The 72089-nt window shown below is 35.9% G+C and overlaps 2 protein-coding genes and 1 long non-coding RNA gene across 4 annotated transcripts; 1 reads left to right on the top strand and 2 right to left on the bottom strand.

Annotated features, from left to right (window-relative positions):
• The first annotated feature begins 28981 nt into the window (after window positions 1-28981).
• Window positions 28982-31530, top strand: LOC113337831 (uncharacterized protein At2g39795, mitochondrial-like). 2 transcript variants are annotated; one of them, XM_026583417.1, is made up of 4 exons: window positions 28982-29090; window positions 30295-30697; window positions 30778-31115; window positions 31208-31530. In XM_026583417.1, exons 2-4 carry the CDS (start codon window positions 30446-30448, stop codon window positions 31365-31367), a joined length of 750 nt encoding a protein of 249 aa, XP_026439202.1. In that variant the 5' UTR covers window positions 28982-29090; window positions 30295-30445; the 3' UTR covers window positions 31368-31530. The 2 variants fall into 2 exon arrangements, with proteins under 2 accessions (XP_026439202.1, XP_026439197.1); XM_026583412.1 differs by having other exon boundaries at window positions 29001-29090; window positions 30306-30697.
• A 14109-nt stretch (window positions 31531-45639) lies between these two features.
• On the bottom strand, window positions 45640-46554 carry LOC113337825. The gene is made up of 3 exons (XM_026583407.1): window positions 46233-46554; window positions 45856-46083; window positions 45640-45767 (listed from the first exon to the last, which is right to left on the bottom strand). The coding sequence occupies exons 1-3, from the start codon at window positions 46485-46487 to the stop codon at window positions 45714-45716; spliced, it is 537 nt and encodes a 178-aa protein (XP_026439192.1). The 5' UTR covers window positions 46488-46554; the 3' UTR covers window positions 45640-45713.
• A 2372-nt stretch (window positions 46555-48926) lies between these two features.
• On the bottom strand, window positions 48927-50324 carry LOC113337820. Its single transcript, XR_003354439.1, has 3 exons — window positions 49904-50324; window positions 49327-49599; window positions 48927-49219 (listed from the first exon to the last, which is right to left on the bottom strand). It is a non-coding gene; the product is annotated as an uncharacterized LOC113337820 (long non-coding RNA).
• Window positions 50325-72089: the final 21765 nt, after the last annotated feature.

Genomic DNA, 72089 nt, shown 5'->3' with positions numbered 1-72089 from the left:
ACAAAGTGCTGGACCGGCAATGCTGCAACTCATTGTGGCTGCCTACGTACCCTTCCCTATTAGATCTAAATGGATCAAGCGACGACCGTGGTTCATCCTCGAAGGGACAAGAAACTAAAGACAACTTATTTGCAAGGTCGTGGCCTAGCAATGATGGTAATGGCCTAGTCTATATAGGCCATTTCGTCAAAATGCACAAAGATTGCGCATTATCGGGTCCGCGGCATGGCATAGTGATGCCTTCGCATCATATGCCCCATTGGCAAGGCTATGCAGCTATAAATGTGGCTTACTCATCATTTACATCGTTCCGGCTAAGTTATGAAGCTTACTTGGTACATAGTCCGCATAATATGCACCTTCAACCAATTACCCCTCCATATATATGTTAACTTGACATTTTTACAACTTAGATTTGGGGAGCTAAATGACTTCACTAAGTCCCAAGACTGTGATGGCTGCACATTACTACCCTGGCCAAATGCAATGTACGACCATGATCGTTGTGCATTGCCAATGCCAGCCTGCTCTGGCCTGTTGCGATATTGGTCGTAGGCCAATGACCTGTGTAATGCGCCGTTGTGGCGCTACTTTGTTCTAGGACATCCACCCAACTGGCCTGAAGCACCTTTGGTGCGGGATAGGCTCTAGGCCAATGTTCCTCTTAACATGCAACTCAGATTGGGATGAAACATCATCTCATGCCATGACGCATCTTTGAGCATGCACCATGCTAAAAATTCGGGGAGTTACACTATATGACTTGATCTTGTTGGATTTCGATTCATGTATATTTCAGGTACATACTAGTTGACGTTGTTTTATAGTCAGGTATGAGCATGTTTTCTAATGATCTATATACTTACTGATTGTACAAGGAATTCTCTATACATGTTCACGAACAAAAAAGTTAGTAGTGTACTAGGTACCCTCTCCTTTTAGTTAACATCGAATATGATGATTTTAAGATTTTATGAGATTGTTTTCTTTTAAATAAAACTTTAGAGATTGTTTTGAATCAAGACAATGATCAACATAAACGAATTGAAATTACAGATCCGAAGAAAGAAAAAGTGGAAATTGAGAGGAATCATCATCAATCTAAAAAAATATCAGTGATTTCACGTAGTATTAAATCTAGAGTAAACCACTTCCAAAACCTTCGCCAACAAAAACACTATTATCATCTCCACTTCATCTACACCATCATCTTTAAACTCCGATTCTTCTTCAACTAAAGAAACGAACTCAAAGAACTTGTCTTCAGCTGCTCGACCATTGCCGAACAGGATGGAAATATGCAATTATTTTTTTATATGCTTATCATTGATCACTCGTTCATACATTAGCAGATATGACACTTGTATATCAGCCGATTATTCTTGGTGGTGGTAAAATGATGCTAATCGGAAGATGTAATAGCACACTATATGCCGGTGTCATATATGCCGATTATAAACCTGAGAAAATGAGCTAGTGTGGACAAATCATATATGCCTATTGTAAATTTTTAACCCCGGTAAAGGTGTTTTGTTTAGATTAAATGTTAAAAGAAACTTCACTAGCTAGAAAATGAATTACTGAAGTCAGCTTGTTCTTTTGGACAAATCAGTCAAACAAGTGATTTTTATTCCAAAGATGTACAACTTTTTCTCTGATGGCAATATTTGACAAATTGAAAGTGTACTTATAGGATGTTAGGATACACATCCAGAAGTTGTTTTTTGACTTTTAAAAGAGAAAAAAGTCTGAAGTTAGTTTGGGTACACAATTTTAGAATGACTTCTAAAAGTTAAAAACTTAACTTTTTGAGAAGTAAAATGTTTTTGTTTCTGACTTCTGCTTCTGGTTTCCAAACGCGCTACAATGTAAGACCTTTTTCTTTTGACTTCTAATTAAGTGATTACATAAGGTGGTTAACTAGTTAATGAATGAGTAAGATTACATAATGCAAGTTAGGTGATTAAGGTTAATGAATGAGTAAGATTGCATAATGCAAGTTATGTGATTAAGTTTGATGGAGTATTAGGTAATTTTCGGGAGTCAAGATCAGAAAAATCCAGGGGCGAAACCAAGGGTTGGTCACAAGCCGACAGTTTGCAAACAGGTACGCAAACTTTAGCTCCGTACCGAATTCAGTTGAAACCTTTTGCGAACGGATACGCAAACCTGGTTCCCGGACTTCAACAGTTAAATCATTTTGCGAACGGGTATGCAAACTTAAGTACCCTGACTTAAACAGTTGAATAAGTTTGCAAACGGGTATGCAAACTTCCGGTCCTGAGTTCCGTCAAAACAATTCGTACACTAAGTACACAAACCGTAAGTATCCAAACATGGTTTTAGATCTTAACTCCCATTCAATCATTGAAACATTCTTAGAAGATGACAATAGCTGTCTCACACAAACTATTATCTTATAAGCAATTTTTAAGTGATCGAATGATCAATACAAAACATTCCGAGCCTACATCAAATGACTGTCTCACAAAAATCATGTAACATGTTACCAGGTGATTTCACATGATCATCTTTTGATTTTCGTTAAGAATAATGATGAACTTGGTTAAAGCAAAAAGCTTACCAACACATATTTCGAGAAAGATATAAGCGAGTTAAACTCAGATCGAAATATCAAATGTGTATAATGTAAAGTCTATATAGCTATACGACTTTTGTAACACTAGGAGATAGAATAGAATAGACTTCCGAGTGATAGATGAGTTCAAGTCTCCATATACTTTTTGTTGATGAAGTTCTACAAGCTCCCCTTAGTAGTTCTTCGTCTTCAATCAATGAACGCCATGAAGTCTAAAGATCAACTACACATTCTATCCTAATCCGAGACATAGCTATAAGTAGACTAGAAATCAAGACTTATAGTTTTGACAACTAAACTTGACAAACAAGCTTGAGATAGTAATGCTTGCGAGTTCGACCGAGCAGTGCTCTATCAATCTCCACCTTTGTCAATTTTAGTGACAAAACTATCAATACATATGGATTACAAAATAAATAAACTTTGTAGCTTCTCATCCAAATGCTTGATTTCCTTGGTTTTTCAATATTCCTTGAATTCTTCGTCACTTCAAGTACTTAGTGATTCTGAACGTGTTCAACTCAGCATCATAGTTTTTGAAGATCCGTAGCCATAACAATAAGAAAAAAATTGTTCTCAATTATTGTTATGTAGTGTCATAGTATTATTACACAACATCATAGTTCAATTGTATCACAACTTTTACAATAATACTACGGTGATATGTATCACTCCCCCTTAGTCAATACTTCATCTCACAATGGAAACCACTCCCCCTTACATAATGATCTGTAAACCATATGTATATATAGTATAAACTACAAAATAATTCTCCCCATTTTTTTCAATATAAGCATAGGTAAGAAAACTAACGGGATCATGATGAAATTCTCAATGAGATACTTCATGACTAAAAAGGAACATATCAACTTTGTTTCGATGATTTCACATAGTCGAAACTTAGTGTATTCATCAAGAATTTTATAAAGATACAAGATTACTCCTGCAATATTCCACAGCCGCGCTCCCCACAAAGATTTGACAATTAAGCACAAGTTCAATTAAGAACTCTCCCCCATAAAATGTCATTCCCGAAGAACAAAAATAACGACCTTACTTTTGCAAGAAAAGTAGGATTTCTTTGGACATTAACAAATTACATGAAACATGAATTTGTATCCAGTAAACTCAATTAAATTAACCACAAGGGAACCTTAATGATTAATTAATCGGAAATGATCAACCTAAGAAAACTTACAGAGCCACACAGTACTTTCACATAGAAGTGGATCAGAAAAATATCAATAATGCGGAATATTCAAAGATTCATTCTATTTTTCATCGATATTTGCATAATGATACCATACACTTAATCTTTGACATATAATTCAAAATTTTATTCTATTTTCCATCAACATTTTCATAATGACACAATAGACTTAACTTTTGACATACATGGGATAATCATAGTTCGCGGACGTAAACACACATATCCCATAACATTATTTGCAATATATGAAACCAATAAAGATTAATACTGCAAAATCATCTTCCAAATAACTTGTAATTTAAATAAATAAATCTAAAAATATTGCAAGATGAAAATCGTTGGCAACAACTATGTGTAATCACAATATATGCTATTCCAAGCCCTAGTTATCCTTTTCAAAACACAAGAATAAATTCTCATAAGAAGTTTCCCATACAAAATAAAAACCAACAAGCTAGAAACAAAAATACTCCTAAATCAAAAAAACCGATCATGAACTGAAATCAAAGAGCTCTTCTGGAACCTTCACGAGCCTTGAGACATTTGAGCTTGTGATTGTCAGCATCCACTGCTTCTTCAGAGAAGATATCCTTATTGAGAAGATCTTTAACATGTTTCTTCATGAAAACAAGGTCAGAGATAACCTTTTTCAACTCAGTTCTTAACACATCGAGACCTTTCATAGTATCAACGAGCTGCAGTTTTGCTTCCTCAAAGTATTTAAGAAAATCATGAACCACTTCGGCCGAAACCATCTCATCATTCTCAACATCTTGATGAGTATAAGCATAGTAGCATGAGACATCATAATAATCCTTAGGATTTTGATATTTGATATCATCAACATCTACTAGGGTTCTTTTCTTCTTCCGTTTGGACTCGAAACCAATACCTTTATCAAGAAAACCTCTTGCAAAATCACAAGAGCGAGAAGGTGAAGACATTCTTCACAAGAAGAAAATAACCTAGAGTACGCATACGTGACTCAATAGGATTGGTATTTAAAAGGTTTCTTAGGGAAGTACTTTAGGTTTTCTAAAAATTGGTTCCACTACGGGAAAAATATACATCTACAACTGGAGATTTACAACACTTCGCTATACATCGTAGAAAGTCTTATGTTTTACAACTGGTTTCAAAGGAAGAGTTGTCGTATATCATCACTACCAACCCTTAGGAACAAGGGGTTGCGCTAAGAAAACAAACGACAACTCCTTTAGCAAAATTGTTGTGCTGACATTTAGGTATAACAACTTTGTTTCATAAGTGTAGTGACTTAGCCTATCACAATTCTCACAAGTGTTGTTGAAGAACACAAAAATATGATAATGAAAAATACGTTAGAGGGGAGATTCGAACATGAACCTAATGCATGGATGTCTATCTCATCAACCATCCTTACAGTTCACAAGTTTAGTTTTTTTTTAATAGAAACGTATAACAACACTTATAAGTGTTGTTGAAGTTAAAATATAGAATGTGGGAAAAAATGAGGTTTGGGGGATTCGACGGCCAGGTTTCGATCTTGGATCCGGGTACGCATACAATATGAAGAAATATGATTTTTTTAATGTTTCGTAGAATATCTCGAAGGAATCTTACCTGTAAATGGATGAATTCGTCGTTCTTACCAAGTTTCTGACTTATAGTAGTCAACTCGCGTCCAGGTTTCGATCTTTGAGCCTAGTATGCATACAATATGCAGAAGTTTCCGACTTATAATAGTCCACTCGCGGCCAGGTTTCGATCTCGGATCCTGGTTCAATGTTGAATTTGTGGTTAAGGTTTCGGGGGATATTCCGATGGAATCTTACCTGTATATGGGTGAATTCATCGTTCTTACCAAGTTCTTGCCTTATAATAGTCCACTCGCGGCCAGACTTCGATCTCGGATCCAAGTCCAGTGTCGAAGTTGACGAATTTGAGGTGTGTTTTAGGTTTGGGGGAATATTCTAATGGAATCTTATCCGTAGATGTGTGAATTCATCGTTCTTATGAAGTTTCCGACTCATAATAGTCCACTTGCGGCCATCTTTCGAGGTCGGAGCTTGGTTCAGTGTTGAATTTTTGGTGTGTATAAGGTCTCGGGGAATATCCAGGTAGAATCTTACCTGTAGATGGGTGAATGCATCGTTCTTACGAAGTTCCTAACTTATAATACTCCATTCGCAGCCAGGTTTCAATCTCGGATCCAGGTCCAGTATCGAAGTTGACGAATTTATGGTGTATTTTAGGTTTTGGAGAATATTCTGATGGAATCTTATCTGTAGATTGGTGAATTCATCGTTCTTATAAAGTTTTCGACTTATAATAGTCCACTCGCGACCAACTATCGAGCTCAGAGCCTGGTTCAGTGTCTAATTTGTGGTGTGTTTAAGGTTTCGGAGAATATTCCGATGAAATCTTACTTGTAGATGGGTGGATTCATCGTTCTTACGCAGTTTCCGACTTATTGTATTCTACTCGCGGCTAGGTTTTGAGCTCGTAGCCAGGTTCAATGTCGAAGTTAACAAATTTGTGGTGTGTTTAAGGTTTCGGAGAATATTCCGATGGAATCTTAGCTGTAGATGAATGAATTCATCGTTCTTAGGAATTTCAAACCGACATTGAGCTTCAAATTTATCGATTCGATGATGTATCATGCTAAGTTTGAAGTCAGAACTCTCCCAGAGCTTCATGATTCATAGTTTCCATGTCGTTATACCATATTTGAAGTTCGAATCGACTCTGAGATTCATATTTATCGATTTCGATGATGTATCATGCCAAGTTTGAAGTTAGAACCCTCCTAAAGCTTCATGATTCATAGTTTGTTTGTCGTTATACCTAATTTGAAGTTCGAATCGACATTGAGATTCATATTTATCGATTTCGATGATGTATCATGCTAAGTTTGAAGTCAAAACCCTCCTGTAGCTTCCTGATTCATTGTTTGTATGCCATTATGCCACATTTGAAGTTCGAATCGACACTGAGCTTCATAATTATCGATTTCGATGATGTATCATGCCAAGTTTGAAGTCAGAACCCTCCCAGAGCTTCTTGGTTCATAGTTTTTATGTCGTTATACCATATTTGAAGTTTGAATAGATACTGAGCTTTATATTTATCGATTTCGATGATGTATCATGCTCAGTTTGAAGTCAGAACCCTCCCAGAGCTTCTTGGTTCATATTTTCTATGTCGTTATACCATATTTGAAGTTCGAATCGACTTTGAGCTTCATATTTATCGATTTCGATGATATATCATGCTACGTTTGAAGTCAGAACTCTCCCGAAGCTTCATGATTCATAGTTTGTTTGTCGTTATACCATAATTGAAGTTCGAATCGACTCTAAGCTTCATATTTATCGATTTCGATGATATATCATGCTACGTTTAAAGTCAGAACTCTCCCGGAGCTTCATGATTCATAGTTTCTATGTCGTTATACCATATTTTAAGTTTAAATCGACTCTGAGATTTATATTTATTATCGATTTCGATGATGTATCATGCCAAGTTTGAAGTCAGAACCCTCTTGGAGCTTCATGATTCATACTTTATTTGTCGTTATACCTAATTTCGAATCGACATTGAGATTCATATTTATCAATTTCGATGATGTATTATGCTACGCTTGAAGTCAGAACCCTCCTGGAGCTTCCCGATTCATAGTTTGTATGCCATTATGCCACATTTGAAGTTCGAGTCGACACTGATCTTTATATTTATCAATTTCGATGATGTATCTTGCTAACCCTAGTTAAAATAAACCGAAAGCAAAAAAATAAAGCACAAAAACACAAATCGAAATCACAAAAAAAGAACAAAAAAACACACAAAGAGCTTCATATTTATCGATTTCAATGGTGTATCCTGAGAACCCGAGTCTTCCAGTGTGAACTAAAGCTACTTCATGACATGTATGGATAGTCGAAATTACTTCACGACTTATGTGACTAGTCGAAATTCAATCCGGAAGCACATAGAGAAAGCACAAAGAAACACACAAAGAAAACACACTTTCCTTGATCCGTATGACAGTCTCAAATCAAATCTCCACTGTCCGAAGATATCCCTAATCCGTATGACCATATTTAAATCAAATCTTGGCCGTTTAAAGATAGGTATATAGAAGATCAAAAGAAAATTTCTCACAGTTTCTTCATTTTCCTCTCTTATCTTCGTCTCTAACCTTATCTTCCGCCTCCCTTGCAAAAGAAAACCCTAACTCACCACAGAATCTATTTCTCGATCACTCTCTTATGTAAAAAAACTTACAGAAGTTGTAGATCGGTTCTTTCAAATTGCAATGGCTTCTTTGAAACTCATTTTCTCTTCTTATTCTCTCTTCTTCTTTCTTCTTTTTCGTTCTTCTTCTCTGCTCTTCTTCAGTTGAAAATCGAGAGGTGAAATTGAGGTATGGCTTGAGGAAATTTAAATCGTGAGGATGTATAAAAGAAGAAGGAGTTGGTGTTTCTGCTAATTATGAAGAAGAAGATTGAGTCCTGTTATGAATCGAGAACTAGGGTTTTCTCAGTAAATCATTAATTGAGTTAGAAATGGAGAAATTAAAGATGGGTTTTGTGAACACAGTATGATGAGGAAGAATCAGTGATTGATGTGTGAGTTTTAATGAAGATTAGAGAAGCTAGGGTTTCTGTTCTTTCCCAAAATAGATATTAGGGTTCTTGGATGTAGTTGAATCAAGTGACTGAAATTGAAATTGAGGTTTTAGGGAAGGATTAGAGATGAGAATGTTTGATTTGAAAAATTAGAGGCCGTGGTGGTGGTAGAGGCAGAGGAGGCAGCAAAGGAGGAGGTCGTGGTAGACTGGTAGTGGTGGAATGAAAGGTGGTAGTAAAGTGATTGGGTACAAAGTCTGGAATCCTTTTAGATCAAAGCTTGCTGCTGCTGTACTTGGTGGTGTTGACAATATTTGGATTGTAAGTATTATTTGTGTATAATGTTTGAGATTTTTCACTTTGTGTTTTTACTTTTTTTTTCTTTGTCATTGTTTTAACATAATGGTGTTTGATTTGCAATTTCAGGTACCGCCTGAGTTAGACCTAGAGGTGGTGCTAGTGGAGGAGGAGGAGGTAGATGGAGTGCTAGTGGTGGTGGTAGTAGTGGTGGTGGTGGGAGAAGGACTTATGTGCCAAACCCATTTGATGTTGCTGAAAAATTTGTTGAATTAAGTGCTACTGAAATTGAAGGAGGAGAGGAGGGTATCTAGAGAGTTGTCTTGCCAGGTGAAAATTGCTAAGTTCTTTGTTTGAGTTTCTGTTTAATGATTGTTATTAGTGATGTAGATACACTTTTCTAATTTCTAATTACTCATTTTTGGTTTTGTGGTCCTGTAGATACATGATGAAGCGAAAAAGTTCTCTTATCAGACTGGTGTTAAAGTCGTTGTTGCATATGGTGGAGCACCGATGCACAAGCAGGTTTGTTGCTCGCCCGCATACTTATTTTGTTTGTATTCACTGGCTATGTTAGTTGGTATAATTCTTTGAGTAGATTTTGTCAGTGCAGTTGATTTTTTCAACATTTTAAAATGTCGTATATCATATCATTTGTAGTTGTACTATGTTCTTCGTTCACACACATACAGGAGATCCATGTTTTATTTTTTTGTAGGTGCATTTGATCTTAAGTAGTGAATGTGGCTTTTTTATTGATTTTCCATGGATTGGGTCTAACAATCCATAATTATAGCCTATGGTATTGACATCTGCTAACTATTGAGAGAGGCACTGCCTGTTTTTTAATTGAGGCGCAGTTGCTCTTTTCTACCCTGCCGTTTGTTAAATACTATGTATGAACATCTGTGTGTCATCTATAAAGCAAATAAATGTTTTTGTTTCAGAAGAAGATTTAAGTCTGAATATTTTAGAGTAGCTAAAGATTATAAACATTAACCTTGCAGTACTTGCACAGAACTGTTATATTTTCAGCTCTAGTGAGCTTATTAGCTTAAGCTCGAGTTTGTTTCAACTTCAGCTCTCGCTTATGGCTTGTGTGATACAATGACATTACAAAGTTTTGGTGGAATATTTTTTCTTTCCTTCACTTTTTTATTATTGCATGCCTTAACCCTGTTGCAGTTTCTTTGTTAATGGTTGGTCAAGTGCAAATATGGGTTTTAAAACCGTGATATGTTTGTTTGAGCGTGACCTTTTCTGGTTGTGCAGGGATGCCATTCATGCTAGAGATTTAGAACACCAGCAGGCATGGTCTCGAGTTCAAAGTCCATAATCTTAACTGGATGAACATGGATTGGAGATCTGGTTTACAATCTCCTATGCGCTCAAGAGATGCAGCTCCAATACAGACACCGCCTTTCGTTGAGTCTTTGCCGAGATATTCTTAGTTTGTCTACGGAATTTCAACTGATAGTGCATGACTTTTCACAAAATCTCAAGGATGTGGTGCAGCAGCAACAAGTAACAACTTCTGTAATGGAAAGATTATTGGTGCACAACATTTTGCAGCAGCTGCTGTTGCTTAAATGGTTTTTTCCGTAAACTAAGCATCTCCTCTTTATGGTGATGGGAACGAAAGGTTTGTGTTTGCCTGGGATTCTCATCACTGATACCATCAAGTCAATGGTGAGTAGTTACACGATTCCAAATTCGAATCATCACAGTTGCATACTAGGGTGAATGTTCTCATATACATCTTAATCTTTTTAGAGTGTGTTTTGGAAACTCCACTTTTGTAACAAACATCTATATCACTTCCATTTTTTGAATGTGTGTTTAAGACTAGCAGGTTAACTTGAATGAATGTAAATGTGTTACACTGGTACGTTAATGCGAATGTGAATTATTTTCGGCAATTCGGTTTCGGCCCTAATTTTTTTTTCTTCAAAATAGTATTATGCACACAACTCCAAACAAAAGTTGTATTTTAGAGAAGTTGTGTGGTAATAGTGCTATTCACGATTATTAGAGAAGTTGTGTTATAGAATTTTACTACAGAGATTAAATGTTGTGAAATCAAGTCTTACAATATAAATGGGAGTTGTGTTATAGAGTTTTACTACCCAGATTAGATGTTGTGAAATCAAGTCTTACAATATAAATAAGAGTTGCGGTAGGCTTCCAAAATAAAATCTAAAGAGAATCGCAACTGAACCACAAGGTAGTCCAAACTTGAACCACAACTACGTTTACGACTCTTAGCTCGAAGTCGTAGTAAATCGGGGACCTTCTACAACCCCCCCCCCTTCCGCAACCCATCAAAAAGTGTCGTCGTATGTCTACTGCGACACTTGTGTGGTGTTGTCAAAGTATGTTTTTCCCGTAGTGTTCGTGACAAGTCAACAAGGATACACGTATGAAAACCAATATGGTCCCCAAAAAAAAACTTAAAAATTGTAAAGTACCTCTTTACAAGGTAAAAGAATACAAAAAAAAAATTGCTACAAGAAAATTTTCTTTCACAATTTTTTGGCTCAATAAATTTTATATTCTCACAAGAGGAAAAAAATTTAGAGCACAAAAGTAGCTCACAAAATGTTAAAATACTACTCCAAGATTAAAAGGTAAACACTCAAAACAATACTTAGGAAAAGATATTTGTAGACAATAGTTTAGCTATGGACGATAAGAAAATAGCTCAACTAATCAGAAAGTAATTTACCAGTAAGTATACCTGATAATTAGCAAATCTTACTCAACATGATTTTTTTTTTGAGTAAGAATTCAACCCTTGTGATTAATTAGCACAAGTATGAGCTTTATGCTTATCAAATGAATATTCTTCATGGTTAATCACCTTTTTCCTTCTAATTTTTGGAGGAAACCCTTTTTGATGTGAAAAAGTATTAAAAAACTTATTGTCGTCAAAATAAGAGACTAAGTTTGAATCCTTACCAGAACAAGTTTGTATGGAGGATTTTGACAGCCTGTCGATAAGATCCTTATATCCTTCAATTATTAGATTAAGGTTGTCCTTCATATCTCCATTGTTGTTTCCGCCTACTGGCATCTTTCTCACATCTTCACTTTAGGTTGAGAAGGACCTTTATGAAATCTTCTTGACCAATTTGTATTAATACTACAGTTAGATCGAATGTTCGATGAGCACATTGAACTGACTTTCCTAGAAGAGATCATAGGGTGAGTACTAAAACCAGTCGGTTTAGACATCCGAATGTCATTTACACCTTTGAGTATTAAATCTAAGGTGTGCTGAAGTCGACCAAAGTAAGTGTCATTCAGCTTCAGTTTGCTCTTCCGTTGAACATATCCTTTTGAATCACAAAAAAAAGACATATTTTTTGATCACTGGTGCGATTAGAGAGTGTAGTATTAATAACATCGTTAGAATATTTCTTCCTTCCATGAGATGTGGTAATTCCTTGAACAGTGGAAGAACCAAGCAACTCTTTAGTGATAGGAAGGGCTTGCAGTTTAGGCTCAGAAGCTGTTTCCATTAGAGAAGCATGATTAGAACTAGTCACATTTTCTAGTATGAAAGCAAAGTTAGAAGAAATTGGTATGACAGACTCCTCAGAACAACCTTTTTCTTGAATAAAGAGATTACTCAATAGTCATTTTATTTTATGGGTATCTTATTTGAGTTTAGCCTCGAGTAAGGTTTGAGAAGAACAGACTACAAAAATTTCCTCACGAAGAACCCTTAATTGGGAATCATGATCTTTTATCATACCAATGTATTAACTTTTTGTTTCGGCCTTTTGATTTCAACTGCCTGAATTCTAACAAGTTTTAGAATCGCTGCACTCTCTTGGGATGCTTCCCTTTCTACTTCAGGGTCAGACTTGCCAGTAAGATAATCAGGATAATACATATCAATACTTGTTTGTTTCATGTGAACAGCATGTTCATCTATGTGCGAGATTGACAAGTCTTTCTCTTTCATAGAATTCATAGAAACAGAACTTTTATCTCTGGTGGTTCGTTTGTCAGAGATAGTATAGTCGTCCATAGAGTCAGATTGCTACAAACACAGACTTATGAGGTCTTAAACGTGTTTGCCCGTTCTGATACCATTTTAAAAAGCAGGGGTATAACAACCACACTCAATATTTCATTTAGGCAATCTGTATGGACTAACTCTAATATAATTCCAAGAGAATCAACTAGACAGTCAGATTCAATCAAGGAAAATATATCCAAGAGTTATATCTCAATTTCTCAAACCAATCTGCAATCGAAAAGATAGATTTCTGTGAGCTGGATCAATATGAGAAATAACTAAGATGGTACCAAAGACCAATATCTAAGCGTCAATCAATTTCAATCAACAACTAAAGGTTGGATTTGCCAATCGATTGAACTACGCACAACCTGTGATATTTCAATTATATAGAAAAGATAATGCCGAAAAGAAATAACACAAACACCAGAAGTTTTGTTAACAAGGAAACCGCAAATACAGAAAAACCCCGGAATCTAGTCCAGATTTGAACACCATATTGTATTAAGCCGCTACAGGCTCTGAACTACTACAAGTTAACTTCGGAATGGAATGTAGTTGACCCCTAACAATCTCATACTGATTAAGGTACAGTCGCGTTCCTTACATCTCTGAATCACAGCGGGACTCTACGCACTTCATTCCCTTAGATGATCTCTCCCACAACTAAGAGTTGTACGACCCAAAGTCGAAGACTTGATAAACAAATCTGTCTCACAAAGAAAAGTTTATTTGAATAGATAAATCTGTCTCCCATAGAAATACATACGAAGTTTTTGTTCCGTGTTTTGATAAATCAAGGTGAGCAGGAACCAATTGATAATCCGGAATTATATTCCCGAAGAACAGCCTAGAAATATCAATCACCTCACAATAACTTAATTATATGGTAGTAGAAAAAGTTATTATGGAATCACAAAGAATGAGACGAATGTCTTTGTGATTACTTTTTAATCTTGCCTATCGGAGATAAATCTCGAGCAAATCTTAGAGAAGATAGTACTCAATACGATAGAACAAAGTAAGATCATAACACGCAACTACAGAGAAAATAGTTGGGTCTGGCTTCAGAATCCCAATGAAGTCTTTAAGTCGTTAACCTATAATGGTTTTAGGAAAAACCTAGGTTAAAGGAGAATCGACTCTAGTCGCAACTAGTATCACACAGGAGGTGTGGGGATTAGGTTTCCCAGTTTCTAGAGTTTTCCCTTATATAGTCTTCAAATCAGGGTTTGCAATCAATGTTACCTTGGTAACAAAGCATTCAATATTCACCGTCAGATGAAACCTGATTTAAGATTCAAGATAATATCTTTCCACTGTTAGATGGTCTTTAGCTTGTTACACAAAAATGAAATATACTTTCATTTAGATATGAGTAAACGTACCTAAATGTGTATATTGAGTTGGCTCAATAACAGTTAACCGAAGTTATCCATATGAACACTTTTCTCTTAACCTTGTTCATCTTAACACTTCTAGATCAATTGATAATCAGACGAATCTAATTGTGTTACTCATAGAGTTGTTCAATTGTTTATATTCTCATAGAAGTATACAAGACACAATTGAATCAAAATCGGATTGATTCAAAAGAATCAGTTCATGAACATTTTAGCCACGGTTTGCAAAGATTGCATTCCTTAATTTATAAATGTATTCGTTCATGAGTATGAACTTATGCACAACCGATTTAAGAACTTTAAACACTTAAATTTGCAAACAGGTACGCGAACTTAAGTTCCGGACATTGGTCACAAGCCGACAGTTTGCAAACGGGTACGCAAAATTTAGTTTCGGACCGAATTCAGTTGAAACCGTTTGTGAACGGGTACGCAATCATGGTTCCCAGACTTCAACAGCTAAATCAGTTTTCGGACGGGTATGCAAACTTAAGTACCATGACTTAAACAGTTAAATCAGTTTGCAGACGGGTAGGCAAACTTAAGTACCCTGACTTAAACATTTGACTAAGTTTACGAACGGGTACGCAAACTTCCGGTCCTGACTTTTGTCAAAACAGTTCGTACACCAAGTACACAAACCGTAATGTATTCAGACATGGGTTTTAGCTCTTAACTTCCGTTTCAATCATTGAAACATTCTTAGAAGACGAAAATAGTTGTCTCACACAAACTATTAGCTTATAAGAAATTTTCAATTGATCAACTGATCAATACGAAATATTCCGAGCCTACATCAAATGACTGTCTCACACAAATATGTAAGATGTTACCAGGTGATTTTCACATGATCATCTTTTGACTTTCGTCAAGAATAATGATGAACGTGGTTAAAGCAAAAAGCTTACCAACACATATTTCGATAATGATATAAGCGAGTTAAACTCGGATCGAAATACCAAATGTGTATAATGTAAAGTCTATATAGCTATATGACTTTTGTAACAATAGGAGATAGAATATAATAGACTTCTGAGTGATAGATGAGTTCAAGTCTCCACATACCTTTTGTTGATGAAGTTCCACAAGCTCCCCTTAGTAGTTCTTCGTCTTCAATCGATGAACGCCGTGAAGTCTAAAGCTCAACTACACATTTTATCCTAATCCGAGAAATAGCTATAAGTAGACTAGAAATAAATACTTATAGTTTTGACAACTAAACATGAAAAACAAGCTTGAGATAGCAACGCTTGCCAGTTTGACCGAGTAATGCTCTAACATACTCAACTCTGAAACATCACAATTGTTGGGGTTCATTATTTGTACTTGAAATTTCCGAAAAATCCTTTGCCAAAATGTTTGGGGATGTAATGCATCTTCGAATAAAGTCTCAGTAAAAGAAATATAATTTCTGTAAATACATTCATCTTTCACAGTAGTGAATTTTGGTAATCGCCTCCTAAATTGTCTTCTCTTAATTTGAATTCTCCTAATTTCACTTTCCATATTGGAACGATTAACAACTCTTTGATTTTCGGCAGCATGTTCGTTTTCTATGAACTTAGCCATGTTTATATGTCAGCCATGCTCTATGAGAAATTGGAAGAGTGATGAAAAGAATTGGAGAATGAGAAATTCTATAGAGATTTAGAAATTCTGGTGTGAGTTGAAATGAGTTTGAAATTAGATATTTATAGAGGAGAAAACTGGTAGTCGTTGGATGAGGAACTGATAAGCGATGATCAGGTCATCGAGCGACATACTGACCATCGCTCGCTGGCGCTGGAAGACCAGCAAGCGATATTTTGACCATCTAGCGATGAACACTCTATCGCCCGCTGGAAAGTCTGTCATGTATGCCTATATGTTATAATTGACATTTCGTCATATGCGTTTGGCAGTTCGACATACCCATAGTGGGTGCATATATGGAAAAATATGATGTTTGGCATGTGCATAGAAATAGGCCTAAAATTAATGGATAGTAAGTTGTGCCGTTGTTGACATCAATCGTGGATGGACGAGACCCCGAGCTTTGCCACATAGGATTGCATTCAGTGAAGGATCATACTCGGTATAAAGACTTTTTTCATCATTCCAACCTTGACATATAATTCTTTTCCGAGATATCATCTTGGCCTAATTTTTGACCTTAAAATCCACATACCCTTGTTATCTAGTGGTTCATATATAAAACTCCATGAATACGGGTATAAAAATTATATGATGTTAATTATGTATTTTGAACACTCCATGGTACATGTATAACTCTCCAAATCATTATCTTATAACTTGAACACTCCATATCATTATCAAAATTATGATGTTTGGAAGCATATTAAATTCCTCTTTTGTTTTGAAAGATCTCTTTTTCTCTTTTGAACACTCCATGGTACATATATAATACCTATAATTTTTTTTTAATAATATATGATGTTAGTTATGTATTTTTAATAGAGATATTTTGTAAAAGGGTCGTATGTTTTTTTTTATCATATTAGTGTCTGGGTCGTAGAAGATGCCGTTGATGTATTTGGGTCGTAGTCTAACCGATGGCCATTAAGAAATCGTTAGTTGACTTTTATATTTAGCCAAACACCTTGACTAGCACATGACTAGCGTTGACAATTAAAATGTTGTCGAAATACTTAACCCTCTAGTCCTTATCCATCTATCCGGTGAAAAAATCTCTTTCTTGCACTTTCTTTTTGCGGTTCAGAAATTTTTACGAACACCTGATAAGCACAGCCTGATGGTGTCGATGAGCATTAAGAAGTCCTCTTCTCGAGCTGTCTACTTCTTGAAAATTGAGTCCATGAAAAACCCATTTATACTTTATAATTAGATACAACGATATCTTCAATGCACAATGACTATAAAAAAACCACAGGTTGTGAAGTGTAAGCAAGGTACTTAATATCGCGTATCAGTCTCTTATCGGCCGAGTCCGATACACCTATACAAAAGATATTATCGGTTTTTATCGGTGATACGTCATTTAATATAAAAATAATAAGAATCATACACATATCTCAAATTTCCAAAATACAAGGTGGTTTATTAGCCACCATTGTGACTGTTGTCCTATTATGCCGGTAAATCTTTTTTGGTATCCTCCATATTTATCTTTTATATTTCTCTGCTTTGCAATCGAAATATGGTTTCCATCTTATATCCTACCATACAGTCATTGGTTTTATATTATAAATATATTAGGGATTTTTACCTTCTCCAATTGACATTGTACTGGTATGTAAAGTATAGATGCATGTTGATGAAAAATTTATTCACGAAACGATATTATCGGTGTACGAGTAAAACCGATATATCCGTCTGTACCGGCCTGTACAACCGATAATATGGTTCCGTCTTTGTATCGCCGATATTTTTCGATATCGTATAGGTATTTTCCGATATCCGATAAATACCTGTAATATCGGCCTGTACAACCGATATTGACTACCTTGAGCGTATGATCCCATGAAAGATAAGAAACATGTTTCTGTTTGTAATTAGGCTATAATGCTAGTATTTGTATGGGTTATAGCTTCTAGTGATTGAAACTGGGAAACTTTGATTTAAATAGAAAATAAAAATTTGTTGAATTACTCAGAAAACTAATAAGAAAACTGGACATTAGTAAACAAGTTTGACAATTTTAATAATATTAGTGCCAATTGTTATGGGAAACCAGGGTTGAATATTTCAGATATGTGACTAACTTGAACACATGAATAGCATGTCATCATTTAAACCACCAAGAATCATCGGCAACATGAACTGGCCCCGCAAATGACCACCCCCGGAATCAAAAGATGCAACCGTGAACTTAATTCAGTTAAGTATTTAACTAGGTTAGGATAATAAGTCAGTCAACTATTTCATATGGGTATTTTAGTAAACATAGCAGACGGTCAAAGTCAGTCTACGACCCTATTGCATCAACGACATGTTCTACGATCCAGACCCTAATATAACTAAAACGATACGACTCTTTTACAAAATATCTCTTTTTAATAGTCCATCATATAATCGATTTATCTCTTCATCGTTTTCTTCCATCAAACTTTTTATGGCTTGAGATTAAGACGCGAAATTAAGTCATATTCTCCTCTTATTATTCCTTGATCGGTCATTACTCAAATCATTTTAGTTTTATTTTTTTAGTTCGAAAGTTCAATTACAAAAGAAATCCATTGGGTAATCCGCATCCAATCCGTCCATCCGTGCATCCATTAAATACAAATCCGCTGGATATTGGATTGGATGTCGTTGAAATCCGTCATCTACTGGATTGTATGTGGATAATGCAAAAATCGGCCCATACCGGCCCATGCTCACCCTTACTAATAACCCTACCAAGCCTCGGATAAAGTGCATAGGCCTCAAAAACTGTATAGGCCTCAAACTAGGAAGGAAAAGTATGGGCCATATTTAAGAGAAGACTTCCTTTACAAAAATTACACAAATCGAAAAGTATGGGCCATATTTCCATCTCGTAATGGAAAGGGAGCCGAAGTTATTGGCAGTGCTTCAATGTCAAGTGGAAATGCTCCTACAGGTCATGACGGCAAAGGAGCAGAGAAGTCAATGGAAGGTGGCACATGTAGGGAAACGACGGTTTCCTAGTTTAGGTCAAAGAAGAAGGTTCCGGAAAGGCCCCGTTTGGGAAACGTAGTTGGTTTAGGATAACTTCCATATATAAGATGGGTTTCCTAATTGACCATGGTTTCCTTGGGAACCAAGTTTGTGACTCCTATATAAGGAGGTCTAGGCTAAGTGTTTTTGTCATGGAATCCTCAATGTAAATCTCATAGAGATGTGAGGGATTCATCCCACCTATTGAAGTGGTTATGTGAGAGACCTAATGGTGGAAGAAGTACACCATTATGGTGCTTATGGTATACTTATCGATGTTGGAAGATATGTCGTTATGGAGTATATATATGGAGATGTTGGTAAGACATCTTGTTGAGGAGAAGATCATCTTGGTGGTGCTGGATTAGATTATTGGTGTTGAGCTAAAGGCGTTCATGGTAATCTATATCAGGGTGTGCATAGAAGATCATGTCGTCGTGGTAGATAATGCGGTAAACATTATATCGTATGGGTGAAGACACTATTTTGGATCTTATAGGGTGCTTCTGAGAGTTCTTGTGTTCGGTCACGTTGTGGTGAGTCGATGCATTGATTTAGTCAATCAGTTGTGTAATTCTCAGTGGTGATTCTATAATGAATAAAGAGGTCGTAGCCGTTTGGTGGATGTAGACAATATTACGCACATTGTGTATATTGTTGAACCACGTTAAATCTGTGAGTACTTTATTCTTATTGCTTTGTTTATGGATTCCATATATGTGGTTATATTTCTCTTCTTCTTATCCTATATCATAGTGAGCAATCCGAGAGATCAAGTATTTCTTGTTAGCTAATATGTTTCCGCAAGATTAGCACGTAGATGGCTCTGAACCCCAACAATCGGTATCAGAGAGATCCAATTGGTATCAGAGCTTTAGGTTAGATACCAATTGCCCCAACAATTGGTATCAGAGCTTTAGGTTGGATACAATATTTGACGAGAGAAGTTTTGGGTTTTCCAGTAGTAGAAAATCTTAAAGACAAAGGATTTGGTTTCATCAAGTATGTGAGGATTTGATGTTATAGCTTACGAAGATGCAGAGTTTGATGTTATCAGGTATGTGTAGGATTTGATTTCATCAGTTTTGGGAACAAAGCAAAGTAAAGCGTACTTCTGAAGGAATGAGATTATATAGGTGATCTGCATTCGATATGGTCAAGATGTATGGTCTTGATATTTGTGGTGCTATAAATTGGAGAATTCGCATTGATTCTTATTGGAGCATAAACCCTATGCATGGCTTCAAGTAAGTTTATTTATTCTCTATACTTTGTACCATATTCTTGTGAACTGTTTGAAAGACCTGCGTAGTTGTTTTTCAATTAATTGGTGTTTGCTTGGCAAGACACAAGAAGGCAAGAGTATCGTAGTTGAGATACAAATATTGATTTGTACGTTTGTGAAAGTAAAGATGAAATATAAGCATGCCAAAGTCTCATTATTGTTCCAAACCAAGGGAAACAATAGTTTGGTTATCTATCGTCATCAATTAGATCATGTTGCTGATTTTCTTTAATATTAAGTTGAAGAATGTGAAGATGAGTTCATATTCGTTCTGCCTTAGTTGATTGTTGCAATAAGGATTTAGGAAAATATCGTAGTAGGTTTTCATTTTGGATGTGTTGACCGTGGGCCAGGGTTCGGCATGTTCTAGAAGTGAAGAGTTTGATTTTCAGTCTTAGTATTTGAAGCATGTGGCTACAAATAAGTTGCAGGACATGGATCGTTGGATGAGATGTGATATTGGTTGTGGTGGAGGTATGGTTTCTTATTATTGTATAAGAAGTAGTTTGTCGACACAGTTTGTAGAGTTTGTTTGTCTGTGTTGAGTATGCCATTGTGTTGGGTAGAACAATGTTTTCTGAAGTTTCTCTTGTACTGTTTTCGATGGAGAAGATAGATAGTTTGTGATCTTTTGATTCTTGTCTATGACGTTCAGTCGAAGATTTATTTTTGGTTGTAAACCATTTGAAGTCGATCGGATCTGGTTGAAGTGCAAGACCGTTTGAAGAAACAGGTTGGTCTACTTGTATTGCGGATACGTTCCTACTTTGGTGAAGACCCGTTGTGAGGAATTAAAAAGGTATCGCTTGGACACTTCAAGAGTTTAAATAATAAAGATACAATACTATGATGTGTATGGTGTTATAGCTACGAGCAGGAGAAGACACGGTGCATGAATTTGAGAGGGCTACAATTTCGGCGTGTTTTTCCGTCAACCTTTATTATTCGTTGGCTATTTGATTTCCTAATGATCAGTGTGAGACTTTCTGTTGGAGAGACCTACATTATAACAATGATAATATTTGGTGGTTTGCTCATCTGCTACAATTATTGAAATTGATTTCAATTGGGACAGAGCCTGTAGAGATGAATGTAAAGATTTCTATTGAGAAATTTTGGTTCAACAACGATTTAGTTTCCGTCAAGTTATTTTCTCTACATAGTTTGAGAAAATAAACACATCAGCGTCTTGAATTTCTTGGGGATTGATGAAGTTACCAGAGGTTTCAGATTATGGCTGGGTGTGATTGGGTCTTTGTGTGAAGGACGGATTATCAGATTTCGGACGTTGGTGTATGTTTTTTGGAGCAAGATTGGGAAAAGGATATGCACAAGGCAGAATGTGTGACTTTATGTATTATTACAACGGTAACAATGAATTCTTCGACATTAGTCACAGTGTTATACAAGTCTTATTATGTTGTGGTTTGACAGTCGCGAAGTCGAAACTACATGCTTGCTAAGAAATTGATAAAATACTATCTTGACAATTATGTTAAAGCCCGTAAAAAGGACATTGTTGTCAAAGCCCGTTGAGGTTGCTGAAGTGGTGAAGATGATTGGTGTGTCAGCCATCGAAGTCTCTGTGAAGCTATACATGTGTTTGGTATGTATGCAATGGTCGAAGATATGATGAGCTTTTTGAAGGAGTAAAACTCAATTGGGGAAATATGGTCATAGAATCATGATCCAACCGGAGATAGGCTCGTAAAGCAAGATTCATAAGAGATGAGCTCGATATTGGCACGCAGTGGCAATGATCCATCGATTGGTTGTATTTGGTGCGTAGTTAGAGTCATGCTCAATATGCTTTGGTACATACAAGATGGTTAGTTTCTTGGGAGCTAACATGAAGGTTGGTTTATGACAAACTAACACAAGTTTCTCGTTAACTCGCTTTGGAGGACATGCTCATGGAAAAGAGAAAGTATGTGATCAGTTGTTTAAGTAAGCAGTTGACTCGGCTGGAGTTTAGAGACGAAGATGAAGACTATGGTTCTGCTAAGGTAATACTTAGTCAGACGCATGGAGGCTAGTGTGGTAGTTTCATTTGCTTATCGGGTAGTTATGGATGTCAACCCTAACGGATGTGGTGCGTAACTTGGATTTAGTGGCTTAGAATAGCGGAACATTGACTCAGGTGGAGCAAGGAAAGCCTAGACGGAGCTTTGTTCGTAATATGGAGCAATTTCGGAGGTGGCGAAGGCTCAAGGGCGCATAATGAACGTAACTAAGTTCGATGGAAGCATATGGATAATAATGTTATATGGTCTGATTGAGTTGGCATGCAATACACCTGGAATGATGCCAACCAATGTGGAGTTGTGAACATAAAGGAGTAAGGTTTATTTTCTCGATATGTTGCATAACGGATGATCATATGATGTTGATTTGTTGAGATGGTCAGATTTTTCACCGTTGTGGAGATTTGTACAATCACCAGTAGGTTGGATTGTTAAGTATGAGGTGGTGACGTTCAAGTTTGGTTTGCTCTTTTCTGGTGAAGGTTTTACGGAACAATTTGGGTGAACTACATTTTCGGTTTGATTTCTATTGAGGATATGTAGGAAACCAGTGATGGTGCAATCAATGTTCAGAAGATGGAGGGATAATAGTTGATCGTCTCATGCATGAATGCATGACCCGAGGTGGAGATTTGTAGGGAAACGGCGGTTTCCTAGTTTAGGTCAAAGAAGAAGGTTCCATAAAGGCCCCATTTGGGAAACGTAGTTGGTTTAAGATAACTTCCATATATAAGATGGGTTTCCTAATTGACCATGGTTTCCTTGGGAACCAAGTTTGTGACTCCTATATAAGGAGGTCTAGGCTAAGTTTTTTTGTCATCGAATCCTCAATGTAAATCTCATAGAGATGTGAGGGATTCATCCCACCTATTGAGGTGGTTATGTGAGAGACCTAATGGTGGAAGAAGTACACCATTATGGTGCTTATGGGATACTTATGGATGTTGGAAGATATGTCGTTATGGAGTATACATATGGAGATGTTGGTAAGACATCTTGTTGAGGAGAAGATCATCTTGGTGGTGCTGGATTAGATTATTGGTGTTGAGCTAAAGGCGTTCATGGTAATCTATATCAGGGTGTGCATAGAAGATCATATCGTCGTGGTAGATAATGCGGTAAACATTATCTCGTATGGGTGAAGACACTACTTTGGATCTTATAGGGTGCTTGTGAGAGTTCTTGTGTTCGGTCACGTTGTGGTGAGTCGATGCATTGATTTAGTCAATCAGTTGTGTAATTCTCAGTGGTAATTCTATAATGAATAAAGAGGTCGTAGCCGTTTGGTGGATGTATACAATATTACGCACATTGTGTAAATTGTTGAACCACGTTAAATCTATGAGTACTTTATTCTTATTGCTTTGTTTATGGCTTGCATATATGTGGTTCTATTTCTCTTCTTCTTATCCTAGATCATAGTGAGCAATCCGAGAGATCAAATATTTCTTGTTAGCTAATATGTTTCCGCAAGATTAGCACGTAGATGGCTCTGAACCCTAACAATTAGTATCAGAGCGATCCAATTGGTATCAGAGCTTTAGGTTAGATACCAATTGCCCCAACAATTGGTATCAGAGCTTTAGGTTGGATATAATATTTGACGAGAGAAGTTTTGGGTTTTCCAGTAGTAGAAAATTTTAAAGACAAAGGATTTGGTTTCATCAAGTGTGTGAGAATTTGATGTTATAGCTTCCGAAGATGCAGAGTTTGATGTTATCAAGTATGTGTAGGATTTGATTTCATCAGTTTTGGGAACAAATCAAAGTAAAGTGTACTTCTGAAGGAATGAGATTATATCAAGTGATCTGAATTCGATATGGTCAAGATGTATGGTCTTGATATTTGTGGTGCTCTAAATTGGAGACTTGGCATTGATTCTTATTGGAGCATAAACCCTATGCATGGCTTCAAGTAAATTTATTATTCTCTATACTTTGTACCATATTCTTGTGAACTGTTTGAAAGACCTGCGTAGTTGTTTTTCAATTAATTGGTGTTTGCTTGGAAAGACACAAGAAGGCAAGAGTATCGTAGTTGAGATACAAATATTGATTTGTATGTTTGTGAAAGTAAAGATGAAATATAAGCATGCCAAAGTCTCATTATTGTTCCAAACTAAGGGAAACAATAGTTTGGTTATCAATTGTCATCAATTAGATCATGTTGCTGATTTTCTTTAACATTAAGTTGAAGAATGTGAAGATGAGTTCATATTCGTTCTGCCTTAGTTGATTGTTGCAATAAGGATTTGGGAAAATATCGTAGTAGGTTTTCGTTTTGGATGTGTTGACCGTTGGCCAGGGTTCGGCATGTTCTAGAAGTGAAGAGTTTGATTTTCAGTCTTAGTATTTGAAGCATGTGGCTACAAATAAGTTGCATGACATGGATCGTTGGATGAGATGTGATATTGGTTGTGGTGGAGCTATGGTTTCTTATTATTGTATAATAAGTAGTTTGTCGACACAGTTTGTAGAGTTTGTTTGTCTGTGTTGAGTATGCCATTGTGTTGGGTAGAACAATGTTTTCTGAAGTATCTCTTGTACTGTTTTCGATGGAGAAGATAGATAGTTTGTGATCTTTTGATTCTTGTCGATGACGTTCAGTCGAAGATTTATTTTTGGTTGTACACCATTTGAAGTCGATCAGAGCTGGTTGAAGTGCAATACCGTTTGAAGAAACAGGTTGGTCTACTTGTATTGCGGATACGTTCCTACTTTGGTGAAGACCCGTTGTGAGGAATTAAAAAGGTATCGCTTGGACACTTCAAGAGTTTAAATAATAAAGATACAATACTACAATGTGTATGGTGTTATGGCTACGAGTAGAAGAAGACACGGTGCATGAATTTGAGAGGGCTACAATTTCGGCGTGTTTTTCTGTCAACCTTTATTATTCGTTGGCTATTTGATTTCCTAATGATCAGTGCGAGACTTTCTGTTGGAGAGAGCTACATTATAACAATGATAATATTTGGTGGTTTGCTCATCTGCTACAATTATTGAAATTGATTTCAATAGGGACAGAGCCTGTAGAGATGAAGGTAAAGATTTCTATTGAGAAATTTTGGTTCAACAACGATTTAGTTTCCGTCAAGTTATTTTCTCTACATAGTTTGAGAAAATAAACACATCAGCGTCTTGAAATGCTTGGGGCTTGATGAAGTTACCAAAGATTTCAGATTATGGCTGGGTGTGATTGGGTCTTTGTGTGAAGGACGGATTATCAGATTTCAGATGTTGGTGTATGTTTTTTGGAGCAAGATTGGGAAAAGGATATGCACAAGGCAGAATGTGTGACTTTATGTATTATTACAATGGTAAAAATGAATTCTTCGACATTAGTCACAATGTTATCCAAGTTTTATTATGTTGTGGTTTGACTGTCGCGAAGTCGAAACTACATGCTTGCTAAGAAATTTATAAAATACTATCTTGAAAATTATGTTAAAGCCCGTAAAAAGGAAATTGTTGTCAAAGCCCGTTGAGGTTGCTGAAGTGGTGAAGATGATTGGTGTGTCAGCCATCGAAGTCTCTGTGAAGCTATACACGTGTTTGGTATGTATGCAATGGTCGAAGATATGATGAGCTGTTTGAAGGAGTAAAACTCAATTGGGGAAATATGGTCGTAGAATCATGATCCAATCGGATATAGGCTCGAAAAGAAAGATTCATAAGAGATGAGCTCGAGATTAGCACGCAGTGGCAATGATCCATCGATTGGTTGTATTTGGTGCGTAGTTAGAGTCATGCTCAATATGCTTTGGTACATACAAGATGGTTAGTTTCTTGGAAGCTAACATGAAGGTTGGTTTATGACAAACTAACGCAAGTTTCTCGTTAACTCGCTTTGGAGGACATGCTCATGGAAAAGAGCAAGTATGTGATCAGTTGTTTAAGTAAGCAGTTGACTCAGCTGGAGTTTAGAGACGAAGATGAAGACTATGGTTCTGCTAAGGTAATACTTAGTCAGACGCATGGAGGCTACTGCGGTAGTTTCATTTGCTTATCGAGTAGTTATGGATGTCAAACCTAACGGATGTAGTGCGTAACTTGGAGTTAGTGGCTTAGAATAGCGGAACATTGACTCAGGTGGAGCAAGGAAAGCCTAGACGGAGCTTTGTTCGTAGTATGGAGCAATTTCAGAGGTGGCGAAGGCTCAAGGGCTTATAATGAACGTAACTAAGTTCGATGAAGGCATATGGAAATGTTATATGGTACGATTGAGTTGGCATGCAATACACCTGGAATGATGCCAATCAATGTGGAGTTGTCAACATAAAGGAGTAAGGTGTATTTTCTCAAGATGTTGCATAACGGATGATCATATGATGTTGATTTGTTGAGATGGTCAGATTTTTCACCGTTGTGGAGATTTGTACAATCACCAGTAGGTTGGATTGTTAAGTCTGAGGTGGTGACGTTCAAGTTTGGTTTGCTCTTTTCTGGTGGAGGTTCTACGGAACAATTTGGGTGAACTACATTTTCGGTTTGATTCCTATTGAGGATATGTAGGCAACCAGTGATGGTGCAATCAATGTTCAGAAGATGGAGGGATAATAGTTGATCGTCTCATGCATGAATGCATGATCCGAGGTGGATATTTGTAAGGAAACGACGGTTTCCTAGTTTAGGTCAAAGAAGAAGGTTCCATAAAGGCCCCATTTGGGAAATGTAGTTGGTTTAAGATAACTTCCATATATAAGATGGGTTTCCTAATTGACCATGGTTTCCTTGGGAACCAAGTTTGTGACTCCTATATAAGGAGGTCTAGGCTAAGTGTTTTTGTCATGGAATCCTTAATGTAAATCTCATAGAGATGTGAGGGATTCATCCCACCTATTGAGGTGGTTATGTGAGAGACCTAATGGTGGAAGAAGTACACCATTATGGTGCTTATGGGATACTTATGGATGTTGGAAGATATGTCGTTATGGAGTATACATATGGAGATGTTGGTAAGACATCTTGCATCTTGGTGGTGATGGATTAGATTATTGGTGTTGAGCTAAAGGCGTTCATGGTAATCTATATCAGGGTGTGCAGAGAAGATAATATCGTCGTGGTAGATAATGCGGTAAACATTATCTCGTATGGGTGAAGACACTACTTTGGATCTTATAGGGTTCTTGTGAGAGTTCTTGTGTTCGGTCACGTTGTGGTGAGTCGATGCATTGATTTAGTCAATCAGTTGTGTAATTCTCAGTGGTAATTCTATAATGAATAAAGAGGTCGTAGCCGTTTAGTGGATGTAGACAATATTACACACATTGTGTATATTGTTGAACCACGTTAAATATGTGAGTATTTTATTCTTATTGCTTTTTTTATGGATTGCATATATGTGGTTCTCTTCCTCTTCTTCTTATTCTAGATCATAGTAAGGTTCATGGAGCAATCCGAGAGATCAAGTATTTCTTGTTAGCTAATATGTTTCCGCAAGATTAGCACGTATATGGCTCTGAACCCCAACAATTGGTATCAGAGCGATCCAATTATCCCAACAACACAGACCTAGCAATCAAGGTTGCACCAGTCCAGCAAAAATCTGCAGCTTCGAATCAGACAATATTAACAAAGATTGACAATGGTAAAGGGAGCTTAACCTCCTCAGATGCATTACAGGGAGATTGATGATGGTTTCCAAAGCCAAATCTCGTCATAAAGGGGAGTATCTCAGATGTCATCTGCAAAAAAGATTGTCAAGGCAGCGAATTCTCCGAAAAAGAACCCATTTTGATGTTAAGTGACTTTAGAGAAGAAAGTAGATTCTCAATTGATAGTAGTAAGGAATATGGAAGATAGTGCCCTTTACAAGGTGGTTAATGAAGACAAAGTCATTATTGAAGAAGTTGAAGAAGATAGTGAAGATTTGGATGATTGTGATTTCGAGAAGAAGTCGAATTTATTGTCCTATGAAGACAAGATCTCAAAAAGAAAAGAGAGAAATATAAAGAGAAAATATAGAAAGCATAAGAAGCTCACTTGGAATAATGGAAGCCCTAAGAGTGATAAACAAGAACATTTGTGGAGAGGTCATAGAACTCAAACCAAGATAGGTCGTTTCTTAGTCTTATTGCCTGTCCTCTTTGTTTTTAAGTTTTGTATTGGCTCCATGTGTCAGCCTAGGTTGGTTCTCTTGGTTGTTGGAGTTTTTTATGCTCCCGTTTGGATTTCATTTTTGCTTGATTGTTTGACTTGGGGACTTTGTTTGCTCGTTATTTATGTTCTGATGTTAGTCAGCGTGTTGGAGTAGACCGTTAAGTCGCTCTCTTTGTATCGCTTAGGCGCTTCTCCATCTCATTTTCTTTTCCAATTTTCAATTTTTCAAAATTTTAACCTTTTAAGCATAAATAAATAAATAGATAAAAAATCGAATGGGTTTGTCCACGGGTGAGTTGGGGGTGTTTAATGTATTTTGAATTTTGGGGATTTTGAGGGTGTATAAGAGTGTATATGGAGTTTGAGAGAGTTTGATGTTTTAAGTGTAGGGAGTTTGAGAGATTTGTAGTAAGGCAAAAATACACTGTAAATTCCCCAGGACTCCCTAAAAAAAAACCAACTCCCTAACATTTTAGTTTTTACCACTAACAGGGAGTTCAAGAGTTTCTTTCAAACTCCCCCATAACTATCGGGGTTTTTTAGGGAGTTTGTGAGACTCTTCTAAACTCTCCTACGACTAACGGGAATTTTGTGAGACTCCTTCGAACTCCCCACGACTAAAGGGTAAAAACTTAACGATATTCAACTCTACTCCCCAACTCCCCGAGGACTACCCCTGTCAGTTTGCAAAGTCCTTTCACATATCCTATTCGCGCACCCCAAAAAATACATAGGGCCACCTAAAATATACGTGTGCCTCTTCTCGAACACAATTGGTTTGGGGCTAGGCATGTCTTTAACAAGCAGCAAATAAAATTACCTGTTCTTCCCATCTCTACGAAGCTGTTTCATCTTCCTCTTCGCAGCAGCAGCAGCAGCAGCCTTGCCACCACCAGGTACATCCGATATCCCACATTTATGTCTTGAAAAAGTAAAAACGGTCTATGTCCTCAATCTTTGTAAGATTGTTTCTGCTTGATAAATCTTTTTGCTATGTAATCATCATTGTCTAAAAAGGAAACCCTAGGAAAGAATTTAAATTTTATCAGCAAAGTATGAATTTTATTGCCCTACTGTTTGATTACTGAAGTTTCTTACACCAAATTGGAACCTAAAATGAATAAATAAACCAGCAGAAGTAACATAGGATGAACACACACATTTTATGCATGTAAACTGTTTGATTAGAAATTGGGAATTGAAATTTAGGATTGGTTTTAGTAATTTGAAGCAATAGGGTTTATGATTAGCTAATTTAATAACAAGAATAGGTAGCTCAATGGTGCTGCTAATTGGTGAACTCAGATACCCAATTGCTAATTACTGAGTTTTTTGAATTACTAATTGTGGTTGCTGGAAGTATGTCAATTTAGCTATTGTTGAATGTGGTTCATTTGGATGTAGCAGGATTTTGCCAATCGTGCTGTTATTATGAATGAATGAAAGTTCTTTCCAATGATTTGGATAATTGATGTACAAAAGAAGTGGTTTTATTAGAAAATCTTGGTATGTTTCTGTTAATGAGACATAGATATTCTTTTTTGGGAGTATTAGAGCTTATATTTTCATCTATATATTGTTGAATGTCCAAGTGAATGTGTTAGTCAGTATATCGAGTTAAAAAGATAAAATCATTGGGGATGTTAGAGATTACCTCCATTGATTTGGATAATTGATGTACAAAAGAAGCGATTTTGTTAGTAAATCTCAGTATGTTTCTGTTAATGATACATGGATACACTTTTTTGGGAGTATTAGAGCTTATACTTTCATATAACCATTGTTGAATGTGCAAGTTAATGTGTTCGTCAACAGTTCTATGCTTAGTATATCGAGTCAAATTGAAAAACTGCTGGGGATGTTGGAGATCATCTCTGTTGAGTTATCTTTTCTTTGATCGGCTCCATTGAGATATCTTATCTTTCTGGCAATCTGAGTGATTTGGAGACATGGTTAATCCCTTTTTCTAGGGCGTAGGAAAATAGTGTGTATCTGTTTGTTTACATTTTAATGTTGCTTTCAGTTAAATTTAATGTTTTATGCTTTATTATTGTTGTTTATTACCGAGTCATTTACTGAATCAGGTTTGTTTATGAAAAGAATTCTTTCAGGGCGATTTGTTTGTGGATGGAGGAGTGCAATTGTCTGAGAGCTCAATCAGTTTTTGGTGCTCAAATCCTCTTCTAAACAGAACATTTGATTTAGTAGCTATCAGTCCATTTATAGAATCCTAATTGCTTATTTTATACACATGAGAACTTCGATGAACCGCTTGATTCGAGCATCCCAAAAAACGTGTTTGCATTATTCGTCCATTTCATCTAAAACTTCATTTTCACGACTGCAACGACCTCTCTGTGGCGATATACAGAAACCTTTCTTTAACTCTTTCTTTCAGACTCAAACTTATTCTGAGACACCTAAATCAGTATTTGAAGGAAATATTTTGAGAATTCTTCAAAACGAAATCCAATATGAGTCTGATTATGCTCCTCCCAAAGAGGTAAAGAGTAATCCTTTCTTTGTGTATTAGCAGTTTTCATCTCATGTTTGATTTTTGAGTATTGTGTTTCTTTTGTAAAGCCTGTTACGACACTCGGCTCTTTTACCGTGGAAGATCGTCCTGGAGAACAATGGATCAGATTGAGAAGAAAATATGGAGAAGAGGATATACAAATTGAGTCGACAATGTTCGATGGGATTTGTCCTGCACCAAAAAACAGTGATGATGATACCGATGAGGATGCAGACAGGAATATGCAGCTGCGATTTAGCTCGGTAGTCAGCATCTCAAAGGGTGAAAATGATAGTGTTCTTCAATTTGTATGCTTTGCTTGGCCGGATCGCCTCGAAATTCAAAATGTGTTCCTGCTCAGGCGTGATGGAACGGTTGTGAAACGCCACGCAGGACAAAATTTTAAGTATGACCTTAATTGCCGCTTTCTCTTTCTTATTCTTTTCTTGTTTTTCTGATTCTGATACCTTGTTTTATCATTCATTGTTATGCTTTCAGGGACTTGGAGGACCAGCTCCAGAGTTCGCTTCAGGAATTCCTGGAGGTAAGGGGCGTAAGTGAAGAACTTGCTGTTTCCCTGCATGAATATATGAAGAACAAAGATAAAATCGAGCTTATCCGATGGATGGGAAATGTCAGATCTTTTATCGAAAAGTAGATAAGTCTTCTTTTGTTGTAAATGCTCTTATACTTGTTCGTTTTTGGAGAAATTTGTCCGAAGAAGTTTCAGCTACAATTTTGTTTTGTTTCATTGATGACTCTCAACAATGATATACTAGTAGTTATAATCTAGGTCGCATCTGCTTCCCGTTCTTTGATAAGGCATTGCTTTCTGCAATTCCAAGAACTGAAATCTGCATCATAACTGTCTGCATTCTTTCCTAAATTTTTTTTGTAAAAAACAGTAGATCCACGTGTACATCATACACATGTACGACAAACCTCGCTGGGACTTGGTAGTGGAATCAATTGAAAGTATTCATACTGACCTCAACCATGGGCAGGCATTACTTGGGTGGGATACATGGCTTAAACTTACATCTATGGCCCCTTCTGATAACTAAATAGTCGATATGACCTAAAATGTTCTGGAAAACATAGACGTTTCTGAACAGGAAAGTCTCCGTTTGCTTAGTTTTTGTTCTTTTTTTACCATTCCAGCTTCTGGCAAGATGATAATGAAAATCCAAAATCAAATTTTTATGCTGCGGAACAAGAAATTTCGCAATGGAAAAGCTAGCAAGGTGAATTTACAAACTTCAAAGAAAATCATAAAATTCAAAACTTTGTTCTTAAACTTTTCACAAATGTCAAATTCCTATGGCGAAACATAACCAAAACAAGCAAAACTCAATCCAGCTGAAAAACATTTTTAAACTACTTGCTTCAAGTAAAAGAGAGATTAAACTGTAACAGTACTGGAAGTATATAACAATTCCGACGAATGATCAAAGCAACCCTGAGTTAGTAGTGATTAAGAGGTTATAGCAAGGGATTAAGGACGTATCCAGTGAATAATAAAACCCCAGGAAGGTCGTCTTCGATGATAAACATGAAAGGATGATCTGCGAGTACCACCACCTGCAGAAGCACGCCTAAACTCTATGGAAGTAGCAGCACCTCCTTCAGTTCCTTCCTCATCAACTCCAACAAAACACTTATGAATAACTTTACTAATGTTTATTTATAGATGCTATACCTATTTATACCTGCAGTTGTGAGGGTCAAGATTTTTAAAGGAAACTAGTCATTTAGAGGATTAGCCTGAGAGATTTTTTACGTTTGAAAGGTACTACAATCCAACAAAATGTTACTATCATCTCTAGGGGATTAGCCATACACATGCAGGAGTACATCATCTCTGGCCTACTGTTATCCTAGAATTAATTATGCGTACTGTTATCCTAGAAATCCATAAATTCTTGATAACTGAAAATGCCACAACAAAATAACAAGTAGCCAAAAATCAAAATTCAAAAAAATAGTATTGGAACCACGCGAAAAAAACCGAAGGAAGTCAAATTTCTGCTGCTTCTCCTTTCCCCATCTCGCAACAGATTTCAAATTTCTTCTGCTTCTGCTGCTTCCTCCAGTTTTTAGGGCATGGTGCAGGGGCAAAAAGCAAGTGAACAAAGATTACTACAACCATCAAGATTTTAACCATAAAGGTAAATCCAACAGTTAGAACCTGGATTTACTTTTACTACTTCTGTTCTGCCCCGAACTTTTACCTGCAGTCTGCACGGTCTTTCCTACTACTCGTAGTAATAGTGTATCATTAACTTTATTCTTAACTGTAATGTCAAGTACTACAATTTCTCTTTCTCACGGGAAGAATACAACTGATCAGACTTGAAAGAGACTCTACCCATCCCTTCCCTGTGTATGAACGAGCACCATTAAGTGCAGTTTTTAGCTTTCTCAACTACCAACAACAAATCCATCTTTTCCTTGGATAGTCTCAACATACTAAATCAAATTATTAGGCTTTTGGGAATTTTTGGGTTGAAAAGAGTACGTAGAAAAAGAACAGATAGGGACGTGTCTTGATAGCCAAATAGCAGTTGCAGTGTTGTGGGGGAATACACCCCAAGGAAGAAGAGGAATAGAGAATTAGTTATGTCTCAATCAATGAAAGAAACTCTATATTTTTTATCCTCCTCCATGACTTAAATAGTAATGAGATACCTACTACTGTACTTGGTTCTACATATTACGTGTTGGCTTTACTGTAATAGTAAGTCAGTTGAGAATTAAATAAGGTCGTTAAATAAGTGAGCAACCCTCAAGTTCTCATGTAAAAAGCACTCTGTTCTTTCGCTTTCTACACCGTTTTTATTCAAACCGCAACATTTTTTCTGTTGTTGTGGGTAGAATTAACAGATTCATAGGCAAGAACACTATTTCCGTCAAGGGATTGAAGGCTAGAATAGAAAGACATAAGGCAATATAATGCAGAGAGACAGTGTTAAGTACAAAACCTACATTACTGATTACCTATAACTGTCTCAAACCCTACTTACTAAACCCGATGAATTTTCATTATTAGGCTTAGGAGCTGACACACCAAAAAAAAAAAACAAAAAACAAAAAAAAAAGTCAAGAATTTTATGTTTCTAAAAAAACAAAAAAATCAAGAATTAGTGTTGAAAAGAGTAAAAAAAAAACTTGAACAGATACACGGTGACAGGGACAGTTCTTGAATCTTGATAGCCAAGGAAGTGTTGGGGGCAGGGGACATACACCCCAAGGAAGGAAGAGGAATAGGGAATTAATCATGTCTCAATGAGTGGTAGATAACTCTAGATTTTTACTCTAAAATCATGCTGATCCAATACTATGGCCTAAATCATAGTTATAAAAAAGGTGGTGTTTGTCTCCTTGATCAAAGAGTCAATCGGTGGACATGATTTACTGAAAATTGTCATCCGGCGGTCGGGATCATTCGGATGGAGTTCCGAGTTTGACTTGGACGGCTGGGAATAATTTGGTAATGTTTCGGGACTGGGTGTGGGTCAACAGATTCAATACAGAACGAAAACGTCTTTTACGATTCAAGGTTCAAAGTATGCAAAAAAACGCTCTCTCTTCCCTTTTTTTTCCTCAAAACGCTTGACCTGATTATTGTTTGATTTCCGAATTTTGTTTGTTTTATGGTATAGGTTTAGGCAAATTTAGTTTTTTTTTCCTTCCAAATTGAGGGTTTTCTGAATTCTAGGGTTTTCACTCCTCCGTCTCAGCCATTAACGGTTGTTGTAGATGCAACTGTAATTATAAAATCAACTCTTCTTCCATATGATTCCTTCCGAAGTAACTACCTCTCTATTAAAGAATGCATTTATCAAATTTAGTATTCAATTTTGTTATCTTTTTTATGTGTCGTCTTCTCCTCTCTAAAAACACTTCATACAGATTTCTCTAATGTCTGTTTTGTTTAATTTTTCCAGTTGTATGGTTTGTTTATTGCTATTTTTATGACTGTTTCTCGCTTCAAGAGGAAGATATTGTAGTGCTTTTAAGAGGTTTGGATCTCGAATTGCAACAAACCTCAATTTCTTCTGTGATATCCAGGGCTTTGATTCGTTTTTATTTTGAACTATTGAGATACTCCTTTGTATAATTACTGATAAGATTTGTAAAATTGTTGCAATTTAGGGTCATAGATTTTGGCAAAGTTAGGATTTTCTGGGTTTTGCAAATTCTGGGGTTTTTCTTCGGCCATTAACGGTTCTAATAAGAATATCTTCAAATTTTAGGATGTCGATTACTGTGGTGTAATAAGAGATCTAGATACAAATTCTAAGCATGTTATGTTGCAAAGTTGAAACTTGAAGGGACGGGTGTGCTGAAACCATCTCCAAAGGAGAGGCTTCTTTCCAATTCAAGGTCAGTTTTCTTCTTGAGATTTGTTTATTAGATTAAACTTATCATTAATAGCATATTGTTTAGTACCTGAACATGGGCAACAAAAGATAATCCATTAGCATAATTCCAAGGGCATAGGGAGGTTTTATTCATATGTTATGGAAACATAGTGATTGTATAGAATCTTATATGATGTCGTTTGGGGTTTAAGAATGTCTTGACATAACCCATGGTTTTCTGGGAAGAAAAGAAAACTTATTGAACTTGGAGTTTATTTTTCATTCTATGGAGGTTGATTTTGTGATTCTTAGTAGTGTTCTTACGTAATACGTTGTGCACCCTGGCCGATTACAATCGGTCGGTGAAGTTCTAAATTTGTTTTGCAAGATGCGCTAGGTTCTAATTTCTTCTAAATATGATAGATGTTGTTCTATTATGTCTCCTAGCTTCTTTTCCATGGACTATACTTCTATAATTCATTCTAGCACATAAATTATGCTAGGTATAATGTTTATATGTGTAACCAACAAAGCTCATGCAATTAAGAAGGAATTTGCAGGAAAGCTAATGTGAGTTTTAATACAGTCCTGAGATATGTTTCTCTTTACTTTATATTTACCTATAAGCTTTGGTCACTGAGCTATGTTTTGATTCCATGGTAAACAGGCCAGACAACAGTTATGCTGCTAAATATGTCTCAGATGACTGTCCGTATTACTCGCCAAAGTTTGTGATCATTCCATTCTATTTATAAGCACTTGCATGTGTAGAAATTGTTGGTTCATCGTGCGTTGGCTTATAACGATCTTACTCTCATCTTTGTTTTCTAATGCATAGGAAAAACACCGACTAAGATGGACTATAGCCTCTTTAATTACTTGATCCTCGACATGCTCGGCAAAAGATGATCAAGGCAAGGATTTAAGTTTCTAAAGACCTGGCAGTGGAAGTCTGACAGCCGTAAACCAATGAAGTGTATGGCATGGATATGCACTTGATGGATGTAAAGGTAAGAAAAACGTCCTCCATAACTTGAGATTTGTTATATTATAGTCGATATGTTATTACTGTGCTGGAATTAGGTGTCTCACATGTCATAGAAACCTCAGATCAATGCAAAGATACCAAAGGATCTCATACGAATATTCGAGAGCCAGTTGGTCGGAGGAGACATATAATCCATTGAAAGATTTACTCTATTTGATACAAAGGGAACTATAAAATTGTTGACCTCAAACATGTTATTTGGTTCAACAAATTCAATAAAGTAAAGTGTTTGACAACGATAGCCCAGGATTTCCAGAACACAAGTTCGACTCCATAGACTTCGAAAATACATCGAGAAAAGTGGACGACACCACATTCTATTTAACTAAGGATTGCATTACCTTCCAGTCATTTATGTAATGTAAGATATGCGTGCCTGACAGAATTTTTGTGTGTAGATGCTATAGGAAAATTGACGCATGTCTGATATGTTACCATGGTTGTGTTTGATAGCCAGAACAGGACTAGCGAATTGGCAAAGAGGGAAATAGCAGTTGGAATTTTTTTGGGATGCTATAGGAAAATTGAAGTTTGTCTCAGGTGTTACCATGGTAGCGTTTCTATAGCCAGGATAGGACTAGCGAATTGGTAAAGAGGGAAATAACAACCCAAGATGCAAATTAAGTCAATTTCTAGAGCCAAAAGTACTAAATAGTAAATAGTCAATTAAAAACTTTCGTTTTTCGGTTTTAATACCTGTAACCCAGATAAACACACTAACCCTTATAGATTTTGGTTTTTCTGTAATACATGATTTATTTTCCTTATTTTAAGTTTTGATTTGATTTTGTGATTTTATTGACGGAGAAGTACGTATGTAACATTGACATTCAGAACCCAAGTAAACTTCAACAATTACGAAAGAGTGGTATCGGTTATTGGCGAAAATCTTATTCTTATCAAGAAGGGCCCCTCAACGCGCTGCTTTGAGCTTCGAGATGGTATTACAACTTCGTTTTGCTTCCTGTGATCTAATTTATGTTTTCTCTTGTATTTCAAGGTTCGTGTTTTTTGTCCCCATTTGCTCTTGATACGTGAGTTTATGTCGCTTTGCTGTCATTAAGGACACCTCTCAATTCAAAGTCTGATTTTCATTTAATTGCGACAGAAAAAATATCATATGGTTCAGTCATTCTAAAGTTAAAATTTTAAGTAAATTCTATCAATCAAATTTTGTTTTTAGGTTTCTATACAAAAGATTATACTTTGACGTCTAGGTCTCAGTTAGTCTCGCTTCCCAATCGTGATATTCTTAATTGTAAAGGTTAAGGCATTCAATTGAAGGAGGTATCCTATAAATGTTATAATTTTGCAGCCAAATTGAATTTTTGACTATCATCTGATGGGATTGTTATCCTACAGTTTGGTCTTTGCTGCTAACCTAAACTTGAGTTCCATAGATTCAGTTTGTTGTCACGTGTAAATTGATTAAGACATGCGGATAATTGATTAGACATATTCTTTCTATTCGTATCAAGTGATACCAATGAACTAATATCTATCTATACTTTTAGTCTTACACTGGGTGACTGGGTGTTGTGCTTATTATTTGCCAGGTTTAAAATATTAACCTTTTATGAGTTGACATATTAACTTTTAAGATATTAACCTTTTATGAGTTGACATTAATGTGAATCCAGGTGAAGCAAGTCAATGATCATTTCAAGGAACCACATCAATCACTAGATGATTGGTTCTTTCACGGGGACTGTTGATGTTATCCATTGTCGGAACCGCATCTGTCGTGCCCAAAATGGTGATTTTCGTGGTCCATACATTTGTTTACTATTCAGCGATTTTGATTGCATGATTGGACTATCTTCAAATTGTTAGAATATGAATTTATATTCAAATTTTCGTTGTTTCTTGAGTGATTTCTGAACAACAAATATGGCAAGGCAAGCATGTGCTGGGGTTTTTTGGGTTTAGCAAGCTCTAGGTTTTTTTCCTCCTCGGTCTTATCTATTTGCACTTTAACAAGAGGTTAAGCTGTAAATGCTAAGCGTGTTGCATATTTGGAAGATATTACTGTGCTGAAAATAGATTAGGAAATGCATCTTTTTTCTGGACCTTATCTGATTCCTGTAAGGTTGAGCTCCAAGGAACGTCAATGATAAGTTTGTGATTGTAGTGAACAAACAGAGTTGGCTAATCATTCTTTGTTAACACGTTTGAGGTCCAGGGATCGTCGATGATAAAGCAATTCATCTCATATGCATCTTCGTTCTTGGTAACTGAAAATGTGTTTGTATATATTGATTACAATTTCAACCATAAAAGAGATTGGAAAAGTACCTCAAGAAATAAAATTCAATTTATTTTGCCTAATAACACATTTTTTGAGAAATATGTTAGATCATTATAAGATTTTGATTTGGCTTTTGAGGTTTGGTCACACGATTAGAAGCTGATTAATTTTGATCAATTTAGTTTAGCATTTTATTTTTTTTAAGCCTGGAAAAGGTACAGTTGAGCATGTGTTTCCTGTGCAAGACGTACACTTTTTTTTTCTTTCTGACTACATTTTTCTTACTGACAATTGTGTGTTAGTGTATTGACCGTGTAGTCAGTATCTATTGCAGAAGATTACTACTGCAAGAATCATAGCATCTGCGCAATAGTGAGGCAACTTCAAAGTCTAAGGACATGTACTGCCCTAAACTGTAAGAGGGATACAAAGGATACAAGTCTTTTGAGGATGGAAAACTCACATCAAAAGATAAACAAATCTACTAATTTATGTACAAAATTGTATTGTATATGTAACAGCCTTTCATATTAGATCATTTTAAATGTGATTACAGTAGAAGGAAAAAGGTGTTTACATTAGTTTGCGGACGGGATGTTGGAATTTATGTGTATATTGGTTGATTGATTTCCTGTACTGGCGGTAGAAGTGACTTGGAGATCTGTTAGCAAAACGTTCACAATTGATGGAGAAGATTAATATAATATGAAATTCAGTCTTAGTAATCTTATAGATCTGCATGTATACAGTCTTTCTTTTTTTTTAGTAAGGTGTAAATCTTAAAATGGGTTTTAGTATAAAAAAAAAAACAAAATTCTTAAAATGGGCTTAATGAAATATTTCTGCAATCTACTAAAATGGGCTTGATAATTGACAACACGTATCCAGTCTCTATAGGTCGTCTTATCACGGAAAATGAAAAATTCTAACCGATATCAATGGCTTAATGAACATAGGTGTGCATGTAGAAAGAAAACTTTTTATACCTATACATTGTTTTCTATCAAACAGATACCAATATTGTTCTCTCTAGAGGAGAATATCATGAAAGTTGATTGCCTTGGCGTCGTACCTGAAGTTTCCCTTGTATGCTTTACATACCAGTATATTCAGACATCATTAACCGTGACAGTATTTTAAGTTGATTATTTTTTACCATTTTCTCTGTTGTGCAACAACCAATCAATCTCATTATTTAATCACATTTATGAATTTGTTAAATAGAATGAGCTCAATCAATCCCAGGCCTAGCACAAGATGAGGAGGAAGTTGAGGCTTTAGCAGCATGGCAGCAATCAAAAGCTTTAGCTGTGGAAAAACTTCATTTGGAGGGCGACTGCCTAAATGTAGTGGATGCAATAAATGGAAGTGTAGGCAAAGTCAGATGGACTAATAATAATAATATTCAAGATTGCAGAAGTTTATTAATAGGTTTTAGAGATTGGAAATGTAATTTTGTACACATGGAATCAAATGAGGTAACAAATAACTTAGCAAAGAGAGCTAGCACTTCCAGAATTGATCAACACTGGAGTGAAAATTTCCCTTCTTGGTTAAAATCTCTAATTAGAGAAGAACTAAATGTAATCTTACATTAAAGTTATTTAATTAAATTTCTTTCTTATTAGAAAAAAAAAAGACCATGGATGTTGAGGAGGTGTGATAATGGGGTTTGTTCTACTTTTAACTGTTGTATCCATCAAGTAGAGGTACGTCCAGGTCAGGCATGTTTCTGGTCGGCCGAGCCTAGCCTACGGCCTGGCCATAATCAGACTGCTTACTAAAATGGCCAGGACGACCTGTTTAATAAGTTGATTAAATTTGCGTCATACCTGAAGTACTCAGACATCATTAACCGTGACAGTATTCTGAGTTGATTATTTTTTACCACTTTCTTTGTTGTACAACAACCTAATGCAATGCCATTTATTTCTTTGGATTATTTAATCACATTTATGGTTTGTTAGATATGAAGCTTGAAGTGCGGAATGTTTGTGACATTATGGTAATGGCACCATGGATGTTGAGGAGGCATGATAATGGGGTTTGTGCTACTTTTGACTGTTGTAGCCATCAAGTATAGGTACGGCCAGGCCAGGCCTGTTTCTGGTCGGCCTAGCCTACGGCCTGACCCGAATTATCCTGCTTATTAAAATGGCCAGGACGGCCTGTTTAATAAGTTGATTACCTTTGCGTCATACCTGAAGTATTCAGACATCATAACCGTGACAGTATTCTGAGTTGATTATTTTTTACCACTTTCTTTGTTGTACAACAACCTAATGCAATGTCATTTATTTTTTGGGGTTATTTAATCACATTTATGATTTGTTATATATGAAGCTTGAAGTGCGGAATGTTTGTGACATTATGGTAATGGGACCATGGATGTTGAGGAGGCATGATAATGGGGTTGGTGCTACTTTTAACTGTTGTATCCATCAAGTAGAGGTACGACCAGGTCAGGCATGTTTCTGGTCGGCCTAGCCAGAATCAGCCTGCTTATTAAAATGGCCAGGCCGGCCTGTTTAATAAGTTGATTAACTTTGCGTCATACCTGAAGTATTCAGACATCATTAACCGTGACAGTATTATGAGTTTATTATTTTTTACCACTTTCTCTGTTGTACAACAACCTAATGCATTGACATTTATTTTTTTGGGTTATTTAATCACATTTATGATTTGTTAGATAAGAAGCTTGAAGTGCGAAATGTTTGTGACATTACGGTAACGGGACCATGGATGCTGAGGAGCCGTCATAATGGGGTTTATGCTACTTTAACTGTTGTATCCATCAAGTAGAGGTATTAAACAGGCCGGCCCAGCCAGGCCTGGTATGTTTCTGGACGGCCTGACCAGAATCAGCCTGCTTATTAAAATGGTCAGGTCGTCCTGTTTAATAAGTTGATTGCCTTTGCGTTATACCTTAGTATTCAGACATCATTAACCATGACAATATTCTGAGTTGATTATTTTTTACCACTTTCTCTGTTGTACAACAACCTAATGTAATGGCATTTTTTTTGGCTATTTTATTACATCTCTGAATTTGTTAGATAAGAAGCTTGAAGTACGAAATGTTTGTGACATTATGGTAATGGGACCATGGATGATGAGGAGGCGTGATAATGGTGTTGAAAGGTGCGAGAAAGTCGGCGATAAAAAGAGAAGGTTGGATGTGATGAATTCTAACGGCTTCTATGTGGAAAATAGAGGGATTTGAGGTTATTACGTTAGTGAGATGTGCAGTGGTTCTAAAACATAATTGTATAACTCTCCTCCCTCAAATAGTGATGTTTTCTCTATTGTTACACACTTGCATAAGAGCCTGTCTTTTTGTCAGTGTCAGACATGAAATGCTACATTATATGTTCTGAAACATGCATCGAGTAGTATAACCGGCTTTCGATTCATTGATAACATTGTTGATGTTACTACTGATAAACTATCAAGTAATAATAAGACAAAAAGATCTTTATAAGTGAAATTAATTTGGGAATGCATTGGAAGAATGAGTAATGGAAGTCAATTCTAATGTTCAAGAGGAGTGCATACCTTCCCTTCCACTATGTACTGCTATTTCCATAAGGTGAACCGAGTTGGAAATTTGATATGAAAAACTGGATACTAAATCTTGATTGACTCTCAAATAATTGCACAATTTCCACTTTTTCCAACAGATAGGTGAGTATTCTACTATCATAAAAGAAAAAAACTATTGCAAGAGTTTTTAGTAAATGCTTGGGCATAAAGTGAGCAGAATTGTCTACACTGATGGATATGCTGCCAACAAATTGTTATGTTACTATAAAAAAAATGGTAGGCGATTGAATGGAACCCAATAAAGGAGGTAAGGCATGTCATGCCATAGTCGTTCATTGGTGGTCAAAGACATATAATTGAGATATATCAATATTAATTAATGATATATCAATATTAATGATTTTATTAGTACTGATGTCATAGAAGTATGGCCACCCTTGAATGATATAGGTTATCTATTGTATAATTGACTAGGTTGTAATCTTTTTAAGGCATTTGGATACATTAATTAAGTTGGACTCTTTTTTGATATATTTACAAAGAAATAAAGTATGTACACTTAATAATAAAATTAGAGATTGAGTCGGGGCCGTAAAGCTAAGTTGAACTCTTTTTTAAGAAAAATATGAGTGTACGTTTAACACTAGAATGTTACCACCCGAACAAGGGAAAAGACCGACAAGGGAAAAGACCCAATCTATCAACAGTTGTATGTTTATGATCTTAAGAACGAACAAAATAAATTGCGAGAAAGTATGGTTATCATCCTAAGAAAAAACAAAATAAATTGCGAGAAAACTTATACAAGAATATAGAGGACTTAGCCGAATCTGGGCTAAATCCCGATAATGGAGTTAAGCCATAAGTGTTACCATCGAATTTTATCGGTGGTCCTGGGTATATGTATGAGATTTATCAAGGGTGAACGATCATTGGGTTCAAACTGGATATTTTCGCAGTCTGTAGGAAGTACCTAAAAAGCGTTTTGAGAGCGCACGGAAAACAGAAAACTTCCTACATGGCTTAATCATCATCCAAATATATTCCTAAGAATAAATGCAAATCCGCATTGTCCAAAAATTTAAGATGAGATTCTACCCATCAATATGCTTTCGATTGTCCAGATCTCATATCCATGTCTTCGAATTGAAGAGAGATGAAAGAAATAAAGAAAAAGAATGTCTTCGGAAAATAGTTTCTCATATGTTCACGATTGAATATCATAAACGTGGTTTACCTCATATACATACTATTATATTCTTGGATGGTCTTGAAAAATTTATGACAGTTGAGCAGGTTGATAAATTTTTGTGTGCCGAATTTCCAGATTAAAAAGAACGATTCAGTTTTATTTGAGACAATTAGGGAAATGAATGGTTCGTGGTCCATATGGTGTGTACTCCATGTGCATGAAGAACACAAAATGGAGCAGAGTATATCGAAAGAACTCAGACATACCGATAGTACAACCATGGATGAAACTGGATATCAAATATATTGTCGTCACGACAATGGGAAGGAAGTGATTGTTCACAGGGGATACAAAGGCAATAACACAAATGTTGTGTTGTACAATCCATATTTTTCTATGGTGGTCAACTGCTACATTAATGTTGAGATCTGTGGGGGTATAAGTGATGTTAAATACATACACAAATATATACCTATAAAAGTTGCGATTGTGCAACACTAATCGTCGGTGAATGTGATGAGGTTCAACAATACATTGATGCAAGGTATATTTGGCCACCTGAGGCTGCGTGGTGTTTGTACAATCACTTATTGCACCTGGAAGAACCTAATGTAGTTCGATTGGCTATTTATATTCCAGGCTAATAAAAAATCGTGTATGATGCAAGTAAGACAAAGCTGCAGCAGAAAATTACAAGTCAACATTAATGGCATTTGTTGAGAATTATCGCAAAAATTCCACTGCCAAAGCATCCGCTTATTAAGAGTTTCCGCAGTATTTTGTATGGGACATAAAAAATGAAAAGCAAGGAAGCATATTTCTACAATTCCGAGGATGTATACTTTGTCAGTCCCAATGTATATGATACCTGCGTTTATTACTAACAATTGTAGTCGGTGCAAATCCAACAGATTTTGAACGCTTTATAATTTAATCGACCAGTCCAAATAGTATTTATATTTAGAATGATATTAATATGAAATGTATTCAAAAGTTGCTTATTACTTATAAGTGTCATTACAACGTTTATATCTTATTATAACATGATACATCACCGTAACATGCTTGACGCTTATCTGAAGAATGAAGCATTCATTGAATATGAGGAAGACAATAACAATTTAGCACTCAAGGAAATCGAGGTGGATAAGTTGCATTTTTAGAAGTTCGGGTTATCGAAACGGTATGTTAACAATGATTTTTCATATAACTTTACCTACAGGCTGGATCTGAATATAAAATTTATAAATGCATGACATCACCCATGTAAATCTAAAGAAGTTAAAATATCAAAACAAATTCACATGATAGAAATTCGTACAACACCTAGGATGGCTGTACGAAACTAGCTTACGCAAAATCTGGACTCGGGAAATAATGCGTGCAAGAACAGTGGACTACCCAAAGAGAGAATCTTGAAATTGTTGGCTAGGTATGTTATAACTCGAGTTTATATTACTCACATTATCATGTGGTTCACCAAGGTTTTGGTTGTATCGATTCAAAAGGAATTAAAAACTGCTTAGATACATATATCATTACATTTACGACATTATTATTGTTTTGGTAATTTAAATTCTTCTTACTCACATTAGATAGTTTTTCTCTTTAGAATAAATTTGGTAGAAAGTTTTTTTGAATTTTTTATTCTTTAAAATTCTTATAATTTTATTTCTTCCAAATAATATATTAAAGCAAACGGTGGGAATGCCCATTTGTCCATTTTGAGTACATAATTCATATTGGGTTAAACGACTATATATACACACAAACCACGTTCGCATGTTTTGAACTTACAATTTGTTATATAAAGAGGCAATATATTTTGGCTGCTTAATTTTTATGGGTGATAATCAATGATCACCATTCAGTTATTATGTAATCAACAAATATAAAAGGCACCAAGAATCTTTTTAGGAAATCATTAGTGGTGATGCTAATAAAAAAAACAGATTATATATCAACTGGAACACATACCTGGATAATGCAAGTATATTAATGACATTTTATATTATTTTCATGAAGCATAACAAGTGAAAAACCATGTGTTTAATACTGAAGACTATACGACTCATAATATTATTCAGAGGTTGGCCCCGGTGATACCCAGTATATATACACTAACAGACCGACACTGTACTAGGGTGACGGTCTCTACATATTACGTGTTGGCTTTGGTATAATAGTAATACTACTAAGTTGAGAATTAAATGAGTTAGCACCATCAACAAACCCAGGACTAGGAGGATACACTACAACAAAAGAGAGATAGATTAGGGATGAAAAGAGATAATTGGGATTCACAGTATTGATTTTCCATTGAGCTTTTGCATGCTGTTGCGCAATCTTCTAATTTATCTTTTCATGCCGTTTTTTTTTTCTCAATAACAACTGTTATAATATCACCAATAACACCAAACAAACATTGAACTGAAAGTCGGACCTTAACAAGTAACAACTGTTAAGAAGAACCTCTTGAATCATTAACTACTTAGTTAGAGATAATCTATTAATTTAAAGTACTACATCAAAGCACCTCCACATTTCTTTAAGTAAATAGTGAAACAAAAATTAAGCTATTTCTTCTTCTTCTTGTTCTTTAAATTTCAAGCAGCATCACAAGTGGGTACTAAGCATGAGAAGAATCCAAATATCTTCTTCTACAACAAGAAACAAAGATTAACAAAAAATTAGAATAAGAAATAACAGTTAGGATATACTCCAATCAAGATGAAATTGCATGCTTACTCTTTTGGATTTGTAGAGAAGTTCAGGAGGGATTTTGTAAAGATCTTCATCAACAGCTTTAGGAGGAATTCTTTTTGGAATCTTTGATGAGTGATGATGATGATGACTATGTTCTACCGGTGGTCTAGTCACGTCATGTACCCTACCATGTTTTTTTTTATCCTTCGTACTCCTATTATTGTTGTTGTTGTTGTGGTAAGGTTTCTCCCTTGGTACTCCTTCCTTCGTCTACAAAAATTCATTAAATCAGTAGAAAAAATTATTCCAAATGCCGATTTGATTGCTTTTGGACAAGATTTGATGGACAGAATAGAATTCAGCTTGAAATTGTATGAATCAGAAGAAAAATTCTAAAGCAAAATGGTAAATTTGTTTACCTTTCTGCGAGAAACAACAGTGAAGGAAGGTGGTGGTGGTTTGATAAGAGGATGGTGATAAGTATGAGGAGGAATATGATTAGAGTAAAGAAAATCATGAGCACCAGCACCATACAAATCTCTATGATCACCAGCAACACAACTGTATCTAACTGATTCGAAACACTGTGTAATTGCTGTCCCAGCAGTACCATCTGAGAAATAATCCCAGTTCCCAAATGCTGGTATTTGATTCCTCCTCTTAAAATCATCCATTACTCCGATCAAGACAATGAAAGAATAAAGAAAGAAATGGGTTCGGTTTTTGAGTTTTATAAACTCCACCAAGTTCTATTGTTTGCTATGGAAGTGCATGCATTAGCATATAAGAAGAAGAAGACGAAGTAATATATATTTGTTTTCTTCTCGGTCTATTTCTTGTTATAATGGAATTTGTTGGAAGTAAAATCAGAAGAAAGCTTATAAAGTCCAAAGCGTGGATAAAAGAGACCATAAATTCATGTAATAAATTATAATTCCAGTATGAAATGTTTGTCCTCACTCATCAGAGATTAAAGAGAGAGAGTCAATGGCCGTATTCTGGACACAGGGAGACAAGATGCTTTGAATTCAAATAACATCTCTTTATCTGGATTCTTGAGAATCTGCACTTTTATTCACAATCTCGAAGTGGCAACCAACCTTTTCATCTAGAGATGTGGAATTTTTTCATTTCTTATACTATGACCAGAGTTGTCAACCTTACAGGTTTCATGTTTGACCCGTGTGCAATCAAAGATACCAATTAATGCAATCAAAGTACATCAGGTCTTACGAATGGGTGATTGAGTCTTTAATAGTTATTGTTTTTTTTTTGTTTGTTTGTTTGTCCATTAACGGTTAGCAGTAACTTCTTTGGTCCGATTTTTGTTTAGTCAGATCTTCCCTTGTAAGCTAGCTAGCGCATTCGATTTTATCTTATGTTTGTGTTGACAACTAGCTTGAACCTATATAAACACCCAATTCATTGAGAGCAAACAAATTAGAAGATGACAGGATTCCTAATTAAGACACTTTCGAGCAGAAGAAAAAAGAACCAGGATGCCTAATCACTACAACCGACAAGATTTTAACCTGCTTTTCAGACACAGAGGAAATCCAACAGTTAAAAAGAACCCGGATTTTCTTTTACTACTACTGCCCTGCCTCTCCTCCTGTCCACTGATAAGGTTACCTTTCACTTTGCACTGTTTCCTGCAATGGTGTGGCTAGATTTATTCTAAACATTAATGACAATAATGGAGTAGTATATTGTTTAGTCCAAAAGATAAATAAAAACGACTCTCTTTCTCGTAAATATCACGAGAAAATAAAACTAACGAGACACTTGAAAGTCATAACTTGAAGTTGAAACTTTTTTTGCTCGCACTTGAAGTTGAACTTGAAAGTTGAAAGTTGAAACTCTACCCATCCGTGTGTTGTACGAAGAAGCACCATTAAATGCACTTTTACCTTTCTCAACCACTATAAAATATAAATCTTTTCCTTGGATAGCCTCTTAATATGTCAAAATCCGTATGTCTCTTAACTTCTCATGCAAAAAAAGCACTATGTTCTTTCGCTTTCCACTTTATTTTTTCCTTCCGAATCATAACGTTTTTTTTCTTCTGTTGTTGTGGGTAGAAACACATTCATATGCAAGAACACTATTCCCGTCAAGGGATTGAAGGCTAGGACACAAGGCGATATAGACAGTGTAAGTATTTACTGGGGTTTCGAGAACGAACCTGCTACAAGTACAAAACCTATACATTACCATAACTGTCTCAAACCCTAACCATCTACTTGCTAAACCCAAAGGAACCAACATTATTAGGCTTAGGAGCTGAAATACTCTAATAAGGAAAATAAAAGTCAAGAATTTTATATTGAAAAGAGTAAAAAAAAACGTAAAACAGACAGGACAGACACTGACAGTTCTTGATAGCCAAACAGCAGTTGCAGTGTTGAGGGGCATACACCCCTAGGAAGAAAAGAGAATTAATTATGTCTCAATCAATGGAAGAAACTCTATTCTTTTACTCAAAAATCCTGATGAGTGCTGATCCTACTGTGACGTAAATATGTAGTTATGTTAATAACAGACCTATACTGTACGTAGTTGGGTCTTTACATATTACGTGTTGGCTTTGCTATAATAGTAAGTCAGTTGAGAATTAAATGAGCAACCATCACCTAGGAGAATAGACTACAACAACACGTACACAATTTCATCTGAATTAGACTACGTGATCCAGTGCTGATCATCATAATCTTAATTCCACAATTCGATTTCGAAAACATGCATTTTATCATTAGGTTATCAAGGAATTAAGAAGAGTAACGTATCCAGTAAACTTTGGGACTTTGAACTCAAATGTTTCGTTTCAATGATATACGTTTTGGAATATTATTATATCCAATAGATTGGCTGAATCTTTTTTTTTTCAACAGAAAATCTGCATGTCATAATACACTTACTGACCTACACAGATGCCCTCCCACAAGCAAAAGAAAGTTGCATACTTAAAAGAGAAGAAATTTTCACTCTATATGAGGGCATCGTTTTGAAAGTCTGCTTTGGGCACCAAAATCACTTCATATCAGGGCCGGCCCTGGAGATAGGTTAAACTGATGACTTTAAATTCGTATCATAAATTCATAATGTCCCTAGACTCCCTCGTAAACATTATCCAAGCAGTCCAGCACAACAAACAAGTAACTACATAATTTAAGGCCCATTTCACAATGAAGCGGCTTCTGAATATAAGTTGTATAAGTTGCAAGTAGTTAAAGGGAATGCAAGTATACGACATCTGTTGACTAGAACAAGTAAAAATGTTGATTAAGATTACTCTTCTCATTCATTCACACTCCAAATGAGGAAAGGCTTTTTTCTTCTTTTTGTTCTTCAAATTCCGAGCAGCACAAGTGGGTACTAAGCATGAGAAGAATCCAAGCATCTTTTTCTACAACAAGAAACAATGAGATTAAGGTTGGAATAAGAATCATAAGATATTAAGAATCACAATTAGGACATACAGTACTCCAATCAATTGAGATAGAAATTGCTTACTCTTTTAGGCTTGTAGAGAAGAAGTTCAGGAGGGATTTTGTAAAGATCTTCATCAACAGCTTTTGGAGGAATTCGTTTTGGATGAGGAGCGATGTAATGTTCGTGATAGTGATGAACTTCACCTTCATGTCGATTCCTCGATGAGTGATGATGCCGATGATGTTTTTCCGGTGGTTCAGTCACATCATATCCCCTGCCATGCTTTTTTTGTTCCTTTATACTCCTATTATTGTTGTTGTTGAAACGTTTCTCACTTGGTGGTACTCCTCCTCCCTTTATATACAAAAAATTCATTTCAACAATGTTATAAAATTAATTACTAGGCTCTTGGTTGCACTCTTCGGTGCCTTTATTTTCTTGCAGCTATTTTTGTTATCAATATATATTTTAACCCTTCTCCTCGAAAAAATAAAATAAAATTACTAGCAATTACGTAAAAGTTCTGCAATGACCACTCTGTGGTTTTGGGACAAGATTTATGGGAAACAGAGCAAAAGAATTTTTTTTTTTTTTTTTTAAGTTCGGCTGTAATAATGAGAAGAAAAAAAAACTCAAGAAAAATGATAAATTTGTTTACCTTTGTGCGAGAAACAACAGTAACGGAAGATGGTGGTGGTACTGAAGATGGTGGTGGTTTGATAAGATGATGGTTATAAGTATGAGGAGGAGGATCCGAGTAAATAAAATCATAATCAGCAACAGCACAATACAAATCTCTATCATCACCAGAACAACTGCTGTATCTACTCACTAATCCAGCTGCTGATTCAAAATACTGTGTAATTGGTATCCCAGTAACGTCTGAGAAATTTCAGTTCCCAAATGATGGTATTTGATTCCTCCTCCTCCTCTTAAAGTCATCCATTACTCTGCAGATCAAGACAGTGAAAGAAGAAAGAAAGAAATGGGTTCTTTTTCTAACTAGAGATCAGCAAGTACTATTGTTTGCTTTCAAAGTGCACTAGTATGTAATGGTGGCTTCTCATTCTGGCCTGTAAACACAAATCGAAAGGTGGCTTATTCTCAACAAACTTTCATCTCACATATCTAGAGATGTAGATTTTTCTTTTCATTTCATCATGTCCAAAGTTGTCAACGTTGCACGTTTTTTTGTTGTTGAACGTTTAGGTTGTTTTTAACTTTTAACTAGTTAGTCTATGACTCTGTATATCATCAATTCTTAATATTGCCGGTTGGTTGGAAACCCTGTTTGTCGGTAGAAACGGATCCAATCCAATATTGTTGCAAGATCCTAAGGTACCACCTACAAAGTGCTTAATGAGTACGCGTTTACTACAATGCCTTTCTCAAAAGCAACAGTTTCTGGTTCGAGTTTTATTTAGCTACCTATATTCACTGAATTTCTATCTTCTGAAACGCACAATCCACATGCTAAAATTATAGTTAATGCAGAAGAGTTTCAAACTCAAAATCCAATTATAATAGTGTATTTGTGTTTTAAATTGGTAAAGAATTTCTATCTTCTGATAAGCTTACAATTTACTTACTATGCACGGTCTCTCCTAGGTTTGTTCTTAACATTAGTGTCACTTGTACAATTTACTCAAAATCCAGCTAATCAGACTTCAATTAGAGTCCACACTCTACACTCTACAGTACTCTCTACCTGTCACTCTGTATGAATAAGCACCGAAAATGCACTTTTAACTTGCTCAACCGGTTGAGAATAAGGTGGAAATCCAAAACTAGGAGGATCCACTTCCAAGATCATAATCTTAATTCCAGATTTGGAAATTCAAAAAGCCTTCGTTTTGATGTATTAATAAATGTTTGATATATATGTCATGTCATGTCATCTTTATAAAGAGAAATTTAAACTACTAGAATGCTGGAAGTATATACAGAAAAAAAAAATGACCAACCTCTACCTCTACTTGTCGGATACCAAGAGTTAATACTAATAAGAATAATAATTCTCGAGAACGATAAAACAATCCCGAGTTAATAATCAAGAGAGGTTAGCAAGGGATTAAGAACGTATGCGGTGAACAATAACACCCCAGTAAAGTCATCCTTGATAATAAACATGAAAGGATGATCTGCAACAAAATCCTCAACTGGTGGTGGTGACGGAGGAGAATCATCCTCATCAAAACCACAGAACTCTATAAGAGTAGCAGCAGCAGCTTCAGTTCCTTCCTCATCAACTTCAACAAAGCACTTATGAATAACTCTATCAATGAAACCAATATAACCTGCCATTTCAGTCAATTCTTTTCCGGAAATAAAAGGCAATACTAATCCCAATTCAAGGATAACTCTTTTCGCGTCAAAACCAAAGCTTGAGTGGCAAAATGCCCCAATTTGGACTATAACGTTGTGAAAATGCCCCAAATGTTAGGCAAAAGATCAAAATGCTCCATTCCGTTAGTTTTACCTATAATAGTCAAAATGGGGCATTTTGACTACCTTTGACTGGTCAACGGTGATGTTAAATGTCAATTTTAACCTTCAACAGAGATATCCGCCCTACATGATGTCACACATGTGCTAATGACGTCATAACACGTGGGCACTGCAAACAAATGACACGCGTGCAACCTTATTTGTCGACACGTGGAAAGTGACTGACATCTGTACCACACGTGTGGTACACACGAGTACATCGATTCTTATCTTCTACCTTGGTCGTGTTTGAGCCACAGAAATAAAAAACAAATCAAAATATCAGTTCGAGAGAGATAGAGAGACAGAGAGCGATCGAGAGATTGAGAGATCGATAGATAGTGAAATTGCAGATCGAGAAGATAGATGAGACGGAGAAGATAAGAGATCGCGTTTCTTAACCCATTGAAGAACATGTAACTTTTAACCCTAAATTTGTTTTTCGATTTAGGGTTTTCGAAACCCAACCATGTGAAACTGGTATCTGCGATTAGGGTTTCAGAGAGTAGAAATGAAATTAGGGTTTCAGAATCTGTAGGATGGGTTTCACCACAGTTGTAGTTAGGGTTTTAGGGAAATAAAATTAGGGTTTCAGTAGGGTTAATTGTGTTTTTGAATAAACGAAATTACGGATTATAAATTTGTGTTTTTGAATTTTTATCAGATGAAAAAGGTTTTTATGATTTAGGGTTAATCGTGTCTCTATCTCTCTTTTTAATTAGGGTTTGAAAGAAACAAATTTGAGGATTATAATTTGGGGGGTTTTCCATTTTTTGTGGATAATTCAATTTAGGGGATATTTCATTTTCTTTTTGTCTATGAATTCCATGTATTTTGGTATGATTACTGTAAAACCATGGCATGGCTAATTTTGTGCATTCTGTGAATTCTCTAATTACAATTGTGGTGATTACTGTAAAACAATGGCTCAACCCTTTTACTTCCTTAGAATGAATGATATACACAAGTAGTGAGGGTATTTTATTATTGCTTTGGCCTGTATCTTATTTAACTTGGTGGAAATTCAGAGGCATTAGATACAAAATTGCTTCCATGATTGATGAATTAATGGGTATATATGAACTTTGTATATGAATTTGTATTTGTTTAGCTATGCTTCTATTTGTTTAGTTATACTTCTATCTATGCTTGGTGTTGTCTGAGGCATATTTGAATACTTTTTAGTGATGATAGTGCTTACCAATTGCTAAACTCTTCCACATCTGCAATGTGAGAAATTTGAATCGTGTCTTACTGGTGTATGATGATTTATAATTGTGTCTCTGTCTGTCTGTCTCTTTCATTGAAGTGCCCTGACTTGAATGTGCACTGTCTGTTTGTCTCTTTCATTTATGTAACCCCTGTAACTATGATATTGTTAAAAATGATTATTGTTTCATTTTTGTTAAATGTTTCAGAATGGGTAGTGAGGATAGGAATTTCTGGATTACAGACATAGGTAAGAGGTTTAAGGACCTTTATTGTTTTGGTTGTAAAGCTGGTACCAGTGGAGAAGCTTTCATGGCTATGCTAAAGAGCAGGTTGGTGAATGAAAAAGGTATGAATTCTGCACTACAACTGTTTTTATTTGATGATGATGATGGGAATGCATATGATGAGTGTGAATCATAGGAGATGTTTATTTCATTTTGGAATAAAGGGAAACCAGGTAAAGACAATTTGGTAAGACTGTGGTTCACTGTAGTTATTCCTACAATTAGACATTGGGGTTTTGTTTGTGATACTGCTAGTGTTAGTGGGGTAAGTGGTATGACTGATTTTATGAGTCTAGTGAAGAAGAAAACTGTTAGTAAAAGGGTTGAGGTTAGGAGGAGTCCAAGACTTAATAAGACCGCTAGTGTCAGTGGGTAAGTGATATGAGACCAACAAGACTTGATTTTGTGCATGAAGACCCAGTTGTTTCTACACAAGCATCTGTTGCAGAAAACCATGTGCATAAAGCACAAGTTAATCCTACACCATCTACTTCTAAGTATTTAAACCAACAAGACTTGGTATGAGAAGAACAAGTCGCGCAAAAGAGTAACAAAGTGCAGTGTTTGTAAAGGTATTGATCATAACATCCTAACCTGTCAAGGTCCTCCAGTTGGATCTAACCCCAAGAATAAAGGAGTTAGAATGAAGTGTTCTGTTAATGGGGATGAGTTATGTATTACTGTTGCACCAACAAAGAAAATGAGGAAGGCCTTGTCTGCACCAAATACTGCATCAACATCTGCATCAAAGAAATCAGCCGAGGTACCACCATTGTCAAAGGGAAAAGCAGTTGTTACTACACCATCTACTTCTTCAGCTGGTTCCCAGAAAAAAGGTAAGACAACTGCACCATCCTCCTCCACTGCACCCAAAAGGAAGGTAACACATCCATCTACTTATTGTACACCTTCATCTGCCTGTTTTAACCAGACTTATCATGGTATTATTAACATTTCTAGCCAAACAATCAACATTTCTGAGCCACCATCAAAAAGGGTTAGAAAGCCTCTCTAAATATCAGTAATATCAGAAATGTTGGGTTCCTGTTTTTCCTTATTTCTTTTAGCATTTCTGGACTTATGAACTTGTAATGGCAGAGATAGTAGTACTCAGTTCTGTTTTATGAATGTTGGCAATATTTTGTTACATTGATTTTGTTTACATACATTAACTTCTAATTCTGCACTTTACCTTCACTTTGTCTTTAAACTGTGCACAAATTTGATCTTCAGAATTATAAGATTGCTTTTGTTTTTCCACAAAGATAGCATCAGACACCCATTGGAAATCTTCACATTTTTTGCATTTTAGGTAGTCAATACCATAATTCCATGATGTTTGAGCTACGTTTAACATCCTCATCTTAGTTGACTTGCATTTGGGGTTGATACAAGGAGTCTGTGACCAAGGACAATCAGCAAATTTGTGATCACCAACACAAGCATTACAACCTCCTTTGTACTGAGGTGCCATGGTTTTAATAGCATCATCAAACCATTCGAAGTACGAACACATAGGATTAGAGCAAGAGAAGAATTTCTTCCCTGAATTAGCACCATCTTTGACCTTTAAAAGTTTTCGAATACCATTACAAAGAACTAATTTACACCTACTGTAGATCCAAGGACAATCAATTGATTGATGATTATTTTCGTTGCACATCTCACATTCCTGTAAATTAAGTAAAAAATAAAGTGAGATGGATAAGATACTAACCCCTAACTATGTTGTTCTTTGAAAAATTCTTAAAATTGAACTTACCATTTTCATTTTATCACTTGAGCTAACAGACATTATGAAGAAAAAAACCCAATATACTGATTTAAGGTTGTGAAAATTCCCCATTTATAAGAGTCGGGCGAGACAAGAAATTGACAGTTATTACAACGATCGGAATCTACAACGGTCGGATTTAAAACGGTCGGAATCTGTAGCCGCTGATTTGAAATTATGTTACACGTGTCTCAATCTTAGTTAATAGGACACAGTGGTCATTCTTTAAAAAAAAAAACTCCATTTCGATAAATATAACCACCAAATCTTTGGTCGTCCAATTAATAGAATAGCCACGTGTCGCAATCCTAGTTAATAGGACATGCTGGTCATTTTAGAGAAAGAAACGCCCATCTCAGTAAATATAACCACTTCATCTCTGGCCGTCCAATTTTAGACTAGCCACGTGTCGCAATCTAACTAAATGGGGCACATGGTTAAGTAGTCACGTGCATGTGAGTCATTTTGACAGAAGGGTATAAATGACTTTTTTTTACACGTGCGGGGCCACATGCTTACTGTTTTGACCACTTAACCATGTGAAACGAAATACATAACAGATTGGGGCATTTTAATTCCGTTTTGGAGCATTTTAATCTTTTGCTTAACGTCTGGGGCATCTGGGACATCTTCACAACGTTGTAGTACAAATTGGAGCATTTTTTCACTTAACCCCAAAACCAAATGCTATCTTAAACTTTGGGACCTTGAACTCTCCTGTTCGTTTCAATGACATATATTCTGTAATATGTTGATCCAAAAAACTAGCTGAATCAGTATTTGCCTTTTCTATCAACTCTCCAAGTCCTTCCCGTCTATCAGGTAATATTATATACATAGAAAAACTTTGACTACTTTCATCAAACGGGCGATGACCCTCTGCTGCCGCTGTTTGTGTTTGTAATTTGTATGGGAGTTTAAGTACTTTGAAGCCGTTTTGACACGATATGTATTGGTAATGTTCTGTACTAGTCATAAATGGGACTTCAACAGAAGAATGTCCATCAAGTAGATAGAATTCCGAGTTCTTTGTAAACGATTTATCGAACTGACCTTGATGCCATAATCCTTTGAAGTAGATTGCATTCACCAACACAAGCGTTGTGAAGCGGGTAAATGGTGCTTCAGCTGGAACTAGATCCCTTGATTAAGCCACTTGTTTTCGTCTCAACCCATTGGTTAACCATCACTGTCACTTCATCAGCCTTTAAGAAAACACGTACGTATATAAAAAGTAGTTAGTTGCGATTTATCAAAATTAATGGTTACTTTGTCTCTTTGCATGTGAATATATCAAAATAAAAATCTTTATCGGAAAAAAAAAGAAAAAGAAAATCTTACCTTATGTTCGAAATCCACAGCTTGAACATGTGCACGGAAGATTGAATTGGCAACCTCTTGAAATTTGGGAATTACGACGTAATATTCATTGACCCAAACACTATTAACAAGAGACAATGGGGGTTGTTCTTGAGTTTGGGTTTCATTCAATGAATTCATAAGTTGAGAACAAAACTCATTAAGAGAATCCAGATTTTGAGATCTCAGAAACCCTAATAATCAATTAGGTGTTTCACCTATCGATCCAGAAGTTAATAATCCGAACATGATATATGGCGCCCATCTTAGTGCACCCAATGCACCCAGTATTAGGTGTCAAATGACACGTCACTACAACTTGTTTGCCTTTTAATACGAGTTTCTGGACCATGGATAGGAATTGACTGCGTAGATTTGACGTAATTTTTTTTGGGTTATTCACATTCGATCAGAGATCAGGGTTTGTTCTCTTGGACGGAAAAAGAAAAAACGAAGTAAAACATTAGGGAAGATGAGAAGCTAGAGGGGTTTATGCTTAAAACAAAAAGCTAGGATTTTCTTGCTCGAAGCTTGAATTAAAGATGAGATTCTAGAGTTTTGTTTATCTACATCTGTTGCTAAATTATCAAGGATCATAGGTATCTCTCGAAATATTTAGGGTTTTCTTTTTCCCAAGTATAACCGTGTAAGATGAAGGGTCGTTAAATTTCAGCTCAATAAATCTATAAAAATTAAACTTGAGCAGATTAGTCACCATGGAATGTAAGTTGGCCTTAGTGGATCACTTAATTATGCAGTTAAATACAAGCATCTCTACTTAAGTTTGCAGGAAAGATAATGTGGCTGATGAGAAATCTAATCTCCAGTGACTATAAGTCCCTTGGAACATACGCTCTTGAACTGAGATATTCAGACAAGATTTGGAAAACAGAAAGTGCTGGAGATGTTAGCATTAGGAGACAGTGGTAGAGATGTTTATATGTAAACTAGTAGTTGTATATGAAAGCAATACTTATTTAACTGGAACCTTAAGATGTATTACCCCGTGTATTGAATAAAAATGAACATTTTAATGATCTCGTTATTCAGGAAGTTCCATTAATCTTGTCTAACAATAGATGAACAAATGAGTGAGATTCAGAATTGGAGTGCTGGAAAAGAAAAAAAATGCATTACAAAAGAATCTTTCTGTTCGGAAGTGACATTCTACCTGGACAGTGGCTTCTTGGATTATAATTTCCGGCAATGTAATGCAACAACAAATATAGAATGATAAAAGCAAGTGTCGAACAATGACAACCTATTCTTCATCTTCCGCCTTTCTAGACTCCTGTAAAACATTAGTTGTTTATCCTCGTTACAAAATCCAACAAAATATTATAAGTTACATTAACAAGACAATTAATGAGGGAAATAAAAGAACTTAGAGGTGTCGATCCGGGTTAAAGAAACAAATTTTTCTTTGTGTTTTCGATCTGTTGGAAGTATACTTACTAGAGACAAACATCATATATAATCCAAACTGTCGATTCTGATCAACGGTCCAAAAACAGGCATAAAAAAGCCAAACATAATTTTCATTGTTCGGCTGTTGCAGTGACGTGTCATCTGCCACCTAACACTGGGTGCATATGGGTGCACCAGATTGGGCGCCATATATCATTTTCGTAATCCTAAAGCAGTACAGATTGATAACGGAGAATATGCTAAATCCTTCCCCTTACACTCTTCTTTCAGAAACAGATTCTTCATAGTTTGCATGCATAATGGAGAACCCATTGCATTCTTTCCAGCCTTTCGTAAAAGATTCTTCTCCATAACTTTCTTACTTTCTTGATTAACTAAGCAGGGGTTTATGAGATTGATCAACTTCCCTCTTGGGAGGGTTTATATAGGTTTTGAAACTATATTGTTAGAAATTACTTACTTCACAAGGAAAATTTATATGAGGCAAGAATCAATGCCCTTTGTTTTTGTTTTGTTTGTTTTTTTTTACCGGTACACACCATCTTTTTTAGGGTGTGCCCTAGCGAAAATAACAAACTTTTTTCGGGTGTCCACTAGCTAGTAATTTTGGGTAGTGAATCTGAACAACCTGTGACTGATTAGATCCTTCTAGTAGCAATTACAACCTTGCAGTTGAAGTCTAGCAGGAAAGTGGCAACTGGCAGCAACAACAGCAATAGGCACCTGAATTCTTGCAGGTGCCATCCACGTATGGGTCGCTTGTGTCACAAACGTGGCAACAAGTGCACTAGCAACAACAACATCAAATCTAAACCCATAGTTGATCAAACGAGCATGAATCTTGTTTCCTTGATGTACATTGAGTAACCCACTAAATTTGATGTTGTTGAGTTGTTTTAAAACACTTGGATAAATATAATTATCAGGGTTTGAGATGAAGGTTATCTCCAAAAATATTATTAGCTTCACTGTACATATTGTTCTTTTTTTCTTTTCTTTTTTTTTTTTGATCGGCCTGTACATATGGTTCTTGGTTGACATTGGTATTTTGTTCACTCCATAAGTCCATATGGTGATGTTATTGGGTTTCGATAGTGCACAACTTTACATTGTTATCATCATTGATGATTTTACTAAATTATGTTGGTTGTTTCCTTTGTGTGCCGACACTGTGTCTCAAGTTGGAAATGCACTTTGCCTTAAAATCGTTTATTGACTACTTTCGCCTTATTTGCTGTAGATGTGCAGCGTGTGCTCGTCTAGTCGTTTATGAGGCCAGGCTTTATCGTGGTACCTTAGTAATAAGATGATACACACTCAATTAACAGATACATGGATTTAGAATTTGTATAACACGGTATAAAATTTATATGCTGCAACATTTTCTTTACTTCATCTTCTCGGATGCAACATATTATGTCCGCAAATACGTTCACTCCAAACTTATTACATTTATACAGTAAAAACTGACACAAGAAGGGACCATCATTCAATATATAAAGTTTTCTCTTGTATACACCATAAAATAATTTGACACATGGACGGAGATTACAGCCGAAACTGGACACAATAATACAACCGCGCACACCGAATCAGTTTTGAGTATGCTTAGAAACTAAGCTAAGGATAGTTTAGTGAAATACTTGTAACCATTCACCCTATATAAAGGAACATTATTAGGTTAGAAAGGGGACCGGATCAGCCTCCTTCTTTTTCTACTTTTCTCACTTAACTCCATCTCTGATGGAGCTTGATACCCTTTGCAATGGAACCAATACTTAATAAAACTCACACTATCAGTACTCGTGGATGTAGATATTTCAATATCGAACCACGTAAATCGCCTGTGTTAATTTGTTCTTATATTTCTGCACCTAACATTTTGTTTATGATTTTCTGTTTACATATTGTTTTGCCTATTGTTTTATCATCTTGATCAATTGGTTGTGATGCTAGATACACTACAAAATAGAAGGCCTCTTGGGACGGCCAAAAAGCGTCCCAAAAAGCCCTAAAACCGTCCCAAGAAGCATTTGTGACGGTTTTGTGTCCGTCCCCGATTCTACCGTCACTAATACTTTTTTGTCATACTTTCTTTTAAGGACGGCCTAAAAATAGCCTTAAATTAATTATCCTGCGACCTATAGGGACGGTCAGACCATGAACGTCCCAAATAACCATCTCTAGGGACGGTTTTGAAAAAATGGCCGACGGTTTTGAAAAAATGGCCGTCCCTAGAAGCCACCTGTTTTGTAATGATAATTGATGTTCACAATTTGGCGCTAGAAACGGGAAATGGGTAAAGAATTTATTCTGCCTGTTCTAGGTCTTTTACCTTTGGGGCTTTTTCTTAATTCTCTGAAATTGGTTTTCAATTTTACTAATTTTCAATTTACTGCAATCAAAAAATGATTCAATGAATCACTTCTTTTAAAATCCATTCTATTTAAGATTATATCTGTAGAGATTGCTATAAGCTTTTGAAAATTGATTTCACATTTTGATAAAACCCCTCATTCTTCTTGAGGTTCTAAAAGACCCAGAAGGGAGTTTTCAACTCCTCGATACATTTTATCCAAAAACAGCTTCTAGCCGATGTTGACTTAGATGCAGTGCTTTGCTCATGTGTGTTGAATGATTTTTGAGGTGCTAAAATGTTGTACAGACTTATGGGATTTGTTTCCTAATGATAAATGAGATTTTTATTCGATTTTTGAACTTCGGAGAAAATGGTTCAGTGAGCCATCGTGTTTAGATTTGGTCTGTACCTAATCAGCAGATTTATTTCTACTAGTGGTGTTGGTTTCTAACCCAGTTGTGTTTGATTCTATCGTTTTTTCCATGCCTCTCTTTGTTTCCTGCTGGGATGACCACCAGTTTGTTTTCCAAATATTTTTTATGTGCAGGGACTAATTATGACGATGCAGTCCTGACCCAATCAGCGCGGTGGCTCAAAGTCACTAAGAAACCGCTGCTTCATAACCACCGAAGAAGCAAAGCAAAGAAGCAATGATGATCGCTCTAGTCCCCTAATGTGATGATACACACGTGAATGGATCGTCCATCAATCAAAAGCTCACCATTAAATGGCTCAACTCAGGATGAAGACCATAAGGCTCAGTTCAAATTACGGACCAACTCACCTTTAAGAATGCAGCAGCTCAAGTAACAGTGCCAGCATCGCAACGAAGGATCTAAGAAGATAAGGTTTCAATCTAGGGAAACCTATGAAATACCCATGCCCTAGAACTCTATGAAATCAACTAAACAATCACAGAAATTGTAAAATCTAGAGAGAAACATATCATACGAACTATATTTTTCACAGCCTATTAGGGTTTTATACCTGAATCTTCTCTGAATCTTCTAGGTATTTGTAGCTCAATCTTCTTCTGCGATTTCAAAATCAAAAGTTAAAAGTCAATTTCTAGGTTTTAGATATCAGAATATACAGATCTGTAAAATGAGTCTCATACCTGAGATTAGGTTATTCAAACTCAATAAAAACGGGTATTCATTTCTGGTAACGTGCTTAAGACGATTTTTGGTCGATTTAGGGTTTGGAATTAGAATAAGAAGATAGATCTAGTTGGAATTAGAATAAGAAGAGAACTCTGGCAGGCTTAAAGCATATTTTCGGTCGATTTAGGTATGGATCTGGCTTTGATATATGCTAAGATCTAGCACTATGGTGCTAGTTATCCCTTCCATATCCCTCTGTATCCCTAAAAAAAAACACGCAAGTGCTATGGTCTCCCATATCCCTACTCGTGTAGGGATATCAACACATTTCCCTACTCGGCTGATAACATCTGATCACGCCTGTAGGGAAGGGAAATCACACGAGTACTCGGTACCCGTATTTTTTTACGCTTTACGCGTACTAAGTACTCGCATACCCATTGGTATGGATAATCATTACGCGTAGCTTTTTACACGGCTACTGAGTACCCGTTTCGAGAATTATATTTGTTTTACCTTTTTTTGACACCTCTCTCACACCCGATCCTAATCATCCATCATTAATAACGGCTCTATTTTCCACACCGTCGGATCCCAACGGCCATTTTTTCAAAATCCCCTATAAATGCCACTCTAATTTTATACTCAAACCACACCAAATCAATTTCTTCTTCCTACATCAATTGATTTCTTCACTAAAATCTTTCCAATTTAATTCTTGTTTAAGTAAGAGTTTTAATTTTTGTTTTGCTCATTAATGTCGGAGACTCAAAGGCCAAAAAGGAAATATAAAACGAGATTTACTTCTTTGGAAGATCCTCACATTATTACTCAGTACCTTGTTGTTGGTTATAGCAGTTATGAAGATAAGGAAGAATTTTAGGATGTGCTTTTTAATAAATTTGTGGAAGCTTGTGGCGGGAATCGGAACGACCGTACTTCAAAAAGCGTTCATAATCGGTTTAGCAAAATGAAGGGTGAAGTGGATAACTTTTCCGGTTGTGTTACAAGAGCCGTAGTAGCTAATCCGGGCATTGACTCTATTAACCGGGTATGTTATTTAAATTTGTTTATTATAGTTTTTGTATATGTTGTTTGTAAATAGTTTAATTTGCGTGTATCTTATTTACTGTTTGTTTACATTAATGTAGATGATAATTGCAAAAAGCTTATATGTTGATATATACAAAAAAGCCTTTGAACGAGATGTTGAGTATGAAATGCTTAAAGATGTTCCAATTGTAGAAGTAGGTGTAAATGAAGATATGGAACAAGATTTTAATCCTCAGTCATCTCAAATTCATGGAAATTTTCCTAATATGTTTAATTCTCCAACCCCATGTTCCCAAAATCCACCTTCAAGCTTATTCGTCGAGACTCCATTTGCAAATCAATTTCCAAGCTCTTATAATGTCCTTAGCGGTATCCCTTTGGCATCAGGATATACCCCTAATACGAACCCAAACACCATACCTGGAACCTCGTCTGGTGAGTTTGCAGGAAATAAACGCATTTTGAGAGCAGCGAAAAAAGTCCAAATTAATAAAAAGTTGGCTGGGAAAAGTAAATCCGCAACACCATCCTCGCAAGACTCTCAGATGAGCGACGCGGGCAAAAAACTTGTTAATTATCTAAAAGAATCGCGAACAATTGTCCCACCTTGTCAGCTACAACAAAACCAAATTATGGAAAGGTTGTTAGAGACAACACAACAACAAATTCAGGCTTCTCAAATGAAGATAAGAAAGGGAAATAATGTTATTGGATCTCGAAAAGATGCCTCCAAATGCAAAAATGTACTTTCATCATCAACAGAATGCCATATTGGCCAGGCGAATGCAAAGCCAACAAGATAATCCGTTCAATTTGCAATATCTTAGCTTAATTTATATTTTTTTAAGTAAGGTCGTATTTCAGTTCTGGTAATCCTTTGAATTTGTAATATCTTAGTTTAATTGCTTTTTTTTAAGTAAGGCCGCATTTCAGTTCCGGTAATGTAGTTTCGGTAATAATTATTTATATATGTATAATTACGATAATTTGAATTAAATTTTGTGGTACCAACAGATCTTTAGTAACGGCTAATTTCCAACAACTAAATTCCAACGGCTAAATTCCAACGACTACTTTCAATGCCTATTATAAATTGTCATAATCTTCCTCAACAAAAACAGTCCAATATAATTGTCTTAGTATCCTGAGTGTCTCTATTTGTTTTTTGTTTTTGAAGATAACATGGTAATAGTTGGGTATACCGTAGAACAAGATGTTGCAATCAACACAGCGTTTGTAAATGCTTGTAATCTGCCTACTGAAGATACGCAATACCTCTCTGCCTATGAACAATGGACGATGGTGTTGGACGGCTTTGTACAAGCGTTTGGAAACATTAATAACCGAACAAGACGACAAGTTCAACAACTCCAAGTTCGAATTGATTTAATGGTTCGCAAGTACGTCGAAATTCAAAAAAAGGATTCATGGTTACGCCCCACAGCACATGACAGTTGCGATTACCATAGGTCAATCTATAATGCTTGTGATATTTGAAATGTTGTTTACTCATACACACTAACCTATTGCTTTATGTTTGTTTTGCGTAGGAGGAAATGGCTAAATTTGTGTACCAACTAGGTAATCGTACAAAATTTACATGTTTTGAGTGCTACTTAATCTTTAAAGCTAACCTTGGTAATATGGATTGTTACAATCCGGAAATGAATGTAGGCGGTCCTCCGGAAGACGGACCAGACGAATAGTATATGCGGTTGTAGTTACACGTGCTAAGTGCAATCGGGATTGATAAAACTACTTTCCTATGTTTTTATTGAATAATTGTAATGTACTTTTGTAACGACTATTTTCAAACGACAAAGTCGCAACGGCTACTTTATAACAGATGTTATAAATTGTGTTAACTATCTCCAAACAACAAACACATATTTTTAATAAACTTTCGAAAACTTCTCGCATATTTCAATACCTCTCATAACTCTTTATATGAACATAACAATGGGATCATTTGATTCAATTGAAGATTTGGCAATCACCAAAACATGGTACAAAGAATCTCGAGTAGCAGATTTGTCTCCTGTAATACCTTTTGGGCGAAGATATATAACCAATATAGACGAGATTATGGGAATCCAAAGAGAAGAAGTCTTCAACAAATTCATGATAGGTACCAGATAATCCAAAAAGCCATTTTAGATTTTATTCCTATTCAACAACGGATCTTCAACGCCGGCCATATTAGCCTGTCCCCTCAACAATTTGTAAGTATTTTAGAATTGCTTTCGTCCAAAACTAAATTGATTGATTTAAAATCACAACAATAAGTATATTTCCCTGTGTTATTGTAGCACGAAGTCGTTGAAGCGCGTTATTTTGAGGAAAATGGTGAAGCATTCACATTTGATGAAAGCTATAATTTCATGGTATCCAAAATCCCAAAGTATCAATCGTCAGACAATTCTTCTACTTCATCCAGTGAAGACTGAAAGTTTAATAAATGTTTGTGGAGGATTTTGTGGGTAAATCTCTGTGTAAACCCTCACGAGACTATAACTCGTCCACTAGGGTCACCTAGGGGTTTAAAGGCTTGTTGCACGTGCTAAGTGCAAGCGAAATTGTTGTCTATTTTGTGGAATTTTAGTTTTATTTATGTTAAACTTATCTTAATTTAAAACTAGAACATCAGATCATATATGTATTGCAAGAAGACTTAAAGATAAAAGATTACATAAATATAAGATAAAGCATTCAAATATAATCATTCTTCAGGATTGTTGTTTTGAAGACTTGATTAACATCAGATGCTGAAACACACACACAGAAAAACAAAATTACAAAAATATAAGATAAACATTCAAATATAATTATTCTTCATGATTGTTGTTCCTAAGACTTGGTTAACATCTGACGCTGAAACACTCACACAAAAACAGAAAATTACATAAATAAAAGATAAAACATCCAAATTTAATCATTCTCCAGGATTGGTATTCTGAATACTTGATAAACATATGATGCAACCACATCTACGCGATATAGCTACATTTCGTCTGGATTGTAGCTATGGTAAGTTGCTTTCAATAGCTGATAACATTCCTCATGCCGAAAATTGTCGCATGTCTGGTTACGATAGCCTAAACGGGCAGCACTTATCTGAAATTTATAAAAAAATACTTAGCTTAATATAGTTATACTTTCACAAATAAAAGGCTTATGTAAAACTTTTGGGTTATTTTGTTTTTGGTACTTAGGTTTTGTCCAACTTTTGAGTTTGGTCTAACATTTGTCCAGGTTGGCGTTTGGTACCTGGAAAAAACGTTGACCTGAGTTGACTGTTTTGACTTTATTTTAATTAATTTTATGTAATAAATTATATGAGTTTACAAATATATCCCTGGTTTGGGCTTAGCATCTAATGGATATGATGTCACTATCAAACATACGGTGATTATCCAAACACATGTCTTACACCAACAGTATAGATCTGGGGATAAAAAATCTTCATCTTCTCTTTACGGTTCATCTTCTTCTATTCATCTTCCCAAACAAAGAAAAAAGAGACCAGAAAAAATCACATCGAGAGTTAGGAATATTTCAGTAATACATATCTTTTCTCTTCGTGGTCATGTTCGAGAGATGGCTAGGGTTTGTGCTTTTATTTGAGCATATTTAGTTCATGAAGATAAAAAGAAGAAACCACAGATAGATTTTCAAAAACTGTTGACGATATCCATCGATGAATCAAATCCATGGGTCATGAAAATTGTAAATACATGAAATTAGGGTTTAAAACAAGGAAAGATGAATCTGGGTTTATGTGAATTGATTCTGATTTTGCAACAAGGAAGTGGATGCTCTTGTGGTTTTAGGGTTTTCAATGTATGCTGTGATTGAATGGTTGGATGACAGTGGAAAATTGATGTTCGTTTAGTTTGAAGATGGGTGAGATGAATCTAAATTTGGTGAAATTAATTCAACAAATCAATTGGGAGAAGTTTAGGGTTTGAAGAATATGAAGAAGATATCAGGGAAGAAATTGAGATGCTGTGATTTGCTGTTGAAAGATGGGGATATTATTTTTGAAAAGGGTTTTTGTGCAATTGTTCTGGTCTGAGATATGAAAGAGGGTTGCAGCAGTGTGATGAATCAGAAAGGATAAAATTGAAGAGATTGAATAGTGGCCGGAAGATTCAGATGGTGTTGGTTACAGGTCAGATATGAGCTCATACAGTAGATGGAAGTGGTAATGGTTTCAGCTGGAATTGCAAAAGAATCTGTAGAGGATAGAAGATGGTGTTGATGCAATAGAAAAGGATAAAGTTGTGATGCTTTTTATGAGTTGAGCAAATGAAGTTACAGGTTGCTGATTGATTGAACTGTAGGATTGTTGGAAATGCTGAATAGATGAATGATAGGATTTGTATATGAATGAATGATTGTGCAAGAAAGCATTAGAAACAATTGACTTGGAATTGTGGCCGGAATTGATCTGGAATTGTGGACGAAATTGATCAGATTTAAGATATAACTCTGTTGAATTTATGTATCGGCGAGTAGACTTGGACGATTCAGCAAATGAAGTTAAGGGTACAAGAGTAAATTTGTTTAGCTATTAGATATTATTTAATTTTTTTTGTAATTACTAAACAGAAGTCAATATTTAACATAGTCAACTCGGGTCAACGTGTTTTCCAGGTACCAAACACCAACCTGGACAAATGTTAGACCAAACTCAAAAGTTGGACAAAACTTGAGTACCAAAAACAAAATAACCCAAAACTTTTTTACCCTTTGTTCATATGACATTTCAGGATTGCGTATGTTAACATCGGCCTGAATAGTGACAAAAGTGATGATCGTCTTGTTCATCTTGCTCCACCTAGCTCTAATACCTCCTTTGTCTCTAGCATTTGGATTTCCGGATATGTTATCAAAAAATTCAAAAATATTCTTCCAGAATTGGTTGCCTGACGCCTGAACTACGTTAAGAATATTGTTTTTTGCTTCAATCCATGCTTGCATAAGAGCAACATCTTCTTCTTTGTTGAATCTTACCATTTTAATACAACACAAGTATGATAGAATGTTTGGATAACTTCACTGTGGAAAGTGATTTGCTATATATAGAGATATGATGGGAGGATATAAAATTAAAATTAAAAACAAAAAAAAAGCCGTTATACAGTGAATATTACCAGTGAAAAATAGATATGCCGTTAAGATAGTCTAAAGTAGTTGTTATACATTGAAATAAAAGATATCCGTTAAAAAGTTTAAAAACTAGCCCTTTACATTTCAAACCATGGAAAATTTTCATTGCCCTGATGTTGGTACGTGGTTGTACTTTGATTTAATGGCTCATACGGATTATCAGCAAGATAAGATTCTTCTTGACTATTTGGAACAATAGAACACGTCGACGATCCCGAATCACGAGACTGACCTTGGCTAGATAACTCACATGTATATGGTGCTTCATACGCTCTCACAAATCTCTGATAGGGTGGTTCACCGTATTTAATTTGGTGTTGCAGCTCCTTTGTGTATTCGTAATAGTATTGTTGTGTAGCCATGTATTTTTGTTGCATAACCTGATATGCCTCGCACCACATCTCCTGTAAACACTAAGGAACGACATGAGTTTAATTCTTTTTCACAAGTAAAATATATTAGAATTAAAGGTCATATTATACTCACATATGTACCCAGGCTGACATTATACTTGGCTTTAGGAAACATTCCCAAATACTCCATTCCAACAGGTGCATGAGTCGCCTGAAAGTTAGGGCCGATATGGGAAGAGATGACGTTCGATGGGCACCAACTCTTCTGTGTATGTGCTTCGTGTTGCGGTGCTGGTCGGCATACATACGCATCGTTGTCTTGGGTGCCATACAAATCCTTGTTTCCTTCATGTACAACTGCACTCGTGTACTTCCCAAATGACCTCTCCTTCCACCACAACTTATATTGTTGATCGGATACTTCATCATAATGCAGGCGATTAAGATTCTGGTTCTCGTACAAATATGCATTGTTAATGTCTACTATTGAATCAGGAGGGTTGCATGGTATTACTGTCAATCCAAGAACTTGTTTGAGACACCGTTCGCCCAGGTACAAGACGCTGTGACCAAACGGATCGTAAAAGACCCTCCGTGTTAAAGAGATTCGTTTAGCCTCTACCACCTCGGGTTTAGTTCTCCATTCACTATCCTACCATGGCCACCAGTATACAGAATCGAATGTGAAGTTATCAATCTGGTTACGCACAGTAGTCACTGAATGGGCACCTGAATCTCTCTGACCACCTCTTTTGGTTTCTCTTTGGGATCCATCATATAACCTTCCAGCTGGCCACGGATCCGTATTTTCATTATCAGCCTTTGTATAGGGAAATAGACATCGAAAATATGCCCAAAACCAAGGCTGCAACATTATTAGTTATTATTAACAACTATAAACAATATAAGGTAACCAACAAAAAATAAAGTAAGGAAAGTAAGATTACAAGTGGGTATGGATTTTTACCATCAATAGAAACGAGAAGAACTGCAATTCAGGAACATTGCCCGTTACTCCGGTACTCAAGCCCCTTAACATACTAGCATACACCGCCGAAGCCCAATCATAATGCCTCGGCAAACTTAAATCCCTCATTATACGAAGTCATTTAACCTCAACAACATTGTTCTTGTTTGGGAAAAGGACATTCCCAAAAAAACAAATCAAAAACCATCTTGCTATTTGCTCCTTGAAAAATACATCATTTTCTAGGCCGAGTCTATGTTCAAGAAACACTTTAATTAAACTCTTGTTGATCCCCTTGCATCTATCCACAACTTGCACTCTCGAGGCGACTATGTCTTCTTTTCTAACTTCTTTTACTCCAACAATGACCATATATTCTTGGTATTTCTTTCTTCTAGTAGTAGATTTGGCGCCAAGATATTGGAGCAAACAGTCTATGGTATCGGGAGCAATGGCATGCATTTGCTCAATACTAATTGAGTCCAATGATATGGGATTTCCTCGGCTAATAGGAATTCTGGTAATTTGTGTGAAGTCTAATGGGGTAAACCCTATTTCAAAACTAGGGAAGTGAAATGTATTGGTGGTATGCCACCACCTTTAAAATATACCGATAGTAAGGTAGTTGTCTTGTAGTTTTGGATAATGTATTTTGAAAAGTGAACCGAACCCACAGTTGTCTACAATCTGTTTAGCATGTGGAAACCTAAAAATTGAGGCATACATTTCATGAATTTGACTTATACTACTTCGATGTCTCAGAGAATTCTGTCTACCCTCTGACGTATCAAGAATTTTCAATTTATGATCATTATGTTCTATTGAAGAAACCGGGAATCTATCTTCCATAACTCGTTGAAAATCATCCGGGTCCATCTACGGCACACATGTACACAAAAATCATCACAAAACAATCCATTTTATTCAAAAAATCTATAATGGATGTATTGTACAAGACCAACAACAAAAAATAGCCACATTATCTACTAAACTACAACAAGATAATTAATCAATCAAAAGTTATCCATCCAAATACAATCTCTCTTCCAGCAATCTGTCCTATACATAATACATATTCATTTAATTATTCATCAATCCTAAATAATCAATAACAATATCATATCCATATCAAAAATCATTCATACACAACACTCTGTTTGATTCAATCCAAAAAATATCATAAAGTCAATCAACAATGTCTCAAACTATCAAACAACATACAATGACGCTTTGTAATCAACCCAACATCTCAAATTTAATCATAACCAAACTCAAATTAAATTTAAACGCTAAAATTTGAATCACTCACCTTGGAGGATTTTGTTGATGAACCACGAAATTGAGAAAGGGAAATGCTTCACTGGATGCTAATGAACAAACCCATTGAATTTGAGCTCCAAAATCGCACAGGAGGGTCTTCAAATCGAAAGTGTTTAGAGGAGGAGAAAAATAGATAAGAAGAAGGAAGGAAAAGATGAATGGTCGACTGGTTCTGCGTACTGTGAACTTAAACCTATGAAACGCGTATTAAGTACTCGTTTTTGGTCAAGTCAACGAGTTGACTAATACGCGTACTGAGTACCCGTTTGGCATTATTCCTACGCGTACTGAGTACACGTTTCGTGTAGGGAAGGGATGAGAGGGCACCATAGAAAGCTTGCATTCCTTGTGTCATCCCTTCCCTACATTTGAGGGATATAAAGGGATAGGGAAGGGATAGCCAACACCATAGTGTTAGCTCTAAAGAGAGGCTTTGTATCTTCGTTTTTCTCTACTTCCTTACGCGATTTCTCTTTGTTGGTTTTGAGTGGAGGAAAATGGAATATGAGAAAAATAGAAGAAGGAAGAAAGAAGATAAAAAAGAGAGAGGAGAGAAAAGAAAATAAAATGTAAAGAGATAAAAAAACTTGAAGACAAGGCAGAATTTTATTAAAATAACAAAAGTAATTATAAATTTGTCTAAATTTAAGAGAACCAAATAAATGGGGGAATATAAAATAAATTGTGGGAACTAATGCTACTCATATGAATTTAAGTTTGAAATAATTCGGTGTGAGACAAAGCTATGAGGGAAAAGTGAGAGGGAAATAAACGTTAGAGAGATTAGGAGACCATGATTGTTTAACTTCTTTTGGAAGATTCTGACTTTCTTCTGAACATTGGATCACCATGCTCTGAATGGACTGTGTCGTAAGTATGACATTTTGGTTTTTGTTATCAAAGACTTTTAAACACCTGTGTTTCCAAAGAAACAAAGCAGTTACCATTACGGTTAAAATCCAATGATTTTTGGTCTGTGTGTTAGAATTGCTAGAGGTGGAAAACCAACTTGAAATCCAAGTGGCAACCTCCGTATGTTGGTTTTGGATGTTAGCAACATTCACATTCATAGCCATCCAAACTAATCTTGAGTGATCACAATCAATAAGCAAATGTTGTAATGTTTCTTCCGCTTGGAGACATCTTGGGAAAATTGTTTCAATCTCCTTTTTATATCTGTTTAGTTTAACTCTAGTAGGAACGCTTTGCTTAAGGCATTTCCATATAAATAGTTTGACCTTATGAGGAGCTTTTATTTTGCACAGTTGTTTCCAGATGAGATTTGGGATCACTTGGTTTCTTTGGTCTGTAATATGGGATTGAGGAGTTAAGACTTTATATGTTGATTTGACAGAGAATTCACCTGATCTGTTTGGTTCCTATATGAGATTTTTTTTTCATTTGGAGGTCAGGTTATGCCTCAACCTCCTATTTTTCTTTTCATTTATTAATAAAGCAACCGTGTGGGCTTTGTTTAAAGTAAAAATAAATTAATTTGACATAAAGGTACAATGACACTAGCAGGAATTAAAATGGTGAAATGGTAAATGACCTCCTGGACTGAGGTATCTTATCCTTGGCTCTTGCATTAGCCGCCCCTTAATTTGCAACGAATTGAGTTAATCTAAGACAAAGATAACCAACAGGTGTTAATGGGAGGCCCACTTTAATTAAAGGGGTAGTGAAGCTATGGGCTCTCCAAACAGCCGCTTGTCTCAAAATTGTTGGGAGGAGCGATTGCAGTTTGAATACGAGTATGGCCTACGCACAAGATAAAGGGATACCGGGATTAACATGGGTACCGTTCGAGTGATTCGACAATCAAAATTGGTTTTTATTTTTTTTGTCTTATATAAAATGGTATTCCTAAGACTAATTTTATGGGTGCTAATTTAGCAGCTAGATTGACAATCCATGTCAGCTAGGACAACCACCTAAGTCTTATGGAAGTGATAATCTAGCAGTTAGATTAG

This window comes from Papaver somniferum, chromosome 1 (genome assembly GCF_003573695.1).
Source record: "Papaver somniferum cultivar HN1 chromosome 1, ASM357369v1, whole genome shotgun sequence".
In the NCBI taxonomy this organism is placed as follows: domain Eukaryota; kingdom Viridiplantae; phylum Streptophyta; class Magnoliopsida; order Ranunculales; family Papaveraceae; genus Papaver; species Papaver somniferum.
Note: the sequence above shows the minus strand (reverse complement) of the source record. Positions and strands in the feature narration are given on the sequence as shown.

Excerpts from the sequence above, each read along its gene's own strand:
- LOC113337825 (XM_026583407.1), bottom strand. The coding sequence starts at position 46,487 with ATGGATGATTTTAAGAGGAGGAATCAAATACCAGCATTTGGGAACTGG. Across the intron at positions 46,084-46,232 it reads CTGTTGTTTCTCGCAGAAAG|ACGAAGGAAGGAGTACCAAG; the intron begins GTAAACAAATTT and ends GAATTTTTGTAG. Across the intron at positions 45,768-45,855 it reads TTCTCTACAAATCCAAAAGA|AAGAAGATATTTGGATTCTT; the intron begins GTAAGCATGCAA and ends TTCTTGTTGTAG.
- LOC113337831 (XM_026583417.1), top strand. The coding sequence starts at position 30,446 with ATGAGAACTTCGATGAACCGCTTGATTCGAGCATCCCAAAAAACGTGT. Across the intron at positions 30,698-30,777 it reads ATTATGCTCCTCCCAAAGAG|CCTGTTACGACACTCGGCTC; the intron begins GTAAAGAGTAAT and ends TCTTTTGTAAAG. Across the intron at positions 31,116-31,207 it reads CACGCAGGACAAAATTTTAA|GGACTTGGAGGACCAGCTCC; the intron begins GTATGACCTTAA and ends TTATGCTTTCAG.